A 72,089-nucleotide genomic window follows, 5' to 3' on the forward strand; every position below is an offset into this window, starting at 1 on the left:
TGCAATCTCTCACCATTTAGATAATATACCTCTTTTTTTATTCTTCCTGCCAAAGTGGACAATTTCACACTTTCCCACATTATATTTCATTTGCCAGGTCTTTGCCTACTCACATAACCTATCTATATCCCTTTGTAGCCCTCTTGTGCCCTTTTCACAAGTTACTTTCCTACCTATCTTTGTGTCATCAGCAAATTTAGCAACCATACCTTCGGCCCCTTCATCTAAGTCATTTATATAAATTGTAAAATGTTGAGCCCCCAGCACAGATCCCTGTGGCACACCACTTGTTACATCTTGCCAACCAGAAAATGATCCATTTATGCCTACTCTCTGTTTCCTGTTAGCTAGCCTATCTTCTACCCATGCCAAAATGTTACCCCCTACACCATGAGCTTTTATTTTCTGCAATAACCTTTGATGTGGCACCTTATCAAATGCCTTCTGGAAATCTAAGTACAATACATCCACCGGTTCCCCTTTATTCACAGCACATGTAATTCCTCCAAAGAACTCCAATAAATTGGTTAAATATGATTCCCCTTTCACAAAACCATGTTGACTCTGCCAGACTACCTTGCATTTTCTAAATGCCCTGCTATACCATCTTTAATAATAGCTTCTAACATTTTCCCTCAGACAGATGTTAAGCTAACTGGCCTATAGTTTCCTGCTTTCTGTCTCCCTCCCTTTTTGAATAAAGGAGTTACATTGGCTATTTTCCAATTTAGTGGAACCTTCCCCGAATCTAGGTAATTTTGGAAAATTAAAACTAACACATCAACTCTCTCACTAGCCATTTTTTTTAACACCCTAGGATGAAGTCCATCAGGTCCCGGGGACTTGTCAGCCCGCAGCTCCCACAGAATAGGGAAATGGAAGAAAAACAAAGAATTACTTTGTGTTTGTCTTCACGGAAGAAGAAAAAGAACATCTCCCAGAATACTAGGGAACCAAGGGACCTGTGAAAATGAAAAACTGAAATAAACTTGAAATATTCATTGGATTGAAGATTGATAAGTCCCTTGGACCAGAAGAGCTACATCCCAGAGTACTGAAGGAGGTGGCTATTGAAATAGTGGGCGCATTGGTGGTTATCTTTCAAATTTCTATAGATTCTGGAAAGGTTCCTGCAGACTGGAAAGTAGCAAATGTAACCCCACTCTATAAAATAGGAGGGAGAGAGAAAACGGGGAACTACAGAATTGTTAGTTTGACGTCAGTAGTAGGGAAAATATTAGAATATATTATAAAGGATGTGATAACTAGACACTTAGAAAATATTGATATGATGGGGCAGAGTTAACAGGGATTTATGAAAGGGAAATCATGTTTGACAAACTTGTTGGAGTTTTTTGAGGATGTTACTTGTAGCATTGATAAAGGAGAACCAGTGGATGTGGTGTATTTGAATTTTCAGGAGGCTTTTGATAAGGTTCCACACAGAAGGTTAGTAAATAAAATTAGAACACATGGGATTGGGGGTAATAAACTGGTATGGATTGAGAATTGGTTAACAGACAGAAAATAGAGAGAAGGAATAAACAGGCAATTCGCAGGATGGCAGGCTGTGACTAGTGGGGTACCGCAAAGATCAGTGCTGGGGCCACAGCAGTTCATAATCTATATTGTTACGACCAGGTGAGAAAGGTGTCTAGGGCTCCCTCTCAGCCTTCACCTGCTCTTACTGTAACAGGGTTTTATTTTAATCACACCATGTTTTAACTCCCCCTAGGTGAATCCTTGTTCAATGTTTTCCAATTATAAGGCAAAGAAACAGTACAAATAGGTTTTCTTCGGTTTAAAGAAGAAAGGTTGAAATTTATTAAACTTAAACTCTAATTTGGTTAATGCCTATGGATACACGACGCACCCACGCTAGCATGCATACATGATACACACATGCAGATCGAGACAGAACAGAGCAGAAGAAATAAAGTGGAAAAGTTTGAGGCAATCTCTGAAGAGGGTTTTTGTTACAGGTCTCCGAGCTCACTGTAGAGTCCTTGATTATAGGTAGATCTTGCTTTTTGTTGGGGCCCAGTATTCTTCTTAAACCTCGTTGGTTGTAGGAGACGTTTCTCTCTTGGGGTTCATGTGCCTTCAGTGGATTTGGAGTTCCATGAGAAAGAGATGGAAGCAGACAGGACAGGAGAGGTCTTCTTCAGTCCAGGAGCATTCTGTAGTCTTTCAATTCAAACTCTTTGTACAATTCAGAAAAATCAGGTTGCCAAGTAGGCTAGTCATGTGACTGGCTGGTCTGACCATCTCTGTTTGTGGATTCGGCCATCCCAGCGGTCATCCTGAAATTTAAGCTCCCTCATCTTCAATGTCTGGTGCTCAAGGTCCATTGTGTGTTAAATTGGATAAGGGAAGTAACCCCTTTGTCTCCACAAGCACTGTCTGCTAATATGCAAGTGTCTTTCCAGCCAAGGGCTTGGTGATTTTTTTTTGAACAAGTCCTTTTTTCACTTCAGCAACAGTTTTCTAATCAATGTTCATATGTCAAAATTAATATGCCTCATTCCTGGCAGGTTGGTGGGGCGGTGGTGGGGGGTGTTCTGCATGACAATATAAATGATTTGTGTGTGGGGACTGAATGTAATATTTCCAAATTTGCTGATGACCCAAAACTTGATGGGAATGTAAGTTGTGAGGAGGATGCAAGGAGGCTTCAAGGGGACTTGGACAGGCTAAGTGAATGGGCAAAAACATGGCAAATAGAAAATAATGTGAATAAGTGTGAAGTTATCCACTTTGTTAGAAAAAACAGAAAGACAGAGTATTTCTTAAATGGTGAGAGGTTGAGAAGTGTTGATGTCCAAAGGGACCTGGGTGTCCTTGTTCGTGGGTCACTAAAAGCTAGTATGCAAGTGAAGCAAGTAATTAGGAAGGCAAATGGTATATTGGCCTTCATTGCAAGGGGATTTGAGTACAGGAGTAAAACTATCTTGTTGCAATTGTATAAAGCCTTGGTGAGACTGCACCTGGAGTATTGTGTGCAGTTTTGGTCTCCTTATCTAAGGAAGGATATACTTTCCCTAGAGGGAGTGCAACAGAGATTCACCGAACTAATCTCTGGGATGGCGGGAATGCCTTAAAAGGAGGGATTGAGGAAACTGGGCCTGTATTCTATAGAGTTTCGAAGAATGAGAGGTGATCTCATTGAAACTTACAAAATTCTTACAGGGCATTACAGGGTGGATGTAGATAAGATGCTTCCCCTGGCTGGTGACTCGAGAACCAGAAAGCAAATTCTCAGAATTAGGGGTAGGCCATTTAGGACTGAGTGATTTCTTCACTCAGAGGGTGGTGAATCTTTGGAATTCTTTTTCCCAGAGGGCTGTGGAAGCTCAATCACTGAGCATGTTCGCGACAGAAATCTATAGATATCTGATACTAATGACATCAAGGGATATGGGGATAGCGTGGAAAAGTAGCATTGAGGTAGATGATCAGCCATGATTTAATTGAATGGCAGAGCAGACCCGATGGGCTGAATGGCCTACCCCTGCTCCTATGTTCCTATGAACTTGTCAGCAGATCTGCTGATTGAGTCCTGAATCCCGAATACAAAATCAAGTAAACCAAAGACCAATTGAGTTTTCAACACTCATGAAACATTTTATGTAAGAATTCCACTCATTAATGTCCAAAATCGACTTATAATAGACTGTCGAATACAAAATTTATGCAATAACAATTTCCAACTGTCTCCCTGAACAGATAGCTCTATGGATATCTTCATGTATTCAGTGTTTAGATAGAGAAATTACTTTTGCATCAGTCAGAAATACTTGATTTTCACAGGGTTTAAAGAGGCCAGCTATACAAAAAGGATTTAATCACTGGCAGTTGTTGATGAGGGATTTCCACACGGCACTATGGAAATATATTTTTGTTTAGTAGATATATTTTAAAATGTTTTAACAAATAATGCTCTTATAATTTGCTTGTTTTTATAGATTAAATCATTTGTGTATAGTCACTGTGTCCGTTTATGTGCACATCTTGGCAGCCTTCTCCCAATTTTCCAACCCCCCACTACTGCTGTCCATGCCTTCAGTTGCCTCTAGAATTCTCTCCCTAGACCCTTCCAGCTTCCTACATCCCTTTTGTCCTTTGAGTCTTTTAGATTGATCGTTTTTACTGTGGCTCTGCAAAGCTCTTTGAGATTTTTTTCTGTCTTAAAGGCACTATATAAATCCAAGTTGTTATTCCCACATCTTTCTTCCACCATAAAAAGAATATTAAAATAACACTATCTCCCCATGTTCTCCTTTCATGATTCATCTGCCAGTTCAGAGGATGACAGTCTGGGCTTTAGTTTTTTTCACAGTAGTTGATTGCATTTCTCTGCACTAAGCTGATTGGAGGTACAGTCCAGCATCTTTTCGAGGTGTGACATTCTTCCACAATCCATCGGGCAGCCCATTAAAATCTTGATGTTGTTTGTCCTGTGAGAATAGATGAACTTAATTGACAGTCTTTTTTGAGAATGGCTGGAACAGTTTGTCAGATATGTTCACTTGTACTTTTACATAACATTCCCATTATTTCAAGAGGTTGTTAAGGTTTATACCACCTCACTATCAGCTCAGTGTGATGCTTTCATCTCTCACACTAGCCATCCTTGTGGTTTTTCTGATTGAAATCACTAATTTGTGCTGATTTCGGGATAGTTTTGTGCTGGCTGACTGCATCCATTAAGGGTTGGGTTGAGATATTGGACAAACTTATTTCACATATAATCCTCTTTCATACAGCAAAAAAAGATTGCTGCCCCATCTGTACAGACTGAATTCAAACCCAGGTCTTAGACATCAAAAGCCATGTTGTGTGTTAACCAATCTCCCATCAGTGCAGATTTAAACACAAGTAATACTAATTATTTTGATAGTTTCAGATCAACTAGGCAGCTGCCCATATTATTTTTACCATTGTCTCTGGTGATTTTTGAGAGTTGCTGGGAGAGTTTAATTTATTGACATTAAGAGCAACATATGTAAATAAATAAACATACAATGCACACTCGCTTAAAAGCTTGCCCTTTATGGCTCATTTAAAGTGAGACTTGAGTATTGCTGAAAATAGAGATATGTTGTCAAAGCTTTTTGTCTTGCACTCATCAGGACAATCCGCAAGAATACCAATGAAAGGGAAAACAACAACTTTATACTGTGTGAGAAGAGAGTGCTGATTGGTTGGCAAGTGATCTCTGATTGATAGAGGCATTGCCATGGAGAATGCACTAGTTTATAATGACTGACAGTTAACTGCCAAGCTTTGTTTAAAATTTAAACCAGGTAGCTTGACTCTGATTACTCAAAGCATTGCTCTGAGGAATGAACCAGCAAATGGCTGTCGCTTATTCTGTTTAGCTGAAACACGCTGGTTTTCAGCAATACTCAATTAATTACTCTTGAAGTTTATTCACTGTTGTTATTTTGACAAATGTCAATTTGCAAATAGTAAAATCCCAGAAACAGTAAATGAAATAATCAGTTGATCTGCTTTTGACAGTAATTCTGGGGCCTGCTTTTCCTTTTAGGGTCAGGAAACCGACGTCGGGACCGTTTCTGGGCCCCGATGCTGCCCACGGGATGGTGGGGGGAGGAGAAGCAGTCACAGCAGCCTGCTAATTGACTGGACGGTTGGTTGGGCAGCCAATTAGCAGCCTTGGGGGCGGAAATGGAGGAGGACTGAGCAAGTGTGGTACTGATGTAAACAAAACACAAAGCTTTTTGTCTTGCACTCATCAGGACAATCCGCAAGAATACCAATGAAAGGGAAAACAACAACTTTATACTGTGTGAGAAGAGAGTGCTGATTGGTTGGCAAGTGATCTCTGATTGATAGAGGCATTGCCATGGAGAATGCACCAGTTTACAGTGACTGACAGTTAACTGCCAAGCTTTGTTTAAAATTTAAACCAGGCAGCTTGACTCTGATTGGTCAAGGCATTGCCCTGAGGAATGAACCAATGAATGGTTATCACTTAATTTGTTTAGCAGAAATAGGCACAATGTTTGTACATATTCTTTCAGTCTGAAAAGAACAGAGCCCTGTGTATTAATATATGTAGCTTCCAGTACGCGCCACACGGCGAGCCCTACTGACAGTCTTAAATTTTTTGTCAGCTTAACTCTTAGCGCACTTTGAATTATTTAGCAAATGTTGTCCAATTGCGGAATCACATCTAATGTTGGACACTGTGTTTTGAGTTTTGCATGCACGGGCTGGTTGGGTATGGCCTGTACCTTGCCTGTTGCGAACAGCAGAAGGGACATGTTGTTTGATATGATCCGCCAGTCTTTGGGACGTATGGCCTATACACCTAGCATCACACTGGCATTGAAATTCAGATATCATATTATTCATTTGTGTGATAGGCAGGATGTCTTTTTGGCTTGATGACAGTATCCTGTTAGTGGCGAACACCACACGTGTTGCTACTGCATAGTAGCAGCATGAAACAGCTAGCTTCACCTGTTGCCCAACTTTTTGGGATACATTACCCTTCCAGGGTAATTTGGCAACTGGCACACATTCAGAAGGATCAAGCACAGGAAATTGCACCCGGAAATTGCACCCAGCAATTGCAATCCCCAGCTCCTAATTTTTTACCTCAAAATTGGACATAACAGGGACAAACTTTCACCACCCACTTCCTCCCAGAATGTTACTGTCCAGAAACAAGCCACTTCGTTCAAGTCTGTTTGAAATTCGAGTTATAACTGGGTAAACTTTAACCCTGCCATTGCTGTGCAGCTGACATTTGAGGACAGACCAATTTGTATTGGTCACAGAGAACTATGTGTATACAGTATCAGATAGAAACAGTCGCTTATAAGTTGTGTAATATCCCTTATTGCATAGTGTACAAATACGGTTCCTGTACAATCCATTTATGATATTTATGTGACCATTGCCAGTTTTAGTACATAATTTACAGTATCTTGACTATGATATGTAACTTAAAGATAGAAATATGTTCTGTTGAAACAAGAAACTTGATTTCCTTCCCCCTCCAAACTGCTTCTCTTTTCTCCCTTCCTCTCATGAAGGCGGAGTATTGTTCACAGAGTGCCAACCTTCCCATTGTCATACTAGACCCCCACCTGTCAAGAATGAGGCACATTAATTTTGTCTTGAACATTGATTTTAGACTGTTACTGGAGTGAGGAAATGACTTGTTAAACAGATCAGCCATGGCTGGAAAAGACATTTGCATATTAACAGACGGCGCTTGTGTAGACAAAAGACCATTCCCTGACACATTCAACCTACAATGGATGTTGATCACCGCACAGTGAGGGGGTAGGGAAGCGCATTCCAGGGCCTGCTGGGGTGGTGCAATCACAGGGGCCAGGACTGGTTGGACCGGCTGGTCGCATGACTAACTGGCTCTTCCAGGGGTCTTTTGATCTAGACACAGAGAGTTTTAAAAAAAAGACTGTTTGCTCCTGGACTGAGAAGATCTCTCCTGTCTGCTGCCATCTCTTTCTCACAAGCCTCTGAATCCACTATAGACACATGAACCCTAAGAGAAAAAAGTCTCCTACAGCAAACCAGGCTTAAGAAGAATACTGGGCCACAATGAAAAGCAAGATCTACCTACAATCAAGGACTCTACAATGAGCTCGAAGAACCATAACAAAAACTCTTCAAATATTGCCTCAAACATTTCCACTTTATTTTCTTCTGCTCTTTTCTGTCTCTATTTGCATGTGTGTATCGTGTATGCATATTATCGGGGGGTGCATTGTGTATCCATAGGTGTCATCCAAATTAGAGTTTAAGTTTAATACATTGCAACTATTCTTCTTTAAATCTAGGAAAACCTGTTTGTGCTGGTTTCTTGGCCTTATAAATAGAAAGTGGTGAACAAGGATTCACCAAGGGGGAGCTAAAAACACGGTGTATTTAAAATTAAATCCTGCTACGGGAACACCAGGTGAAGGTTGAGAGGGACTCCTAGACACCTTTCCCACTGGGTCGTATCACCATACATTGTCCAAATGCCCATCCATTCTTCATCCATAAGCATACTGTTAGACTGACCGCTCAAGACGGAGCCCCCAATCAAAATATATGATTCCGATTGTGGTGGGAGAAATGCACTGTTGATTCAGTCCCGCCCCTCCACAGGTCGCCTAACATATCATTTTAAACTTTCCAAATTAAAGAAAGACCCAGACAAATTGTACCATCTATTTGCCCCTGAATGAGGCTAACCAAAGCATGTGTCTTTAGATCAACAAATTAACTGTTTAATTAGAAAAACTAAATTCTTAAACACTACTACAATATGAACAACATTTGACATAGAAAAAAAGTGTCCTGGCAGATTTACTCTACTGCCAAAGTGGATTCTTCCAATGTGGAACAGTCCAAGGTTGCTTGAAGTCCTCACAGCCGTCTGATAGGGGGAAAAAAGTTTTTTTAACAGTAGAACAGTCCGTAGTCTAGTTCAGCAGTTGAATTGATGCTCTTCTTTTCCAGTGATGAATTTCAGCAATTACAGTTCAATAGTTCAAGGAATCTGGTTATTTTCTTTTAAGAAATTAATCTGGTTTGACATCATAGTTCTGAGAGTACATTAAATAGGGTTTAAATAAACCGAGAGCTTTCCGAACCTTCAGTATATGCTGGCAGACAGTCTGTGTATGTGTCAACTGTGTTTCAAACGCCAGTTCTTCAGCTTATTTCAAACGTCAATCGGCAACGTTGTATCTCGTGTCCTTGGTCCTGAGTGGCTGCATCCTACAGCAACGAGAATGCATATTTGAAGCTGGCTGTATCCTATGGCAGTGAGAATGCATCCTTTGACACGGTCCCTGGAGTTTGCTGCCTTAAAGCAGTACTGATCCTGTTACAGCCTTAAAGGCAACCCAGAAAAAAAACTACAGGATTATAACAATACACAATCAGTCCTGGGCAGGCTTTTTCACTCTGGATGGGGCAGATTACAGTTGAGACCAATTCAGCTTCAGCTGTTATCCACAAACATGCAGGAAACACTGGTTACTGACCAGGAGTTGGAACACTGACTGATTTTTCTGCTCCCATTGCTATCCTAATTAAAATCAGTTTGCCTCAACACAGACCATGGATCGAATCTTCCTGATTTTGTGTGGTTCAGTTTTATACCATGCAATGCCTTCTGAGGAACCTTCATCCACTCAATTATCAAAGAACATTTCATTTTGAGTAGTAAACTATAGGAGGTGCTCATAATGTGTGGAACTAACCCAGCATATGTTGACATTACATATAGTCTGCTTTTATAATCATGTCGACTTTTAGCATTTTTACTTTTGTAATGACATTTTGAAGATGAGAAAACTGACAACACCTTCTGTTTAATCCTTCCATTCAGATTAGACTGGTTTTGCTTCTGCTGGTTGCAACATGTTGCACTCAATTGCTAACTTCCTGTTCTTCCACATTAGGCCAGTTGCTACATCACTTCTAGCTTGCTTACTGGTTGGGCAGCCCTGGGGCCCTGCGTTAGAGGAAGAGTAGACTGTCACAGGGAGTGCTGTATCATGCTACGCTGTGTACAATTCGGGTCAAATTACTGGAACTTCTGGGAAGCGGTGCTTATTCCAGGAAAGGTCATTAAAGTTCAGTAAACAGTACACCCGTTGCTGTACAGCACCTGAGTCTTCACTGCAAACAAAAAGAGAATCATTGATAGCTCTTTGGAGAGTTGGTGTGTAAGCAATAAATCTCACTACATCCAGTTTGAAACTACGAGGGAGGGAAAAAACTCCTTTCAAATCTCAAAGGAAAACTTAACAAAAGTTTTCACTGTTCTTAAAATTAATGGTGGTTTTAATATCCTAATGCTTATTTTGGGCTAATCCTAGTAGTTGTTCTACATTCACAGTCTCACATCTGCTATCATTTTAAATGTGCTGTGTTCAATTTTCTCACAAGTGTAACACTCTGGGAGACAGGGGGGGTTGATTTTGACTTTTGGATGACTGGCCAGCATAGCACGCTGGCCGATTGCCGGTTCCTGCGATGAAGAGGCACCCATGATTTTAAACCATTGGTCTCGTTTACATCAGACTGGCCAGTTGCGGGACACCAAACGCATGTCTTGATATGGGTCACTGAATTGAGGCCTCCCAAATTTGGGCTAACGTGGCCGCCAGCAAGGAAAGTGCAGGAAGAGAACAGAATGCGATAATGGAGGCTGGAGATCCTGATTATTTTTGGTCATTTGAGCCCTATAAAAATTACTCCAAACTTACCATGGCTGGCCCTCTAAGGCTGCATTACCTGTGAAATCTGCACATGACATGTTTTGACCAGTTCTGACATAAAATGGCAAAAAGGAATCCTATGATCCCTATTTTCATATTTAAAGAGGCAAGCTGTCTAATGACAGGCAGGCGCTTTGGGCACCCAGGGATAGCCCCCTTTCAAAACGTCATCTTCCTTTTCGCCAGTACTAATGGGACAGTAATATTATTGACCCTCATTCTGAGGCCGTTACTGCTTCATAAATACCAGGCAATGTAATGAATGATATTTAACTTTGTTCTGTTATTAATAATAACTTTTAGAGGGCTAATTTCCTAGCGTGTTACTCTCTGCAAGAATATCATCTGCCTAGAGTACATATTAGACATTCAGGTACTGCTACACGGGATTTCTGATTGTTTAATGGTTAGAAAACATTTTTAAAAATTTTTAATGTCCATTCTGGTGGCTGATGCTCCCCATCAAGAAGATGATATTGGAAAATTTGAGTTAAGTACAAAACCAAGCCAAAAGTTTAAACCTGCCTGAAATATACTGATTCATTCATGTCATGATAAGGGCTATAATCAATTCAAAATATATTACTTGTAAAATATCAGAGATCATTGTGAAGATGTTAAAACTAACAGATGTGAAAGCTCAGGTTGTGAGACTTAGCATCACTTAATTTTGGCTAATTTCAAAGTTAAAAGATAGTCTTGATGATGAAGGGCCATTTTCTTTTCTGGAATCGGAGACATCAGTCGCATATTCATCACTAGACTGCCACTGATTATACATATATAGTCAATCGACTGATGAGCAATTCTAAAGTAGTTTCAAAACACTTCCCTGATAGCCAAGTGGGTAAAGGCATCCCACGAGTTGATAGTGAGTCATAACAACCAGGAAAATCCTACTTTCCGGTCCTGCTGTGAGTTAACTGGGATTGCAGCTATACAACAGGCCTCAGAGCTTCCGGGCTAGGAAAAAGAAAAAAATAATTAGCCAGATTTAACACTCCTTATCATTGGTCAGTAAGCCCTGCTGCAATGGGGGCATTTTAACTGCCAGCGGGGTTCCTGGGGGAAACCACTGTTTTCCATTAGCTTTGTGTCCACCTGCAGCAGTATGAATCCATGGTGATTTTAACTGTTGGCTGACTTTAACATGCTATTGATTCTCTTCCTACCCATTCTGGGCAAGACATTGGTGGGAACTGGCTGCTGCTCTTCAGAAAATCAAATGGGCCTTCAACACTCCCCTCGCACCACCACTCCTACTAACGTAAGTAGACTCCAGGGATCTCACTTTAGGGAGATGGGGGTGGGCATAGTCTAGGGTAGGGGAACCTTAACCTTTCCTTGTGGGTCCTGAAGGAACACTTACATAGATGGATTCTTCAGTTTTCCAATCCTCTTCATGCTGGCTTAGACCTGGCTTTTCTGTTCAGACTGAAGTCATCAGATCCCAATTAGCATATATGGGTGGGTGCATAACCCAGAGCATTTTAAGTGTCCACCAGACAGGTAGGGATAAAACCACACCCCACCTCCTGCCAATGTGTGTGGATGACAAACAAGGCAGAATCATGGTTGGCCAATAGTGAAACAACATAGGATGTAAATATGCTGTCTGTCCTACCATAGACAATTAATGTCCTCCCACCATTTAGTAGCCTGCTGAAACTCACAACACTAATATCTTCATTTGATAAGCAGAAGATTAAGCAAAATAAAAACAAGTGAGCCATTACATAGCACATTAGTTCAACACAACAGGCAGCCCTATAATGCAGCTTTTTCCCATTCACAGTCTATCATCAATGTAACCCTTTCTGTGTTAAAGATGCTTGAAGACTGATCATCCAAATGCTGAGAGATTATTTTACTTCTTCCTCTTTTCTTTAGTGACTGAGACTTCGGGCTGAATTTTTGCCAGAGGTGGGAAACAGGAGTTGGGTCTGGTTTCAGGTCAGAAACCCGCCTTTGGTGGGAAACTGATTAAATTTAAGATTTCCATTGGGGTGAGCTTTAAGACCGGTTTCTTGTCCGATTAGACCCAGTGAGGGGTGGGAATGGAAGTGGGCCAGGTGAAGTGTGAGACTCATTTAGACACCCCACGGCAGCCATTACGGAGGCTGCTGGCTGTCCTGAGGGAGAGATCTGCGGTTTGTGACAAAGTCTTCCACTGCACGAGAGGGAAATGAGCTGTCATAGGGGACCTGGACTCCTTGCACCTGGGGCAGGGCTGCCCCTCGCTTCATTGATACTGACCTGGAGCTAATATTGGAGGCAGTGAGAGAGAGGAGGAGGTCCTCTTCCCAGAACATAAGAAATAGGAGCAAGAGTAGGCCCTTCAGCCCCTCGAGCCGGCTCCACCATTCAATGAGATCTTGGCTGATCTTCTACTTAGACACCATTTTCCCGCACTATCCCCATAACCCTCCTTGTTTTTAATATGTAGAAATATATTGGTCTCAGTCTTGAACATACCAAACGACTGAACCTCCACAGCCCTCTGGGGAAGAGAATTCCAAATATTAACCACGCTCTGAGTGAAGCAATTCCTTCTCATCTCAGTCCTAAATGGCCTACCCCTTATTCTGAGACTGTGTCCCCTCGTTCTGAACTCTCCAGCCAGGGGAAACATCCTTCTTGCATCAAGGCTGTTGAGCCCTGTAAGAATTTTGTATGTTTGAATAAGATCACCTCTCATTCTTCTAGACACTGGAGAACAAAGCCCAGTCTTTTTAATCTTTCCTCATAGGACAATCCCTCCATCCAGGGAATTAGTTTGGTGAACCTTCGTTGCACTCCCTCTATGGCAGGTATTGCACTGAGCAACAAGGGCCTGCAATGGATCAATACATCAGGATTGTCAGCTGAGGATCAGAAGGACCCTAACAAGCTGTGGACATTCCTGGAGCAGCAACTCAAGGTGAAGGTATATTTCCAAGCATATAGACTTAAGCTTATGACCTACTGACAAATGCAAGATGAGTCCATTGACCAGTTTGTTGCAAGGTGCTGAGACAAAGTTCAAGCATACGACTTCACAGATATTGAATTGTCAGAACAGATTATAGAGCTAGTAATCGCGTCAACCCCAATAGAGGCCTTTCAAAAAGACCTGCTGGAAAAGAAGAAAGGGCACACCATAGATGCAATACTCAATGATGGAAGGGAATTTGAAGCCATCATGACTGGGTGCCAAAAGCTACAAGCATTGGGAGTGGCTACAACAATTGGTATGGTAACCAAGGCTCAGAAGTCTGCTAAGCCTTGTGACAAATGTGGCCTGACTCACCCAATTCGCAGTTGTCCAGTGTACCAGGACCAGTGAAAAGCTTGTGGTATGTGAGGACATTGGGCACGGCAGTGCAGAGGCCGAGCTCAGATACAGCACAGGCATGGTGGCAGATCACACGCAAAGAGAACGTCTGCAAGACAGGATGGCAAATGCAACAAAAGGTATGCTAATACACAACAAAAGCCCAAGCAGATACATCAAGTCGGCAGAGAGAGTGATTACCAAGAGGGCATGGATGAAGAATGCCCTCGTGCGAAGAGCACTGCTTAGGGAAATGATGCGTAAAGATACCCCTTACTTGTGGCAGGAAGACTACCAGCAGGTGTTAGAGTCCTCAAAGTTAGCTCTGTCAAGTCAAGACAGTGTGCTAATGTATTACGACTTGATCGAAAAGACCACGCTCAAGGTCGACCTGAAGGGATTCGGCGCATGCATGATGCAGGAAGGGAAGCCAGCCACTTTCACGTCGAAGAGTTTGTTGCAAACCCAATCCAATTGTGAAACATTAGCTCTGGTTTTTGGTATTGCTAGGTTTCACACCTACTTTTCGGAAAACATTTCACCACGGAGACTGACCACAAGCACTCGAAACTATATGGCGCAAACTGCTCATGAGTGCTCCTCCGTGGTTGCAGAGACTTTTGGTGAATGTACAGGGCTATGATTGTGACGTCCAATATAAACCAGGCTGCAAAATGGTCACATTGGACACCCTGAGCAGGTTGCTTAACCTGAATAAACATGCAGATGTCTCACTAGATTTGCATGTCCACGGTGTGGATACTGAGATTTAAGGATGTCCTGAAGATCAATCTCGTGATTTTTGGACCTCACAAATGTGAGCAACTAATAGATGAGATGGCAGGTAACCCTACCCTATCATTTTTATGGAAGGTGTTTGTGGAAGGATGGCCTGGCACCATACAAGAAGTAACCGAACTTCCACGCTGTTTCTGGCCATATCAAGACGAGCTCGGTATGTCATAAAGGTTTTTTTTCAAAGGGAAACAAGTCCTGATACCTTAAGCTCTGCATTCTGATATCCTAGCCCAACCTCAGCAAGGGCATTTAGGAATACATGTACCAGACGCCTTGCCAGAGAGATGGTCTACTGACCAGGAATCAACAGTGATGTTGAGATGGTGGTGGATTCCTGTGGGGCATGTCAAAGTTGTCAGCCAAAACAACAGAAAGAACCCTTGATCCCACATGAAACACCTTCAAATCCCATGGGTCAAGATTGGCACAGATTTATTTCATATTGAAGGTGATGATTTCCTCTTTGTTACGGATTACTTCACCGAGTTTCCGATTATCAGGCAGTTACGAGATACTTCAAGTGCAGTAGTTGCGGTCAGTGCTTTCTTCAGGCTATTTGATGTGCTGGAAGAAATTATATCTGCTAATGAGCTGCAATACACAGGAAGACCATTCCAAGATATGTGTGCCAAGTGGGGAGTCTGTCACATGACATCATCGCCGCATGATCCAAAGTCCAACGGCATGGCTGAATACATGATATGCACCATCAAATTGCTAATTTTGAAGCGTAGGCAAGTGGGACAAGATCTCAAGGTTGCAATGCTGCACCCCTGAGCTACTCCATCGGACATGGGTTATCATCACCTGCAGAGTTGATGTTTAGAGACAGGTAAGAACTATTCAGCCCAGTCATCATCTGTCCATGTTTTCCACAGTAAAGGATATACTTCTGTCTAAACAAGGGAAGTTGAAGGCATCATATGACAGGCAAGCAGGACCAGAATTAGCTCGATTACAAGTAGGACAGAAGGTCCAAGTCCTCATTCATGCATCGGGAACTTGGTATGTTGCAGAGGTTGCTAGGATATGCAACCAGCCCAGATCATACGAGGTCCAAACACCCAGTCATCAATTTGCAGACAGAACCGAAGTCAACTCAGAGAGCTGTGCAACAACACTACATGTGACAACCCAGCGGCGTTGTGGACACAATCAAAGACAAAGTCTGTAGATGATCATACAGAGGCTACGAGCACAGAGGAAGAACATGCTAACCAGAGTTCTGAGTCACCAGAGTCTCAGAGGAGTCATCAAGACAAGTTCAGCTCTAGGGAGAGGGTTATAATAATGAGATCAGGATGAATAAGCAAATCTCCTTTACATTTTAGAGAATATTAAACTTGCTTACTTGTAAATAATGTTTTGTTTTAATCTTGTGTAGTTAGTCCAAACCACAACATCATTGTATATCTGTTTTTATTTTTGGAGAAGAATGGGATGTTGTGGGAGCAACTTAAGAGGACCACCTTTCGAGCTGTAAGTGAAGGTCACTGGAGGAAGTGATGTTGCGTCACACCTGACCAGGAAGTTGTGAATGTAGCCCAACAGAGTGAGATGTGTTTAGATGTGGCTCATGCAGTAACTGTTAGTTAAGATATAATAAAACCCCTCGTTTTCTTTGGATATTACTTGCAGTCTGTGAGTCTTACAACAATGTACACACCAAAGGAACAAGTAATATTACATCAACTGCTTGCCGAGTGAAGACCAAAGCAGGAAAGGAAACTCATTCCAGTGGTAATGGAAAACTGACATCACAAGGGTGGAGTTCACAATTTTGAAGTGAATCCAGATTACCTAAGCGGGGAGGAGCTAGGGCTGTACAGCATTTATGCCACTAGCAATCACTCAAATGTCAGAGGCTTTTGTTCAAAGGTGTTGATAAATCAACAGTACACCAACATGGGCATTTCTAAAGCTGCAGATTGATCCATTATGAGTAGAGGCATGGTTGAGAGCAAATTCAGTGATGAACCTCTGACTGAGAGCATAGTTCATTTGAAAATCTACTCTGGTGATGTGTTAGAAACGTGTGGACAAATGGAGTGCAATGTCTAATATAAGGACAAGTCCCTTAAGTTACCCACTGTTGTAGTGAGATATGTCAACAAACTAATGTTAATGGGCAAAGATTGGCTTCATAAGTTAAAGTTAAACTGGAAGCATGCTTTCCAAGTTGAGATGACCAAGAAGCTTAATCAGATATTGTATAGTTACAGTGACATTTCTGAGGATAGCTATGAAAGTGCACATTCGAATTAGGCCTGATAGAAAACCAGTACATTGCAACGCTAGGCCGTTTCCTTATGGTTTCTCAAAGCCCAGACTGAAGAGGAACTAAAGAAGCTGGAGAGGAATGATGTGCTACTAAAAACTGATGACAGTGATTAGGCAACCCCAATTGCAGTGCCCAAGTCAGACAAAACCATGAGACTATGCCAGGGCTACAAAGTCACAATCAACCAGGCAGTGGATGATGAGCAGTATCCACTACCATAAGATCATAAGAAAGTACTGGGTAGGCCATTCGGCCCCTCATGCCTTCTCTGCCATTCAAAAGATCATAGCTGATCTGATTGTGGCCTTAACCCCCACTTTCCTGCACCCCATAACCCTATACTCCCTTGTTGTTGAAAACTCTGTTTAACTTGAATATATTCAATGACCCAGCCTCCATTGCTCTCTGGGGAAGAGAATTCAAAAGATTAATGACCTTCTGTGAGAAGAAAATCCTCCTCATCTTCGTCTTATTTTGAAACTGTGCCCCCTAGATCTAGATTCCCCAACGAGAGGAAACATCCTCTTAGAATATACCCTGTCAGGCCAACCTAGATTTTTTTTTTATTTGTTTGTGGGCATCACTGGTTAGGCCAGCATTTATTGCCCATCCCTAATTGCCCTTGAGCTGAGTGGCTTGCAAGGTCATTTCATGGGGCATTTAAGAGTCAACCATATTGCTGTGGGTCTGGAGTCCCATGTAGGCCAGACCAGGTAAGGATGGCAGATTTCCTTCCCTAAAGGACATTAGTGAACCAGATGGTTTTTTACAATAATCGACAATGGTTTCATGGCCATCATTAGACTAGTTTTTTAATTCCAGATTTTTATTAATTGAATTCAACTTCCACCTTTTGCTGTGGTGGGATTCAAATGCACGTCCCCAGAGCAATACCCTGGGTCTCTGGGTTACTAGTCCAGTGACAATACCACCACACCACCACCTCCCCTTATATGCTTCAACACCTTCCATTCCTCTAAACTCCAATGAGTATAGGTTCAATCTGCTCAAACTTTCCTCATAAGACAACCCCTTCATTCCAGGAATCAGCCTAGTGAACCTCCTCTGAACTGCTTCCAATGCAAGTATATCCCTCCTTAAGTAAGGAGACCAAAACTGTACGCATGACTCTAGGTGTGGTCTCACCAATGCCCTGTACAGCTGTAGCAAGACTTCTCTACTTTTGTACTCCATCCCTTTTGTAATAAATGCCAACATTCCATTTGCCTTCCTAATTACTTGCTGTACCTTGTTACAACCAGGTGAGAGATGTGTTTAGGGGTCTTTTGCGGTCTTTACCTGGACTTATTGTAACAGGGTTTTATTTTTTAACACACTGTGTTTTGAGCTCCCCCCTTTTGTGAATCCTTGTTCACAACTTTCCAATTATAAGGCAAAGAAACCAACACACCAGGTTTTCTTAGGTTTAGAGGAGAAAGGTGAAATTTATTAAACCTCAAGCTTAAACTTAAACTCTAATATGGTTCAGGCCTATGTATATACGACGTGCCCGCGCTAGCATGCACACGTGATATACACATGCAGATAGGGACAGAAATGAGAAGAGGAAAATATAGTAGAGAGGGGTTTGAGGCAATCAGAAGAGTCTCTTGTTTACTGTGTTTCGATCTCACTTGATTGTAGGTAGTCTTGCTGTTTGTCAGGGCCCAGTGTTCCTTTTAAACCTTGTTCATGTAGGAGACTTTTCTCTCTCTGAGGTTCATGTGTTTTCACAAGATTCAGTTCTGTGGGAAAGAGATGGAGGCAGGCAGACAGGAGAGGAGGTAATTCTTGCTTCAGTTCCAGGAGCACACGGCTTTCTGAGTACAAATTCTGTCTTTCCAATTTAAAACTCCCCTAGTCGGCCAGCAGGTGTTCACGTGACTGACTGGTTTGACCAGCTCTCTTCTGTGTATTAGGGCGGGAACTGGTTTCTTTGTTTCAACACTGTCTGGTACTATGCAAAAGTCCTTCCAGTCAGGGGCTTGCAATTTTTAGTTTTAATGTTCATGTGGCAAAATAATGTGTGCCTCAGTCTTGGTGGTTGGGGGCTTGCCTGACAACCTGCATACTGATTTTTTGTGATTCATGTATGAAGACACCCAGATCCCTCTGTACTGCAGCATTTTGCACTCTATGTCCATTTAAACAATATTCTGCTTTTCTATTCTTCCCGCCAAAGTGGACAACCTCACATTTTCCCACATTATACTCCATCTGCCAAATTTTTGCCCACTCACTTAGTCTGTCTATCTCCCTTTGCTGACACTTTTTGTCCTCCTCACAACTGGTTTTCCTACCTACCTTGGTATCGTCCGCAAATTTGGTTACAATACACTCGGTCCCTTCATTGAAGTCATTAATATAGATTGTAAATAGTTTGTGGCACTTTATCAAATGCCTTTTGGAAATGCAAACACACTACATCTACTGGTTCCCCTTTATCCACTCTGCACCAACCTCTCAAGGTTTGTATGTGGAGTTAGCAAAATCCAAGCTATTCATGAAGGTGGATTTGTCCCATGCTTATGCACAGCTCAATAAGGATCAAGAGAGCAGTATCTCACAATAAACACACCCTCGGGGTTATACCCCTACATGAAGCTGTAAGGTTTTCTCCAAAAATCTTCCAAGCTACAATAGATAAGATTTTGCAAGGAGTGCTACATTGTTTGTGCAATTAGGATGATGTGTTGATCACAACTACAACAGAGGAAGAGAATCTTCAAGTGTTGGATGAAGTGGTTAAAAGGCGCAATGATCACAATGTGAAGTTGAAAATGAGCAAGTGTGCTTCATGCAATCTGAGGTAGTGCATCTTGGCTTGAAAATTAATGAAAAAGGACTACAGCCAGTGAAAGAGAAAATAGAGGATATAGTCAATGCCCCAAAGCCAAAAGATGTGTCTGAGCTTAGATCTTTTCTAAGCACGGTTCAACACTACTAACAATTTCTGCCTGAGCTTGAAATGGTGTTACCTCGATTACACGAGTTGTTGAAGAAAGATATGAAATGGGAATGGTCTAAAACACAAGGTGCTTATGAAGCATGTAAGAGAAACTTGACCAGTGATGCATTACTCATTCATTATGACACAAATTGTGATATGAAGCTTGAATGTGACACTTCAAACTGTGGAGTTGGAACAGTGATCAGTCATGTCATGGATGATGGTCAAGAGATGCCGATAGCATTTGCGTTGCATACCCTGACCAAGAGTGAACGCAACTGTGTGCAGATTGAAAAGGAAGTGCTTGGAATCATCTTTGGAATCAATAGGTTTCGCCAGGTTTTTTTTGGAAAGAAGCTTTACTCTAGTGACAGATCATAAACCCCTAGTAGCTATTCTGGGACCAAAGTCTGCAATACCGACAATGGCAGTGTCATGGAAGCAGCAATGGGCTGTACTTCTCTCACAGTTTGACTACAGCACTGAATATCGCAATTTGAAGGAGAATGCCATTGCTGACACACTGTCACATTTGCAGCATGAGGGCTCAGAAGTAGATTGTAAAGGTGCAATCTTCATAATAAGGGTAGTAGATGATGAATTTCCAATCACTGCAACTGAAATTGCAGCTGAAATCAAACAGTTAATGTTGAAAAGAGTCTACGAACAGACCTTGAAAGGATAGACAGAATTTAACCAGTGGACAGATGAGGACCTGAAACCATTCCACAACTTCACAATAAGTTGTCATGTGAACAGGGCTGCATTAGGTGGGGTCATAGAGTGATAGTACCTTGTTCTTTGAGAGATAGGATTATGGCAGAACTCCAAGCAGAACACACAGGAATAGTATGATAACAATAGCCAGATGTTTTGTTTATTATCGTGATTTAGACATTGACCTAAAATCATTGATTAGTTAATGTACTGACTGGTAAATCTGTAGAAACAAGCCACCTAAAACTCCTTTGCAATCATGATCATGGTTGACCCAACCATTTCAAAGAGTTCATATAGACTTTTGTGAGAAGCAAAATGACAGTTTCTTGGTACTCATTGATGGCCACTCATAGTGGATCGAAGTAAAGCACAAGAGTCAAAACACTAATGCGAAATGGACAATAGATGAGTTAAGGTCTATTCTTCCTTGTCATGGACTACCAGAGGAGCTTGTCTCAGATAATGGTCTTCAATTACGCTCTGCTCTATTCCATAATTTCATGAAGCAAAAATGGTATCAAACTTACCCTCACTCTTCCTTACCATCTGGCATCAAATGGAGTAGCTGAAAGATCTGTGAAGATACTTAAAGAAACACTCAAAAACAAGTGCAGCATGGGTGTTCAAATTTCAGTATAAAACAGCGGTTGGTTAATTTTCTGCTGAAGTATAGAACAACTCCACACTTCACTACAGGGTATACACCTGCTGAGTTTTTGATGAAGATAAGATTAAGGACACGTTTGAGTCTGGTCCTACCAAGCTTGACTGCTAAAGTTGAACGCAAACAGTTCAGTCAGAAACAAAAGAGAACACAATTTCAAGCAGAGTGAGCGTGTTCATGTTTTGAGTCCTCTTCACAAGTCCCACAAGTGGCATGTTGGAAATGTAGTAGACATGTCTGGAACCAAAAGATCCTCAGTTGAGATTGTTGGTATAGTGAGAAATGTCCGTGTCAATCACATGATCCTGGCTAGGGATGAACCAAAACATGAGCACGATCTGCTTAATCATGAGCACATACCAGGGTTTGAACCAGTTCAGACTTCAGTGTCTGAAGTACCAATTTTTGAGAAAGGAACAAGATCTTCTCTCAGGCCAGAATTTAACGGTCAGGCGGTGGCCCCACCACCGATGGAAAAGTCTGAGGACAGCATGCCTCCGTCGGGCCTGAAACCACTTTGCATTTTTGCATGGCCCAGGCCTTTAATTGGCTTCTGCCCCTCTGAGGCAGGATGTCCCGCCTCCAGGAGCTGGCAGCCAATCAGAGGGCCAGCAGCTCTTCGGTACCAGCAGTGCCACTGTTCAGAGTGCACCAGCAAGAAGAGGATGATGGATGCTGGCCTCCAAAAAGGTAAGCGGGGTCGAGGCTCACCAGCTAGGCCCTAGCTGGTGGGTGGGGGTGGTCAGAGGGTAGGGGGTAGAAGCAAAATACTGGGGATGCTGGAAATCTGAAATAAAAACAAGAAGTGCTGGAAATACTCAGCAGGTCTGGCAGCATCTGTGGAGAGAGAAGCAGAGTTAACATTTCAGGTCAGTGACCCTTCTTCAGAACTAGCAGATATAAGAAATGTAAAAGATTTTAAGCAAGTAAAAACATGAAAAAAAAAACACAGTGGGTAGGCACAGTAGAAACAAACTGAACAAACGAAAATAAAGTAAACACAAAGAAGAAAAAAGAAAAAAGAACTAAAAATAAAAGTAAAATGGGGGGCCTGTCATGCTCAGAAATGATTGAACTCAATGTTCAGTCCGGCAGGCTGTAGCGTGCCGAATTGGCAAATGAAATGCTGTTCCTCGAGCTTGCATTGATGTTCACTGGAGTTTGTTTCTAATGTGCCTACCCACTTTATTTTCATGTTTGTGCTTGTGGCTGTTCAGTTTTTCAGTCTATTAACAGCCTATCTGTACTATTGCTTTGTCTTTCAGCACACCATTAACATATTGTTTGCCTTTGCTCCATGACCTTCTGGTCAGCTATTCAAAGAACAAAGAACAGTACAGCACAGGAACAGGCCATTCGGCCCTCCAAGCCTGTGCCGATCTTGATGCCTGCCTAAACTAAAACCTTCTGCACTTCCGGGGTCCGTATCCCTCTATTCCTATCATATTCATGTATTTGTCAAGATGCCTCTTAAACATCGCTATCGTACCTGCTTCCACCACCTCTCCCTGCAGCAAGTTCCAGGCACTCAACACCCTCTGTGTAAAATACTTGCCTCGCACATCCCCTCTAAACTTTGCCCCTCTCACCTTAAACCTATGTCCCCTAGTAACTGACTCTTCCACCCTGGGAAAAAGCTTCTGACTATCCACTCTGTCCATGCCGCTTATAACTTTGTAAACCTCTATCATGTCACCCCTCCACCTCCGTCGTTCCAGTGAAAACAATCCGAGTTTATCCAACCTCTCCTCATAGCTAATGCCCTCCAGACCAGGTAACATCCTGGTAAACCTCCTCTGTACCCTCTCCAAAGCCTCCACGTCCTTCTGGTAGTGTGGTGACCAGAATTGCACACAATATTCTAAGTGTGGCCTAACTAAAGTTCTGTACAGCTGCAGCATGACGTGCCAATTTTTATACTCTATGCCCCGACCGATGAAGGCAAGCATGCCGTATGCCTTCTTGACTACCTTATCCACCTGCGTTGCCACTTTCAGTGACCTGTGGACCTGTACGCCCAGATCTCTCTGCCTGTCAATACTCCTAAGGGTTCTGCCATTTACTGTATACTTTCCACCTGCATTAGACCTTCCAAAATGCATTACCTCACATTTGTCCGGATTAAACTCCATCTGCCATTTCTCTGCCCAAGTCTCCAACCAATCTATATCCTGCTGTATCCTCTGACAATCCTCATCACTGTCCGCAACTCCACCAACCTTTGTGTCGTCCGCAAACTTACTAATCAGACCAGCTACATTTTCCTCCAAATCATTTATATATACCACAAACAGCAAAGGTCCCAGCACTGATCCCTGCGGTACACCACTAGTCACATCCCTCCATTCAGAAAAGCACCCTTCCACTGCTACCCTCTGTCTTCTATGACTGAGCCAGTTCTGTATCCATCTTGCCAGCTCCCCTCTGATCCCATGTGACTTCACCTTTTGTACCAGTCTGCCATGAGGGACCTTGTTAAAGGCTTTACTGAAGTCCATATAGATAACATCCACTGCCCTTCCTTCATCAATCATCTTCGTTACTTCCTCAAAAAACTCAATCAAATTAGTGAGACACGACCTCCCCTTCACAAAACCATGCTGCCTCTTGCTAATAAGTCCATTTGTTTCCAAATGGGAGTAAATCCTGTCCCGAAGAATCCTCTCGAATAATTTCCCTACCACTGATGTAAGGCTCACCGGCCTATACTTTCCTGGATTATCCTTGCTACCCTTTTTAAACAAAGGAACAACATTGGCTATTCTCCAGTCCTCCGGGACCTCACCTGTAGCCAATGAGGATGCAAAGATTTCTGTCAAGGCCCCAGCAATTTCTTCCCTTGCCTCCCTCAGTATTCTGGGGTAGATCCCATCAGGCCCTGGGGACTTATCTACCTTAATGCTTTGCAAGACACCCAACACCTCCTCCTTTTTGATAATGAGATGACTGAGACTACCTACACTCCCTTCCCTAGGCTCATCATCCACCAAGTCCTTCTCCTTGGTGAATACTGATGCAAAGTACTCATTTAGTACCTCGCCCATTTTCTCTGGCTCCACACATAGATTCCCTTCTCTGTCCTTGAGTGGGCCAACCCTTTCCCTGGTTACCCTGTACCCTGGTTATTCTGTGACCTTGTCCTATCAACACCTTCTCTTTTGTTATCTCTTGCCCCACCTCCGCTTTACTTGCTTAAAATCTTTTACATTTCTTATACCTGCCAGTTCTGATGAAGGGTCACCGACCTGAAACGTTAACTCTGCTTCTCTCTCCACAACTGCTGCCAGACCTGCTGAGTGTTTCCAGCATTTCTTGTTTTTATTATCTAGGGTAGGGGGTGTTGTTTTAGGGGTGGTGGGCAGCCCATGTTGCTTGTGGCCCTCCATGGGGCACAGGGTGCCCGATCAGGAGGGCCGTCCCCCACCAGCTCTCAAGGAGGATGCCAGGTACTGAAATGCTCGTCTACCACTGGTAAGATACCAGCGGCCTTGGGAAGAGGCCCTTAAGTGGCAGTTAATTGGCCACTTAAGAGCCTTGATTGGCCTGGGGTGGGTGGGCTGTTTGCTAGTTCCTCCAGCGCCGGTAAAATTTTATGGGCCCCCCCATGCCCCGGCCTCCTAACCCGTTCCCCGGGGTGGGGGAGGGGCGCTAAATTCTGGCCAAAGTTCTGAACATAAACCAAGCAGTTCAAAACCTGACTCTATACCAAATCCTGCAAGAAGTTTAGAAAAACTTAGTAATCCTGTTATTAAACTTGATCTGTAAAAACAGTTAATTGTAGCAAAAAATACTTTTCTTGTGAAATGGGAAGCAATGTAATGTATTTGTATAATATTCTAATGATGTTCAGTTTAGTTTAGTTCAGAGATACAGCACTGAAACAGGCCCTTCGGCCCACCGAGTCTGTGCCGACCATCAACCACCCATTTATACTAATCCTACACTAATTTCATATTCCTACCACATCCCCACCTGTCCCTATATTTCCCTACCACCTACCTATACTAGAGGCAATTTATAATGGCCAATTAACCTATCAACCAGCAAGTCTTTGGCATGTGGGAGGAAACCGGAGCACCCGGAGGAAACCCACGCAGACACAGGGAGAACTTGCAAACTCCACACAGGCAGTACCCAGAATTGAACCCAGGTTACTGGAGCTGTGAGGCTGCGGTACTAACCACTGCGCCACTGTGATGATGTAATGACATGATGACGTAAATAAACACTTCCATGAACTGGCCATGCTTGGTGTCCATCTTGTCTGTTAGTGCAATCCAAATATATTACATACAGCAAGCAGCTCAGGAGGAGAATCAGGAAGAAGAGGAGGAGGAGAAATAGGAAGAGGGGAGGCAACCTAGGCAGTTCTTTCTGGTCTGGCAGTCTGTGAAGAACTCATTGAGTGCAATACCAGTAACAGCAACCATAATTCCCCAATCACCAACAGTCCCACACCTTACCTTCCCGCTGTTAATGACCATCACCGCGACCATTTGGCCACAATGCAAAAATAAAAGCCTCCACAAAATAAATATTCCAAACCATATTTATAGATCAAATCATTGTATATTGCAAACAAAAGTCAACTAATCACCTTTGTGCATTCCTTTAGTGCCTGCCTTCCATGTGCCTTTGTCTGTCCTACTGTTCCCGTGCAGTACTACCCCTGTGGCTGCAGCATGGCTGGTGAAAGGCGACTAACTTTCAATGGAAGAGACTGTAGATGGCCTTGGAGGATAACCTGGTGCAAATCTGGTCTTGAAGACCCAGCTTCAGACTGCACAATCTCAGCATGAGAGGCAGCAGTCTGGGCTGGCTGACTGATGGGCAACAGCAAGGGTGCTGGCAGAGTGACAGGCGTGGGAGATTGGAGTGCTGTCATCCTGAGAGAGGACATCAGGTTTATGATCCATGAAGCCACTGCCACTCCCCCAGGACTGTGCCTCAGCAATCCAAGCTGTGGACAGATTGCTGGACTGCTGTGACATCCCGCAAGTTCCTTTGCACACTGTAATCCACAGCCATGCTGACAGCAGTCTGAGCTTGCATGACTTCAGTCTCAGCTTCTGCTCCAGCACTCAGACTTCTAATAGAAGCTGCTTGTGCTGCAATAGTAGCTAGAATATTGGCCATCAAACTGTGCATCATGGTTGGATCTAAGTGTGTGGTGATGGAGTTGGCCACCACTTCCATTATGGAAAAGATGGTCCCTCCGCACAAAACCTTGTGCCAAGTTGGTGCCAGACGCCTCCATGCTTCTTGACATTGAATGCAGGCTTTCTAACAAGCTTTCCTATGCACAAAGTATTTTGTTGTGTACACCCATCACCCTTCTTCTGTACGTGGTTCCATCGAGAGCTCATCTGAGTCCTCTGCAGCAGAACTTGTGTGTGAATTTCCTATCTGGTAGGCTGCAACCTGCGCTATCCTTACCCCCTGCCCTGGTTACAGGTCACTCATGTCCAATGTCTCACCACACACAGATCTAGCCTCTAGGCTAGCTTCTAAGTTACATGCAATGTCAGTATCTGAGCTGGTGGCTGTGAAATCAAGTGATGGTGTTTCTTTATCTTCACTGTCTTCTTGCCGTCCACTCGCTGGGTGGCCAGGTTGCACTTTTTGGGTATCTGAAAGTAGAAAAATACAAAGGTAAGATTGTGGTGCTGGGAGCAGGGGAGGTACAGAAGTAAGAGATGCTCACACCGTCAGAGATACCATCATCTTCAATAGTTTCAGCATTGCCGTTGTCCATGGCCTCAGTAATGAGCATCCCAATAATGGCCAGCACTGTCTCCTCCTTGTTGTGCATCACCTTGCCTGCAAGAGAGAAGAGGGAACTGTGTCAATGTCATGCAATCTGTTTGGGTGAGCTGGCTATCATGTTTAAATATCTGCAAGCTGTGAGATGTGGGTGTGAGGCTTGCAGTAGTGCAAAGTGTGTGACGGTGAGGTGGAACAAATGAATGTCAGGTATGAGTCCTGACTGATAGAGAATGTTAGTAGGTGAGTGATGAGTGTGTGGTGCATTGAGTAATGTCCGAGGCTCGTGGTGCAGTTGGTAGGATATGACATTTGAAGATTCATTCACTGATCTGACCACTCGTATCAGGTCTTTGAAAATTTTACAGCACTGTAATCAGGTCCTCAGGGCTGATGCCTGGCAGTGACCTCTAAGACTATCTGTTCCCAATTCTTTTTGTTTATTCATTCATGGGATGCAGGCATCACTGGCCAGGCCAGCATTTATTGCCCATCCATAATTGCCCTTGAGAAGGTGGTGGTGAGCTGCCTTCTTGAACCGCTGCAGTCCATTTGGGGTAAGTACACCCACAGTGCTGTTAGGAAGGGAGTTCCAGGATTTTGACCCAGCGACAGTGAAGGAACGGCGATATAGTTCCAAGTCAGGATGGTGTGTGACTTGGAGGGGAACTTGCAGGTGGTGGTGTTCCCATGCATTTGCTGCCTTTGTCCTTCTAGTTGGTAGAGGTCGCGGGTTTGGAAGGTGCTGTCTGAGGAGCCTTGGTACATTGCTGCAGTGCATCTTGTAGATGGTACACACTGCTGCCACTGTGCGTCGGTGGTGGAGGGAGTGGACATTTGTCGATGGTGTGCCAATCAAGCAGGCTGCTTTGTCCTGGATGGTGTCGAGCTTCTTGAGTGTTGTTGGAGCTCCACCCATCCAGGCAAGTGGAGAGTATTCCATCACACTCCTGACTTGTGCCTTGTAGATGGTGGACAGGCTTTGGGGAGTCAGGAGGCGAGTTACTCGCCTCGGGATTCCTAGCCTCTGACCTGCTCTTGTAGCCACGGGATCTATATGGCTACTCCAGTTCAGTTTCTGGTCAATGGTAGCCCCCAGGATGTTGATAGTGGGGGATTCAGCGATGGTAATGCCGTTGACTGTCAAGGGGAGATGGTTAGATTCTCTCTTGTTGGAGATGGTTATTGCCTGGCACTTGTGTGGCGCGAATGTTACTTGCCCCTTATCAGCCCAAGCCTGGATATTGTCCAGGTCTTGCTGCATTTCTACACGGACTGCTTCAGTATCTGAGGAGTCACGAATGGTGCGGAACATTGTGCAATCATCAGCGAACATCCCCACTTCCGACCTTATGATTGAAGGATGGTCATTGATGAAGCAGCTGAAGATGTTGGGCCTAGGACACTACCCTGAGGAACTCCTGCATTGATGTCCTGGAGCTCAGATGATTGACCTCCAACAACCACAACCATCTTCCTTTGCGCTAGGTATGACTCCAGCCAGCGGAGGGTTTTCCCCCTGATTCCCATTGACCTCAGTTTTGCTAGGGCTCCTTGATGCCATACTCGGTCAAATGCTACCTTGATGTCAAGGGCAGTCACTCTCACCTCACCTCTTGAGTTCAGCTCTTTTATCCATGTTTGAACCAAGGTTGTAATGAGGTCAAGAGCTGAGTGGCCCTCGTGGAACCCAAACTGAGCCTCACTGAGCAGGTTATTGCTAAACAAGTGCCGCTTGATGGCACTGTTGATGACACCTTCCATCACTTTACTGATGATTGAGAGTAGACTGATGGGGCGGTAATTGGCCGGGTTGGACTTGTCCTGCTTTTTGTGTACAGGACATACCTGGGCAATTTTCCACATTGCAGGGTAGATGCCAGTGTTGTAGCTAGACTCGAACAGCTTGGCCAGGGGCGCGGCAAGTTCTGGAGCACAGGTCTTCAGTACTATTGTCGGTATATTGTCAGGGCTCATAGCCTTTGCAGTATCCAGTGCCTTCAGGCGTTTCTTGATATCACGTGGAGTGAATCGAATTGGCTGAAGTCTGTCATCTGTGATGCTGGGGACTTCAGGAGGAGGCCGAGATGGATCATCAACTCGGCACTTCTGGCTGAAAATTGTTGCAAATGCTTCAGCCTTATCTTTCGCACTGTTGTGCTGGGCTCCCCCATCATTGAGGATGGGGATATTTGTGGAGCCACCTCCTTCAGTTAGTTGTTTAATTGTCCACCACCATTCACGGCTGGACATGGCAGGACTGCAGAGCTTAGATCTGATCCGTTGGTTTTGGGATCGCTTAGCTCTGTCTATCGCATGCTGCTTACGCAGTTTGGCATGCAAGTAGTCCTGGGTTGTAGGTTCACCAGGTTGACACCTCATTTTGAGGTATGCCTGTTGCTGCTCCTGGCATGTCCTCCTGCACTCTTCCACTCTTCATTGAACCAGGGTTGGTCTCCTGGCTTGATGGTAATGGTAGAGTGGGGGATATGCCGGGCCATGAGGTTACAGATTGTGGTTGAGTACAATTCTGCTGCTGCTGATGGCCCACAGCGCCTCATGGATGCCCAGTTTTGCATTGCTAGATCTGTTCGCAATCTATCCCATTTAGCACGGTGATAGAGCCACACAACACGATGGACGGTTTCCTCAATGTGAAGGCGGGACTTCATCTCCACAAGTACTGTGCGGTGGTCACTCCTACCAATACTGTCATGGACAGAAGCATCTGCGGCAGGCAGACTGGTGAGGACGAGGTCAAGTATGTTTTTCCCTCGATTTGGTTCCCCCACCACCTGCCGCAGACCCAGTCTAGCAGCTATGTCCTTTAGGACTCGGCCAGCTTGGTCAGTAGTGGTGCTACCGAGCCACTCTTGGTGATAGACATTGAAGTCCCCCACCCAGAGTACATTTTGTGCCCTTGCCACCCTCAGTGCTTCCTCCAAGTGGTGTTCAACATGGAGGAATACTGAGTCATCAGCTGAGGGAGGGCGGTAGGTGGTAATCAGTAGGAGGTTACCTTGCCCATGTTTGACCTGATGCCATGAGACTTCATGGGGTCCGGAGTCGATGTTGAGGACTCCCAGGACAACACACTCCCTACTGTATACCACTGTGCCGCCACCTCTGGTGGGTCTGTCCTGTCGGTGGGACAGGACATACCCGGGGATGGTGATGGCAGTGTCTGGGACATTGGCTGTAAGGTATGATTCCGTGAGTATGACTATGTCAGGCTGTTGCATGACTAGTCTGTGGGACAGCTCTCCCAACTTTGGCACAAGCCCCCAGATGTTAGTCAGGAGGACTTTGCAGCGTCGACAGGGCTGGGTTTGCCGTTGTCGTTTCCGGTGCCTAGGTCGATGCCGGGTGGTCTGTCCAGTTTCATTCCTTTTTATTGACTTCGTCGCGGTTATGTACCTTCTGATAATGTGTCTGTCGGGCCTCCTGCCCCCCTTCAGATACAGGATATCTCTCCTCCTTTGCACCTCGTCCATCGAGGTCTGCAGTGCAGCAAACCAGTCTCTCCCATGTTGTCCCATTTTTCTGTCTCTCCTGGGGTCCGATTCAGCTCCCACAAGACTGCCAGTACCTGCTCCAGCCACAATGCACTTCCCCTTTAAGAGGTGCAGTTTAGCTTTAAGCAGTTTTGGCTCACTTTAACTGGTGCTAGCCACTCGCGATATTGACCCCCAGTTCAGGTGTCCAGCTAATCAACAGCATTGTTAGCGCTGGCTGGAACGCTGCAGTCATGTAAAACAGCAGGCAGCATGAAGTTGGTATGCTGCCTGTGTTCCGGTCAATGGGTATGGGTTAATCACGCATCGCAATCTCTGTGCCTGGTTTTGAGGGTTATCAAATATAGCCCCCATTGTTTGTGTAATGAGTTATTAAGTTTTGCCATTGTGCTTTCTATTTCCATTTGCAGAATACTGTGAGTAGCACAAGCTACATATCAGATGCCCTAATACCAGTATTCTAGTAACTAGTTAAATTTAACTTATAGTTTGATGGCTATTAAAAAATTAAGACCTGAATTTAAATTTGAGGAACAATATAATTAAACTGTGAACAAATACATAATAAAGGGAACAAAAGAGTTAAGTAATGATGTATTGTGCAGTATCCGATGTTGATGGTAAAACTGAACAGGAAGTATGCACTTTCTGTCCAGCCATGTGACAGTGAAAATGAGTTGGCCAGACCACTGACATTTGGCTGACAAAGGCATGAGTGGGATGCACAATTTTAAAACTCTTTACTCGTCGTAATGCAAGTTCACATTAAAAAATGCTGCAGTGGCTGTTTTATTTTTGGTCGAGACATAAGATAATTTTTATTTTCAACCTTTTGCTTTAATCTTACTACAATACTTCCTGGAACACAGCATATGTCTGAATTCAAACAGAGAGCTTTAAGAGAAGATTTAGGAAAAAGCACCAGGTTCTGACCTAATTAAAAATCCTCCCACTTGTGTTTTAGAAAGGAAATTAAGATTATTCCTTATAATCTTGTTGACTGCGTCAAGTCATAGGCCAGACAATCTAGTGTAAAGTTGTTGGAAATGCTTTCTCTCTTGGTTTACTAAAAACACAAATGCAATCTCATTTATACTGACCAAGTGCCATGTTGTCATAAGAATCCCTATCTCTGTCATGTAGCAAAACATGATACTGAGCACTGTTCCCCTTTACCCCTCATTAAACTGCAATCATTCCTTCTACTTCAAACATAATTCATTAACATATTATACAGTGTAGTTTGTGTTTAATTCAAAAGTAATTTTAATGGCTTTAAGGCATTCCTTTAAATAAAACTTTTCAGATCCAAGCAGGCTATAGATGACTCTACCTGGACTATTTTTAGTCTGGAATATTGAATTTCGTCATCCCAGACCTCTGTGTCAAACAAGCAGGAGCATCATTCCCCTTCCAGACAGTTATGTCCGCTACTGTACAACGAAGCAAGTCATGAGGCTGCTTGTTGTCCCTGGACACCCAAACATCTGATCAACATAGCTAACATTACAGTTATATCATGGGTATATTCATGTGCTTGATTTGATGTTGAATGATTAAGTTGCTATGGTCAAAGGTTACAGATATTTACACAGATGAGTATCTGGTTATAGGTTGCATACCAAAAAATATTAGAAGTAACTGGAAAGATCAGTAATGAGTGAATTCACATGCTGAACCCAAAAGTAAAACCGGAGAATATAACTGCACATGCAGACATGTGCAAATACATAAACACAGGAGTATGTATCTTTCTGATATATTTTCTCTGACCTGTAAGTAAAAGTCTAGCTACTTGTGGGCCATTAGTTTAGGTAGGACTTTCTACCATTTTCATATGAGCTAATTATAAAATCATCAATTTCTGTGAAATGGTTTCTTTCTAACATGTCAAGGGCAATAAATGGGTGGCCCAAATGGTTTTTTCAGGGTGCAGAAATGAAGATTTGTAAGTCAGTAAGTCTTGGATATCTTCAATGGACAAGAGTATTTCCTATCAAAATTAAGTGATTTTGAGATGTTCCTAAATATCTTGCCTAGGATTCTTCTAAAGCTATTGTATTTCTCGTTGATGAAGCAACGATGGCCAGGCTAGAAGAGATGCTACATATTTGTCACCTCATTCCTATATAGTCAGAATTCCATTGAGTAGAATCTGGTCTTTTGAGGGCTAATTACAATATCCATGTGTCCTTTAATCATAAACTGAATCTGAATCACAGAAAACTATGTGTGGTGAAATAGGAGAGGACTACAGAACATTTGAAATTCTAAATATTCCTTATCTATTAATTTAAATCAAGGCAGAAAGGTGGATAGACAGATATATTTAAATGAATATTAATCATTGAAACAAAATGTTTCTGAATGAATCAATAATTAGTCAAATTATTGCTACAGTTATGATTGTGTCTACATGACAAAACTGATTTCTCCATGTGCTCTACCTTTTTCTCCTCCTTTAAGACACTCTGTAAAACCTACCTCGCTTATGTGAAACACCTTGGGACATTTTACTATGTTAAAAGGCGCTATTATAAATGCAAGTTGTTATGGTTATATTAACACAGCCAATGCATTAAGTTAACATATATATAAAAAGTATGACATTTGCTTGAATTGAGATTGTGATGCAGTCTCAAATACTATTGCTGTGATGTATAGCTTTAAGTCAACTCTTGAGACTTTATGCCACACTGATACCTCATTAGTCTCAAACACTTTCAGGGAATGCAATTAAACCTGATTCCAGTGTAATCTGTACAGTAACTAGTTGTAACTGAAAGTAAGTTTCACTTCAACTTTCTACTTTTTTGGGGATGGGAGGGTGTGTGGTAAATGTATGTTCCAACAGGGTCTTGATGGTACTAATTTAAAATACATCAATTTTTGTAAATTCTCATTAACTCACAACGAAAACATTTTTCTATCGAACCCTGAAATCGTTCTTTTTTCACAGATCCATTGTTTTGAAATCAATGTTCCTTCAATAGCTGGGTGGAAAGTCACTTCATTCTATGGAACTAGCACATTCAGAGATGCATTGAATATACGGATAAATTCACTAACTGCCACCCTCCCAGCAGACTCAGTGCACAGCTAGGAATTAAGGCTACAATGTAGCAGCATGGCTGCTCTGAACCATGTTCCTTTGAGCGAGGCTCCATCTTGGCAGCATGGCATCAGTTAATTTACTCAAAAGTAGCTGGAACCTTATTAGTCAGCAAAATGATTTGACTTAAATGTTCAACAGTCTGTGATTAGCAAATGCACATTCGTGTGACTCAATTTGAATTCAACTCCAAGAGAACACAGTTTAATTTACATCATGAAATCTTCTGTAATAACATACTGTGCAGAAATACATAATTTCCCATAAACCATTTGGAGATAATGAAACCACAAAATTTCTTTCCTGCCAGAACCCAGAGTTTGCTGCTAGATAGTAATGAATACAGTGTACATCCTAGTTGAGTTTGGTGTTACATACCATGGCTAGCAGTTTATTGTCTCAAATTGAATAAAGCTGCCCTGACATTGTGTTTCACGCCTGGGATATTGTGAAAAGCCTTTCAGTGAAGGAGGAAATAGCCAGAATTTCACAAGTTACAGAGAGAGAGACCTTCATCTCAAATCAATTTCAATTTGGTCAAGGACAAAGTACAAACCTTTCTTGCTTGTACCAGTGTTCCACTGCAGTTTGTCTTCCTCACTGCTAACAAGTAATTTTCCGTTATGAGTCATCCACTTATCCTTTGTTTCTTTTGTGGTTGAATGACACTGGGCAGCTAAAAAGAACTAACTTCTCAGCTCCATAATAAACTGGTATCATCTGGAAAACAATGGGTGGACTTTTTAAAACTGCGATCAGTCATCAGCATTACACCCTGCAATTAGTTTGTCTGGGACTCTTAACTGCTTCCTCATTCCCATCAGCTCTCTTGTCATGAGATTGTTTTGATTTCATCCAGTGGTACCTAACAATGACTTTCAAGCTGCATTTACCTTTATCAAAAATGAAGCACTTTGGTGCTACAGGGCAATGACAGATGATACAAAACTCATATAATGCTTTACTAATGTTTCAAATATTACCTCATAAAACAAGGCACAACTCTGCTTTTCTATTGCAAACTACAATTTGTATTCGTTGCTAAAGACTTAGCTCCTAAATTCAGCTCATCCTTGAGCAGTTGCATTACAGGAAATTAAAAAAAAAGAACTATAATGAAACCACTTCACTGTTGTAGACTGTCTAATCTCACCAATAACATACAGTGGGGCAATCATGTCATGCAGCTGCTGTAGCAGAAGAAGACAGCTAAATAGAAAAGAAAGAACTTGCATTTATATAGCGCTGCTCAGAACCTCAGGACATCCCAAATAAATTTACAGTACAATAAGAACAATAATATAGATTTTTTTGCTGTTACATATTCCAGTTATGCTCAGAGAATTTCCATTTTTTTTTATTATTCTGGTGTTAAACTTCAGTGGGTAGATTTTTTGCTTTGGTGCAATCAAGAAATTGTGCCCGAAAGATGCCTGAAATTGCACTGATTAGGCTGCAGTTCAGGTTTCTAATAAAATTTATTTGCATAATCACAAATGTAAGATCTTCATACCATCAGGCAACATAATAAAAGTAATCATTTTTTTCTTTTCTTCGATTATGAAGTACTCCTTGATGTATTAAGAGTGGTGACAGGGTGCACTTTTATTAATACAGCTGAAAATGGGTTTATCGTCAAAAATAAGCATTTTTAATAAGAGTATCCAGTTCACCTGTGAGTAACCTGATTTGAAATCACTGAAAATGACTTTAAAAAACTATACTGGACCATTTACTGGTTCCATTGGTGTACATGAGTCAGTTTCTTAGTAAATTAAATATGTTTTGACGTGAAAAATTATGCCTACTAGTACCTGTGTGCCTAAGAAACTGAGCACAATTTCAGGAGCCTTCCCTAACTCACGCAATTGGCAGAATCTTACAATAGCGACCTGGGGGCATGGCAAGCTTTATGGGTGGGGCCTATGCAGGCGAATTGAATCTTAAACCAGTGTAAAAGGTTACAGAAAGCACGAACATTAGTAGTTTTGGGCATAACTTGTTTGCATTTACCCTGATCTTTTGCACCAGATTTGTCTGGATCATGCTGTTATTGCTAACGGAAATGAGCAGAAACGCTACCCCATGATGTAATACTTGTGGATTGCTGCAAGATAGAAAGATGTAAAGAATATAATACAGTTTTTAACTTTATTGCGAGCTTAACTTGTTTGTTATCCTATCCATATAGGATGTTGCATATTTCTGACAACACCATTTTGAACATTAGGATTTTTTTCTGTTGTAAGCAGCTGCTTGATAGATCTAGCAATGAACTTTCACCAGCCTTACCAGGAAGGTCACCTGTGGCTCTATCATATAGCTTTCTTTGTGCAGCTACTTTCCTGGTGCAGATACAGGTATACTTGCAAACCTAGGCCAAGTGCAGGATCAGTGTGGAGTGTACATGGAGGATGAGCTGCTGCTGCATTGTGGCAGATCTTACAGTTGAACCTAACACAGTGCATTCTAAGTGATTTTGCGAATCACGTAGCAATGATTTGAAGTAGTATTATTGGCCACTTTAAGCAATAATTTATTTACTCTTGACTCTGCTCACTTGCTTTGGTGTATGAAGCCAACTGCAAAATTAACAAATGAAAATTGTTCACCACTTTTTTCACTTTTTATTACTGAAGACTTTTTGAACTTTTATTTTTACCTCCTTGCTTTACTCTTCCTGACTATGTCACTGTTTCTTGCTCCCACATAATTTCTCCTTCAACCTGACTTCTGAATTGGTCAAAAATTAAGACAAATTGAAGTGGAGCGATAGGGTTTTGAGACATATGCAGTTTCCTTCCTTTTTATAAAGATTTGTGTATGATTCCTTTAAGTGCCAAGTCACAAACTGTATCAAAAGATTAATGACATAAATTCTGATGACTAAAATCAAACTGGAGTGGTCATTTTCTAAATTTACCCTACTGGCAATGAGAAGCTTCACCCACTGCCAGCACAGATCATAAATTTGTGTATTACTTTCCAATAATTTAAATCAATGGTCAAAAAAAGTGCACTGTGTCCTGAATTTCCAACCTCCATGGACACGATGTTCAAACATTTCTCTTTAAACTCTGTACTAAGTAAATGACATATGTGTAATCTGCTTTTATATTTCAGTTATTTAATGAGAATTGATTACAAACTTTTTCCAATGAGGTCATGTGAAGCAATTATTGGGAAACTGATTACAGTTCAGATTTTCACAGGGGTGAGCTCTTATTTGGTATGGAAACAGGTTTCCTCTCCATTTAGAGCCAATAGGGGTGGGAACAGAGGTGGGCTAGATGAAGTGTGGGACTCATTTGGGCACCTCATGGCAGCCATCACATTAGGCTGCTGGTTGTCCTGAAGGAGAGCTCTGTGGTATGTGCCAAAGCCTTCCACTGTATGAGAGGGAAGTGAGATGTCACAGGGGGGCCGGAGTCCTGGCATCCAGGGCAGGGCTGCCCCTCACTTCATCGAAGCCGACCTGGATCTAATATTGGATACTGTGAGAAAGAGAAGGGAGGTCCTCTTCCCGGAGGGTGGTAGGAGGAAGCCACCAGCTGAAACCAAAGAGACCTGCAGGAGGAGGCCACCTCGTCATGCAGCAAGGGCAACTCTCTGTTCAGCATCATCTCCTTCTGCCTCCAATTCCTCCTTCTTTCTTACCTCCTGCTTCTGCTCCTCCCTGGATGATCTGTCTCCTTCCTCATCATCCTCAAGGTGCACAACTCTTTGGAGGGCCATGTTATGAAGAGCACAGTAGATTACCATAATGACCAAGAACCTTGCAGGAGGGTATTGGAGGGCACCACCCAACCGGTGCAAGCATTGGTTGTATCACCTCTGTGCTTCTGTTTGGGGTTCCTGTACAGGAATCAGTAGTCATCTCTTCAAGTGATATCCCTTGTCCCCTAGGATCCATCCACACACTTTGGGGGTTGGAGAGAAGATCTGAGGCAGCCTGGACTGGCGGAAGACGAAGGAGTCATGGTAGCTGCAAAGAAAGCAAGCACACACATGGAGGAAGTTCTTACAAACGCAAAATACTGCGATGCTAGAAACCTGAAATAAAAACAAAAAGTGGTGGAAATACTCAGCAGGTCTGGTAGCATCTGTGGAGGGAGAAACAGAGCTACTAGACCTGCTGAGTATATCCAGTGATTTCTGTTTTTATTTATTATTGGAGGAAGCTCTTGTTGTGGTCACAGACCAATTGGAGGTTGAGGAAGTGGAAGCTCTTCCTGTAGATGGATCTTACTGGCCGTTCGCTGGGTGCCTTGATGGCCACATGGGTAAAATCGATGAAGCCCTGCACGTTAGGGAAATCTTGCGATGGAGGAGAAAACCAATACCCTCTGTGTCTGTGAGCCTGTGTCTGATATTCAGTGAATGTGCTGTTCAGCTTTAACAAAGTGTGCAACAGTGACCAGTGAGACATTCAGCCCCTCAAGCCTGTTCGATAATTTGGTTGGAATAATATTTCTATTTGATAATTTACTTTTTTTTTGAGAAACCTAGATGTGGGTCCATAATTGAAAAGAAGATGAATAAAGAAATGAGAGAGTGGGGAAGAATGAGGAAAGCATAAAACAAATAGGTTGGCAACCTCCTCAGAATGCTGCAACATTCACATAGCATTTAACAGTGGCAATGAAAGGTAGGCATATAAGATCCTGAAGGGTCTTGACAGGGTGGATGTGGAAAGGATGTTTCCCCTTGTGGGAGATTCTTGAACTAGGGGGCACTGCTTAAAAATAAGGGGTCACCCATTTAAGACAGAGTCGAGGAGAAATTTTTTCTCTCAGAGGATCGTGAGTCTTTGGAATTCTCTTCCTCAAAAGGTAGTGGAAGCAGAGTCTTCGAATAGATTTAAGGCAGAAGTAGATAGATTCTTGATAAACAAGGGGGTTGAAGGCTATCGGGGGTAGGTGGAAATGTGGAGTAATCAGTTCAGCCATGAACTTATTGAATGGCAGAGCAGGTTCGAGGGGTTGGGTGGCCTACTCCTGCTCCTAATTTGTATGTTTGTATGCAGGTAGTATGGCTGTCAATTGAATAAAATCTAACACCTGTTATCACAGCCACTCATTGCCACATTTTAGCTGGAAAATATTAGAACTGTAAGTCTCAGAGTAAACAGGAGCAGTAAAATAAAATGATTGCTTTACACAAGTTTGAGTCTGACAACTTTTAATATCTAGTGATAATGCCAGATTTGGTATGTTTTTGCTCCAAGTCAATATACTTGCATAAAGTTCCAGTGTCTATTGAGCCACAAGATTGCATGTTTAATTTCACTTTGTTGCAAAGTGCAAAATAGTCCCCGTCACAACTCTTATTTTTATCTTTCTCTAAATTACTTTTACTTTATTTAAACTCTACTTTGTCTAAATCCTTCTCTCACTCTCTGTCTCAACATCTCACTTTCTCTGTCTGAACATCCCTTGTTCTTTCTAAATTTCCTTCTTGCACAGTCTCAAATTCCCTCTCACTCTAATGGAACTTTTCTTATTCTGTCTAAACTTCTCTCCTTCTCATTTGATGTTCTCTGTCTTGCTGAACTTGTCCATCTGTCTGCCTGGGCTTAGCCTTTCCTATGTGATGAAATACTGTTGGATTTGGGTTTGTTCTATGTGGAACTGGATTCAAGTGAACTGAGCAGCAAAGGAGAGATGTTGATGGCAGCAGCAAACATCAGGAGGGCGGGCAAAAAATCTGATTATAACTCAGGCTGGGTCCTAAGGATGCCGTGCAGTATATTTCATTTGCAACACATGACAAGTAATCCACATTTTATCACAGAATCCAGACTGATAAACAGCATAAAGTGGCAAAAAAGGCATTCAGCTCCTCAGCACACTCAATGCAACAAATTGCACATAAACTGACCTTTGTTGAACTTTACCTGATATATGGGTTTAAATCCCGCTCACTAAAATTTGTTAATAATGGGTTAGTTCCTCTAAAGCTGTGTGTTATTTTCACTTAAAACTCTCTTGAAGTGGGTTAACATGCATTAAATAGCTCTTAGAACATTCACCATAAATCCTGCAGCCAGTAGGTTCAACGCGTTAGCTTTAAAAGAAGTTAATCTGAGTCTCCCCGCCTCTCCCCAACGATGGATAAATTCCAAAATATCTAATCCATAAAATGTATATAACTATACCTTAAAAATAACGTTTTGAAAGGTTAGGCACCCCAGACTTCCAACATCTAGTTGGAGGAGGGGTGTAAAAATGTTCAGGGTGTCAAGAATATCTCTTGCAGAGAATGTCTTTGAAGGACAGAGTTTGTTTATCAAGATTACCAAATCCATAGCAGGTGAAAAGCTTGAGCCAGAGCCAAGTAGCTACCTGTACTACTGACTGAGGTCAACAGTGTAAATTTTTGGGTTCAGCTAAATGGCTGTGGATCAGCCTAGGGTGAACGTGACTCAAAATGAGAATTAATGCTTGGTTACTCATTCCTCGTGATTGTGGAGTAGCGGTTTAATCAGAAACTAATACAGAACTTAGTACCAATAACAGTAAGCATCTGCCCCATGTCAATGACACATATAGTTAAATTCAATTCTTCACAAGTTTCAGTATGTTCTCTCGGGCATAAGTTGATTTTAAAGGATGGTCCCAGAATATAGGTTCTACTGAATGCTTTGCTACTGATGGTGACCCCGGGACCAGAGTTTAAATCAATATGAATAAGACTGAGAGGAATGCGGTCAAACTTGCAACTAAATGGTAGAAATGTTCTGTTTACCTTTGTTAGCCCTTCCCTCTCACATATCAATTTTTTTGAAGTCTTGCTGGTTCTCTTTCAAAATGATTCCTTCATTTTCTACCACCACCTCATACCACAACAACCCCCCGCCCACATCCTCACCAGCCATTTTTGTCCCCTGCCCTGAAGGCATGTTTTATCCTGGGTTATGATTCTATGGGGATTGGTTGGCTTCCAGTACCTTGCCCATGTAGCCATTCTTCAAAAGTGCTTCAAGATAATGAATGTCACAGGCGATTCAACTGTGAAGTATATCAGAGCCAAACTCCTTGGGCTGGATCTTAAGTGTCCCCCGCCGATCTTGGTGGCAAGCTCAAAAAATGACGGCCCGCAGACCAAAGAGACTCCGCAATCTCAAGCGTGGCGGCTCATTTAAATAGCCGGGGCAGCCTGCCCCCCACCCCACCCCGGCAATCACGTGGAAGGGGCTGGCTGTTTGTCCCCGGCAATGGCGTAAGCTGCCTGTGTGTAGGGGCTGGCGCCATTTTTAAAAGGCAACCAGCCCTGCCCCCTAATTTAATTTTTTGAACACATACCCCCCCAAAATTAAATGAATAAATTTCTTATGCCCCTTTCCCAACCCCCAATAAAGATTACATTAAATATTTGTCTTCCCCCCCCCCAAAACTCTTACCTTTTACACCTGACCTTCCCCCACAAACTGTGCAAAGTTTTAAGTTCAACCCTTCCCACCATCCCCCACACCCATTACATGCATTTGACCCCGTCCCACCCCCTCCCACACTGAAAATCTTACCTCCTCCCCACTCCCCACCAGTGTCGCACCGTCTTTCCTCAGATGGGGATTTGAAGGGACAGGAATGTCGGCCACCACATTGAAGTTTGCAGCGGGCCCTCAAGATTGCAGGTAAGTCTAAGTTAATTTATTCATTTGAATATTTTAATTGACATCCCGTCGCCCAATGGCAGGGGGGCCACCACGGAGCCTCACCACCGCCGCGAGGATCCATGGCGGGCCTCATCCAGACCCATCTTCAGGCACCCCCCTCTGCCACGGAGGCCAACACCAGGGGACAACAAGATTCAGCCCCATGAGATTCATTTTACCTTTCAATAATGATGTGAAGCAGGACACCCATTTTCCATCCCGCCTGATTTTCCTTTCCACTGAAGGCAAAGGAAAGCTAAATCAGATAGGTTTGTATAATGGGTGGTTGATCCAAAATTGCCAATTTTACATGATCAGCAAAAAGTTAAGATGACCTCCAAAATGTTTTCACCTGGCAGCTGTACATGCACCTTTTTCAACATAAGGTAGTGGGTAGCAATTAAGCACAGGAATATCTGTTGATATTTTTCACACCTTAGCATGACAGTAAAGACTAAAATTCTACTAGGGTGAAAACTCAACCACACAAATGATAGATTTGAGTTGTATTTGCTGCCAGGATGTGGGCTGACCCTGGTGTAGTTTCTGAGATCTGCTAAATTTGTTTAATAATTTTAGCCCTTGATGATGGTCCTCATTTGAAAAGCCTTGGGAACAAGTTTTGTTTTTAAAAGAAGGAAGCTTGCAGAGTTTAGAACTTATTTGCAGGCAGTGAGGACAGTGCCTAATCCTGTGCAGCAAATGGTGGGTCAGTTGGAGGAGTCCAGTTCGCCCATCTACAGTGCATCTCGTTATATGCACCATATTGCAGTCCACTTGTGATACCAGGCAGATTTGTATTGGAAGTCCCCAGTCTGCGCTTTTCCTATGGATGCTGAAAGTACTACTATGAAGTTTGAAGATCCATCTCAAGATTTAACTGCCATGAGTCTCATATTAACACACAACAGTCAACACCTTACACATTTTCCCCACTCAGATAGCACCTCAGATCTAGAAGCAGCACTAGATTAGAATTAAGAATTCACACACTGCCACCAAAGTGAAAGTACAGTGGTAAGAGGTCCAAGGACATATAAGCTGTGGGTTTTGATGAAACTTATGGCTAAAGTTGTGAGTGCAGGCATTGTTCTTGGCAAGGTTTGGATGTGGCTTCAATGAGTTAACATGCATGCATGAGTTGATTCTCATATGACATGTTAGTGAAATGGCCGGAGCAGGGGGAGGGAAATATACCCACAACTGTTGGTATAGTGGCCAGATGTGGTAACCAGGAGGTCTTCTGCCTCAGTTTGGTATGTGTATTGCCAGGAAAAGGTTCTCCTCTCATCCCCTTCAGGCTACTGCTGCTCCTTGGGCAAATGCATGTAGGAGGATCTCTGTCTATATCCCTAGGTTTCTTAGCACCGATGGGCAGGTGCCATTCATTTCCAGTGCTGTCTTATCAGCTCGAACTTTGCTGGTTCCTCCTTCGCCTTTCCTTCCAAAAAGTAAAGATAGAGGGGAATCTTGAAAGTGGATTTACTTTCCGTCCTATTTGAAAGTAGGAGATAAGGCAACATACAACTAATAGCATAGACAGATGGTAAAGTAGTTGACAAAGCAAAAAAAAAATTGAAAATCGGTGGAGAAACATTGGGCAGAATCTTCCCAGCCCTGTGGTGGGCTTGGAGGTGGGGGAGCCAGGAAAATAGAGGCGAGCCACAACGGGACAGCTCCCTAACACATTCCTTCTGCCAGAGAACTTTCCCAGGGACAGGATAGGAATCGGATTGGCTACCCGTGGCAGGCAATTACACTCGTCAAGGCCCCAATTAGGGGTAAATTTGCAGCCTCACCAGCATTTTGCCACTGGGGGAGTGGTCTCCTGCCACGCACAGAGGCCATCAGCTCAATGGAGGTAGCCATGCTGCAGCAGGCTGGGGGTCATTGGAACCAGAGACTCCATGCCCCATTGATGGGACCCCGATTATGAAAGACCGCAATCTCATCCACACCCAAACCAGCGGAAGGTTTTCTCCTCCATCCCTATGGATCTGCAGCACTAGATTTTGTTTATTTCTGCACTGCTCAATGCATGCACTCCATGTTGAGGTGCCCTCATGGTCCCCAACCTGCCTCAGCTCTCCTGGTGGGGCTGCCAAGGCTCCAGAGCTGCCGGCCTTCTGATTGGGCCAGCAGCACGAGAGCCCACCTGCCCTCCTTAATTGGACGGTGAGGGCGGAGGCAGTTAATTAGGAGATTGCCTCCTGGTAGTTTATGCCACTGGTCTCGCTGCTGGTAAGTCTGAGCTAGGGACCCCTATTTGGTCCCGACAACAGGGTCCCAAGGTCCGCAGCAAAATCCAGTTCAAGGATTCTGCAAAGCTTTAAAATTTGTGCTTGGATCTTTATATGTGCTTCCACCTTTTCCCCAGTGGCAGGTTTTAATAAGATAGTAAATGACAGAAAATGAGATGTATGACTTCAACACATCATTACTGCCTCATTTAGCTACGACCACCCATTTTCATTGTCCTGCCAGAGTGGAACATTGGGTGGAGAGCAAGTGAAGTGGGTCACAGCCCCCTTTCTTTCTCCTGAATACAGCTGGAAAATTAGGCAACAAGAGAAGGAAATTTAGGCTTCATTATCAGAGCAAGTTCTTTAACTGTTGCAAATATAATAAATGCAGCATATGATTGAGTGATCGCCAGAGATACAAAAAAGCAATTTTGTTTACTCTCCCCTTTTCCACCTCCCCAAAATCAAATCGTTAAAATTATGAAAAATTATAACTTTTATATTAACATCGTTCAAGAATTGACCTCCCCACTCTTTTCAACCATCACCAACTAACTTATGATTTTAATACATTTTTAGTTTGCTTCCTACTGTGCCAATAATTATTACCAGGCAGTATTCTTTCTTCAGTCTGCCCCACCCATTCTTATAGTTTTTTTATTATTCACTTATGCAATGTATTGCCCATTCCTAATTCCCTTTGAGAAAGTAGGGCTGAGTTGCATTCTTGAATGCTGCGGTTCTTGTGTTGAAGATACAGCCACAGTGCTGTTAGAAAGGAAGTTCCAGGATTTTGGCCAAGTGACAATAAGGCAGTATATTTCCAAGTCACACACCATCCTGATTTGGAACTATATCACCGTTCCTTCACTGTCACTGGGTCAAAATCCTGGAACTCCCTTCCTAACAGCACTGTTGGTGTACTTCACCCCAAGGACTGCAATAGTTCAAGAAAGCAGCTCACCACCACTTTCTCAATGGCAATTAGAGATGGACAATAAATGCTAGCCTAGCTAGCGACACCCACATCCCCTGACCGAATAAAAAAAAGTATGACTTGGACGGTAATCCTGTTGAATGTCAAGGGGAGGTGGTTAAACTCTCTTGTTGGAGATGGTCACTGCCTGGCAATTATGTGACATGAACGTTACTTGCCACTTATCAACCCAAGCCTGAATGTTGTCCAAGTCTTGCTATGTGTGGGCATGGTCAGCTTCATTATCTGAAGAGTTCTTTATATGCCTGAATATTTCCTACTAAAGAATTCTCAAGGTCTGCAGAGAGGACCCTCTTTCTAGAATCAAACACTACCAGTTCACTACTAGTTCAGTAGATGTATTTAGGCTTCCAAACATTGAAAGTCTTTCAAGATGTCACTGTAGTTTGTGTTCTATGTCTCTTGTTGACCTTTCTGTGCATCTTATGTCAAATCTAATAGGGTGCCCATAGGCAGAATGGCATATCAGGATATTGTTTTCCTTTTGACTTGAGTTAGACTGATCTTTAATGTTAATTAAGTCATTAGTTGAAGCTGACCCTATATGGACTTTCCAATGGAAGAAATCACAAAATATGGGGGTGACAGGGGAAGGGAAAAAATTGTCTTCATAATATTGCATTTGTTTCCCAGCCCAATGCAAGAACAACACACCATTCAAAGAAAGAGGCAATTTAAACTCTTTTGATCATTCAAAGCTTCCCAGATTCCCTTTGACACAGTAATTTTTTTCAGCGGAGAACTGAGCTGTACAAACCAGGAGAGGCTAAGGTTCAACTCCCAGTCTCTGTTGAATTAGCTGATCTCAGTTAGGGCAATAGCAGGATGCTGTCATTGGCTTAAACATCCAAGGATAGGGAGACAGGAGAAACAATGTCAGCAAGCTTTCTATCCGGTGATCCCTGTTGACGAGTGCAAGTGTATGGACTTTGGGCCAGGACAGAATCAAGTTTGGTTGTGAGCCCTGCCATAGTCAATTAGGCTACCAATACTCACTGTCTGGTCTTACACAACAGAAATGTCTGCTTAGATGAGATACCAGAGCGTGACTGGTCTAGATTTTCTGTTCATTCATAGTTAATGGTTGAAACATCTGACCCCATATGCCAGCAAGGAATTAATGCTTTCAGGAGGAAAGAGAGAAAATTAATGAGAAAAAGATAAGCAAAATGTTTTTAAAGTTTATGACTGGATCTATTATATGAGAATAATCCCAAGTGCATTGGGTTATAGACTTGATACTGACAAGTCCATTGGGAGGTATGGTAAAGGAGCTGCTTATTTACTTCTGAGACTGCAACTCAAATTCAGTTCATTAGTGACACAATTGTATGTCTCTGGGTGGAAATGACACAGAATAATCAGCTGAGAAGCATGTTATTCATCAGTTCCTTTGCTGTATTATTTTTAAATTCGTGTTTGCGTAATCATGCTGTGATAATTCAAGGCAATGGTGAGGCACAACATTGAACTCAACTAGGTACCAATCGTGTTATCCAGTCCTCATTTTAAGATCAGACTGCCAATAATGTACTGAAACAAACTGACAAACCTATTGTATAAATCTCTTCATAGAATCTGCCTGACTTGCTGAGTATTTCCAGCATTTTCTGTTCATATTTCAGACTTCCAGCATCCGCAGTATTTTGCCTTTTGTAGAAGGCATATTGTGTTTCTTTATTCTTGGTATTGTAAAAAGACAGAGGCGCAAGGGGAGAGCCAACTGTGCAACAGCCCCGACAAACAAATTTCTCTGCAGCACCTGTGGAAAAGCCTGTCACTCTAGAATTGGCCTTTATAGCCACTCCAGGCGCTGCTTCACAAACCACTGACCACCTCCAGGCACATATCCATTGTCTCTCGAGATAAGGAGGCCCAAAAGAAAAAAAAGAAAGAACTGCCTAATGTGTTTACATAAATTCTTTTGTATGCTATTTAAATGCTGCTGTTTGCTTATTTCTTTTAAATGAGTTAACGAGTGTTTTAAAATAGCACACAAAGGACTTTTACCCGAGTGCATTCAGCAGAGGATATTAAAATCCAATACAATTCCTTACACAGTTCAGCAAGTTACGGTGGTGGAGCTGCAGCAGCTCTGGTGAAATTCTTGTCTGTACGTTCTGAAACAGTGAAAACAGTGTTAAGAAAATATCTTCGATAAAGCCTTCTGTGTTGGGTAACTCTGTACAATATGTAAGTCTTGACAGCTAGCTGAAAAACTATTCAGCTCTTGGGAGGGGATGATGCAATTTTACACTCACTGACAGCATTGACAGTAAGCGTATTTAAGACTCAGGGTCATGTTCTGATCTTATAAGAACATGAATAGATCACTTCAGATGAGGGGAAATCCCCTGAAAAGTCCAATTCAACGTTTTTACTAATAGCAGACAGGGTTGGGTTTAAGATTGCAGTACTTCCTTCCTGACAATTCATCAACCAGAATTACAATGAGAAAGTTGTCTTCATGTTGAATTTCTGTTTCTCTTTCTGTAAATACTGCAGTGACCTGAGCTGATTCCTTTTCATGAGTTTATGAAATGGTTAAACATAGAACTTTCACAGTAATATTTACCTTTTATTCACTGTATACGACAGATGCTTCTTTTCAGAATATGGGGAAGGATTTTCCTTCCAGGGCAGGAAACGGAAGTCGGGACTGTTTCAGGGTCCCAAACCCACAGCTGGCCAGGAAACAGTCATTGGGCCCGATTTTCACAGGGGCGCCCCCTTAATTAGCCTAGAGATGGGTTTGGCGACTAGCTAGCAGCCGCAGGGGCAGCAACAGAGGCAAGACTGATCAAGTGCAGGCCCAATTTAAACAGACCATGCAGCCATTACTGTGGCTTCCCTTTTAGTGCTTTACCTTCAGTATTGAACATCTTAGAATCATAGACAGTCTCAGGAGAGCCAGAAGCCTGGAACCCAGGGCAGGGCAATCCCTCAGTTTGCTAATGCGGACCTAGAGGTCTTCCTTGAAGCCATAAGGGAGAGGAGGGAGGTCTGCTCACTCAAATTAAGCAGGCCTGGATGGAGATAGCTGACACAGTCAGCAGAAGGAGTGTGGTATGCAGAAATTGGATGTAGTGTAGGAAGAGGTTAAATGACTTGATATGCTCTCGCAAGGTAAATGTAACCCCTAATCCTCAGGACAGGCCTCCGGGTATTCACCCTCCAGCAGACAAACCAGCTGAGGTGCCTGAGGCTACATGCTGCTTCTGAAAATGGGACAAGCGTGTGCTCAGGGCACTTACTGATCCCTCAGAATGGCTCAGAGCCATAGTGCTGCTGAGGATCTGCCAGCACTGAAACATGCAGTTTATAATGAATAGGGGCAGCTGGCATTGGCCATAGAGGCCAGCAGTGCCTTATTATGCTCTCTTTTGTCCTTACAGGAGAAATGGGCTCATATTGCCCGCGAGAGGGCATAGAAGGTAGGAGGGGTTCCATACCTGCACGTTATCACAACCATGGAGGAGGGAGCCATGGGCATTGCAGACCACGAGGAAGTGGAGCAAGGCGAGATAGGCATCCGTGGTGGAGACGATGATTAGAGAGTGCAATGAGGTCATTAAGGGAGTGCATTTCACTCCACTCGGTCCGACGGCATACCGAAGACCAAGTTCAATTGGAAATCCTCAGCACTTCAGAGGCTTCCGCTCTATGGCTAATTCTCATGATCTCTTGTATCTCGCACAGATGCAGATGGGGAGGCATTGAAATCAACTCCCTCACCATCCAAGGGCCAAGAGCTTCAACAGCAGAGCTCAGACCAAATACCATCAGACCTTACAAGCACCCCCTCCAGCAGCACAGATACAGTCACCTTGGTGGGTCCTCATGCGTGGTTAGATAGGGGGCACTGGCTAGTGTGCACAGCACTAGTGTGCAGGAGGAGGTGACAGAGGTAAAGGCAGGGAAATACCCCTTGGAGGAGGGAGGACATACACAACCCTGCTCAGCTGGGCACAGATGCAGGGCCTCAGGAGTCACAGGAAAGCAGCAACATATGTACTCTGACATGTCAGAGTTCCATGAAGCAGTGTGGTGTCATGGTCCAAGAATGGAGGAGCCCATCCAGCTCATGTGCGCTACTATAGCTCAGGGCTCTGAATATATGGGCTCCTCCTTTGAGAGAGTGGCCAACCTCAGAGAGAGCCATATGTGGCAGTGCACATAGGAGCTGTGCACTGGCGTACACAGGATGCATTCCACACTATCTCGTCTCGACCGTTCAGTGGCGCTGATGGAGCAGAGATTTCTGGAGGGGATGCCAGTTGCACTCCAGCTGCTGCCCCCCTCCAGTCATCAGCTCACCAAGGGCTGAGGCAGCACCGAGGGGTTAAGGGTGCCTCCCCTCATGGGGTGTCATCATCATCATCAGTCTATTGGGAGCATCTGAGCAGCAGAACCCAGTGACGGAGGCTGCCCCTGCGATGATTCAGGTGCAGCAGCCTCTGGAGATGACCCCATAGGCACCTCTTTGAGGAGGATGACCAAGTGAGACAAGCGAGCCGGCTGCCTCCACCTCATCCGAAGCCATAAGGGGAGCACTGTGTAGAAGTGGCCAAGCACGGAGGCCATCGCATCGTGCTGAGTGGGTCACTGGGGTGTCTTCTACCTGTAACTGTGCAATGTTTTCCTTTATGAGCACCATGTAAATATTGACACAGATGTGTGAGCCTCCTTTTATTATTGGCGGGAGAAGAGGTAAGAAATGGTGAAGGTGAGCAAGGGTCCATCTAGGTGAAGATGAAACCTCTGAGCAGATGTGCATCCTCCATTGGCAATAAGAGTTTACATGTTCCAGGCTGCACCTTCAGTGGAAGTGCTAACACAGTCAGCTCAGAGTGAGTTCCATACCATGTCGTTCCTCATGGGTTAGAGGGGCTGATTTGATCTGTGCCTGGATCAGATGTTTCCTGACATTAGCGGCACCCTGACAATACCCTTGAGCCCCACGCCGGGCCCTGCCACCTCTCTCAGCACGATGCAATGGCCTCCTGTGACTCCTGAGGCCCTGCAGATGTATTCTGCATCTTCCGCCTCCTCTTCATCCTCCTGTTTCCCCTCCATCTTCTCCTCTTCCTCCATTGAGCTGTGTCCCTCCAGGGCCACACCCTCTTCCCTCATCCCCTAGAATCCATCCACAGAGTTTGAGGGTGGGGTGAAGAGCTGCAGCAGCCTGGACTGGTGGAGGATGAAGGAGTCATGGCAGCTGCCGAAAAAGCGAGTACACATATGCAGGAAGTTCTTTGTTGTGGATGCAGACCAATGGAACGTTGAGGAAGTGAAAGCTCTTCCAGTTGCTGAATCTGATTGGCTGGTCACTGGCTACCTTGATGGCCACAAGGGTACAATTAGTGATGCCCTGCACCTGGGGGAATCAAGCAATGGAGGCCAAACTCACTGCCTTATGTGCCTACGAGGTTGCGTCTGTCTAGAATTGAATGTATTTTCCAGCTCTCAGAAACAGGACGTCAGTGACCTGTGAGATGCAGTGGTGTGAGCCTTTTGTGAGATGCCACCAAGATCCACAGCTGATCCTTGGATGGTGCAAGAAGCAAAGAAGTTCAAGGCCACAGTAACTTTGATGGCTACTGGCAGGGCATGGTATCAGTGCTGCGAAATGTGAGGTCTTCGGCGTTGAGGGCACAGATCTCTGTGACCATCTGCCTGGAGGGTCGCAGTCTTCATCGGCACTGGTTCTTGGTCTTCTCAAAGTAGCTCTGTGTTCGGCGGTAGATCCTATGCTGAGGGTATGGCCTCTGTGTCCTTCCTGCCCCTTTTCTTTTTCCTCTGTCCTCCTAGTGCCCACATCACTGCCCTTCCTGCGGAGGGTGTTGCTCCTCATCGCCACTGGACGCAAAATCAGAGATTTGTGCCCCAGTTGCCAGCTGCTTCCTTCGTTGTGCTCAAGCAGCCCCCCCCAGTTATGTTTGGCAGCCTTTCCCCCTCCTCTTATGGTACTGCGATGCCAGGAGAGTGACGATCCCCTGCACTGCCCAAGCACTCACTGTCCACTCACCTCGCAATCTGCGCTGACCTGATGGAACCTGTGTGACAATGGCCAAGGCCCACTCTTCACTGTTCACCCTTTCATATGCAGCTCACTTAATTCCCTGGGCAGCCTTGACTGGCACCCGACTGTGTGTCCGCCTCCAGTCACCTGGTCTGCCCCAGACAGCGCGTGCAGCCTATGCGCCCCCGTCAAAATTGTAAAATGCCCCTTAACGAGCTCTCAATGAACTCTTTATCAGTCTTAATTAGCGCTGCCAATGGATTGGGCGAGATCTTGGGGCTGCCCTGCCCCACCCTGGTAAAACTTGCTGGCACTGGAAACGGTGGCGGGAAGCCAGCACTCCAGCCATGCCGGCATTTTCATCCCTCACCTGCCTCCGGTGGTACCTGAAAATTCAGCTCATGGTCTTAAAGGCATTTTGCCAATGTGAAATTCTGACATTTTTGTTCACAAAATATTCAGGTAGCACATAATTTGGAATAAACTTATGGCAGATGAAGGTTTTTCACAATAAATGTATTTGAATGAAATTTTGATATAGTGGCCCCAGATATTCTGATAGAGAGTTTGAAGGGGACAGATCTGAGGCTGACTTAGAACCTCTGCCTTTACAATGGATGTGATCTGACCACATCCCAAATACCCAAGCCATTTTGAATACTGCTGGAAGGCACCAATTGGGCACATACATCAGGTGAGGATGGTGGAAATTCATTGCTGCAGTGTAAACAGGCCTCAAGAGCAGAAGGAGCTGAATTCAAACATTTTAAAATGAAGCCATTTTAATCAGAAGGCACCTTCTTGAAATAAATTGAATTATATATGTTTAATTGCTTTTGGGAAACTGGTCTTTAAATTTTAATTTACTCCCTCCCCAATGCTGGATGTTGGAGATGTATAGGTTATGTGTTCAGCATCAAGAGGGCGCAAATGGCAGGAAATACTTTGTTACAGCCAATTCACAGTTGCCACTCTTGGCTCGTCCTCCTATTTGACTGCAACAGGGTTTATTCCTTTTAAACAATGATTGTGTTTACTACCTCTGTGAGCATTTTACCTTTTACCTTTTCTGTGATCATGAAAGAACCAATCAGATAGGGTTTCTTGAGTTTAAACAAGAAAGAGGTACATTTATTACACGTAACAATCTAACCCTGATTTAAAATAATAAAAAAAGCTACACATTCACGCACACATTCACACGAGAATCACTCACACACAAATAGATTACAGAGGGAAAAATAGATTTGGTGGTTGGATTAAAGTGCAGAATAAATTGAACTTAAATGCACAGTCTGTGAAGTGGATGATCTGGTAGTCCTCCGGCTGAAGCTGTATTCTTGACGTCCTCGCTAGTCAAAGTGTACTTTGTGGTGGCCTGCTTTGCTCAGGGTTTTCTTGAAGGCAGACTGGTAGGTGGTTCTCTTCCCCTGGTCTCTGGCTGTAGCAGTCTGTAGGCTTGGAGGGTCCACAGTTGCAGACGGTTTTCAAACTTGATGTTTTCTGGGGAGAGAGAGACAGAGAGACAGAGAAAGGGAAGCACACAGCCTTCTCTTCTGCTGCACACTCAGTTACTGCTTGTCTCTTGTGTGTATAACAAAACTCCGAGTTTTTTCAGAGATGGACAGATGGTCACATGGTTCTTTCAATCCCCTTTGTTTTTAATGAGGTCCAAAGTCTAAAACCCAAAACCTCTCTTCAGTGGGGTTGTCAGTGTTTACCCCCTGGAGAGACTTCTCCACTTATGAATGCCTCAAGATAGCTTTGACTGTCCCGCTAACAAGCATGATCTGCATAATCTACTCAGTTAGCTAAAGCATTGTTCTGGCTGGGCTTCTTGTTAGACTTTTGTTTCCAGTTCAATCTCCTGGTATTTCAGATGCAAATTGCCATAGCCATCTTGGCTGCTAGTTTTTAAAAAGTTTTTTCCATTCAAAGTATAATGTAAGTTTCCAACCAATGAAATTAATATTTCTCATTTGGCATATGGGGTTTTCTTGACAATGTTGTATGATGTACTATCCTCATTTGCATGGTTTCTTGTCCACCTATTTATGGACAGGTGTATGTGGCCATTCTCACCACTGCCAAACCTTCGGATGTAGGGAATCAGCATAACGACATCGCACCCACATTCAGCCCATGCCCCTTCCACATAGTTACTTTTTCATCTCTATAGATGTGGAATTTAGCCCCATAATCTTTGGAAAGTTTTATCTCAAAAATGTCTCAATGACTGTTGATTGATAGGCAACCCCAAAAGCCATTTTGCAAACAGCGATGAAATGAATGACAAGTTAATCTGTCCTTTTGGTGGCACTCAGGGAGCGATATTTGAAAAAATGCCCTGGTCTTCTTTAGATAATGCTATGGGATCTTTAGCACCCAACTGAACCAATAGAACAGTCAGCCGGAACTTCAGTTTAAGATCATATCTAATAAAATACATCTCTAACAATGCAGCACTCCATCAGTACTGAAACATCAGTCCAGGTTACAGGATAACTTTTACCACACTTGACACCAGGATCAGCTCAGCAGTTGTACCAGAATTCATTGTGAAATTGGGCCTGTAGCTTCAAGCACTGGGACCAAAGCATGTTGCATTTTGTGGCAAAGACATTGAGGAGATTGTGCTGCTGGTCCAAGAAAGCTTCAGTGGAAGCTAAAAAATTGTGTTGGTTATTGCATAGAATTACATTAAATTTTACAGCACAGAGACAGGCCATTTAGCCCAACAGGTCTATGTTGGTGTTAATGCTCCACATGAGCCTCCCTGCAACTTACTTCATCTCACACTATCAACATATCCTTTCTATTTCTTTCTCTCACATGTAATTATCTAATTTCCCTTAAATGCATCTAAGCTATTTGGCTCAGCCATTCCATGTGTTAGTGAATTTCACATTCTATGTGACAACACTGTAACTTCAATTAATTTGATGCCAATGGCATAATTGATTAAAATGAGATTAGAAAATATGATTTTAAAATATTTATTTTTGATCTATGCTGAGTTCATTTATTTCAGTTCAGGCTATGATGGGTGAAATCTGAGATTAGCATCCTTGGAACAGCCCGGAAAGAATCAATCAGGGTTCTCTGGTTGATTTGGATTTGGAGGAGGAAGGGGCGTTCAAGTGGAGTGAAGAAAGGCAGGTCTGCTTGCACCTTGAGCTTCTAGTATCTAATTCAAAGTGGTCCAGGAAACAAGTAATTAGACCCAGGTTTACCTACTAAACCATGCCATCATCTACACTTCATGGAGGGCATTTGAGTTGTATCGTCTACTGTAGCCCAACCTGCAGACAAGATCCCAGTACAGAAACAGCATGCCTGTTGCTACAAAGGTCATCATAGCATTGAAGTTTTATGTGATCAGATCCTTTAAAGATTGTGAATATGGAAGTTTATGGGAAGAGCTGATTAGAGACAGTGTTGTAGTTGGTGTATTAGACAATGCCATTTCAAATCATCTACAGTCGAGGGATGAAATCACGTTAATGAAAGTGATTCAGTTGAACAGGCAAGCAGAGGTTAGAAAGTTTAACCGATTCGTTGTTCGAGGGGACAGGGAGAGTCCAATCTCAGGAGTCACAGACTCCACTGAATTCGTTAAGAAAATGAAAGAGAAAAAGGTTTAAAGACAAGAAAGGTGGGAAGAGCATCTAGTGAAAGCAGCAACCAATTACAGTAATTGTGGCCGAGAGAGACACAAGCAGGAAACCTGCCCAGCCAGAGAAGCAGAGTGTTTTTCATCCTAAAAGAGGGGACACTTTCAGTCAATGTGTCAAAGTAAAAAACCAGCGCTGCATATAATTAAAGGAAAATCCTGAGAGAACAAAAAAGTTAATGAAGTTCATGGTGCACAAAGTGTGGAAATAGCTTTTTTAGGCGAAATCAAAGGAACAAGTGAGAGTTTCTGGATGGCAGAAATTCTTATCGAAAGCAACTAGACTATTTTTAAATTGAACACAGGCGTTTCAGTACTATCAGACACAGAACAGTGGCTGAAAAAGAAGTCTCAAAGCAACAGGCAAAAAAATTAAATGGGCTTGGAGGCATCGAGTTGAAGGTAATAGAAGAGTTAAAAACAATATTGAGTTACTAGGAAAAGTAAATTCCTGAGATCATATATGTAATTAAAAATCAAAGTTGTTCACTCCGAAGCAGAAAGGCTTGCATAGACCTACAACAAATATGTGGAATAGAAGAGCTCAAATGTAGGGTGGCCTAGAAATTTTAGAGCTGAATTTCCTAAATTATTCAGAGGATTGGGGAAGTTAAAAATGGCATACCACATCACTCTGAGAAAGGAAGCAGAGCCAGTGTGTTTGTTCACTCCTAGGAAAGTTCCATATACACTCCTAGAGAAAGTTAAAAATGAAATCGAATTAATGACAAAACAAGGAGTCATTTCACCTGTAACTAAACCTACAAGATCGTGCTCAGTTATGTTTCCAATGAAGAAACCTAATGGGTCCATTCGAGTTTGTGTTGACCGCACAAAACTGAATAAGGCAGTGGAAAGTAAAGCCTGGCTACCCGACCTGAACCTGACCAGACCCCACTACATGTGTCGGGTTCAGGTCGGGTTGGGTCGAAATTCTGAGTCCAGCATTCGGGCTCGAGTCGGGTCGGGCTGGACACTGCTTCTGGGAAGTCACAGGATCAGGCTTACTCATGATTCCCCACAACTCCAGCTACAGGAATAGCCTGCTGCTGGAACAGATGAAGAAGATTCGTGTCGCATCTGGTCGGGTCGGGCACGGAAAAAATTAAAGGGCTCAGGCTCAGGTCGGGTTCGGGTTCGCTGTGGTCAGGTCGGGCCCGGTTCAGGCTTTAATTTTATACCTGAGCCAGGCTTTAGTGGAAGGAGAAATGCATCCAATGTCATCAGTAGTTGAGAGTTTGGAAAAGCTAGGGAAGACCACAATTTTTACCAAATTGGACGCCAACAGCAGATTTTGGCAACTGCCATTGGATGAGGAATCTAAGATCTTAACAAAATTTATAACACCATTTGGAAAATTGTGTTTTAACATGTTGCCATTCGGAATTACATCAGCACCGGAGATCTTTTAAAGGACGATGTTGAGAATCCTAGAAGGATTAGATGGGATCATCTACCATATGAACGACATCTTAATTCATGGAGCCAATCAGAAGAGTGAGAGCAGTGCTACAGAGATTGGAAGAAGCAGGTCTCACATTGAACAAAAAGTGTGTTTTTTTCACAGCTAATGGTAAGATTTCTTGGACATATAATAGATGGTCCAGTATTACAGTGGATCCACAAAAGACAGAAGTGATAAAGGATTTCCCAGAGTGTAAAAATGTTATAGAGCTTCCAAGGTTTATGGAAATGTGAATCGGTAGGAATCTTTCTACCGAATTTAGCCATGATCAATGAGCCATTACAACCATTGTTGAAAAATGACAATGTTTGGTGTTAGAAAGAAGCCCAACAAGAATCCTTTGAGAAAATCAAGAACATGTCAGTATCATCAGAAGTGTTAGCACATTATGACCCAGAGCTATCCACCATCGTAGCTGCCGATGCATCATCTACAGGATTGGGTGCAGTTCTATTTCAAGTGCAGAGAGATGGGAGATGCAGACCTGTATATTTTGCTTCTCGTTTGTTAACTGAAACCAAACAGAGATACGCAGTCATAGAAAAGGAAGCTTTGGCAGCAACCTGGGCATGTGAAAAAATTTCAGATTACGCCCTAGGACTTCAATTCAAACTGGAAATAGATCATAAACCATTGGTTACTCTATTAAACTCAAAAGAGCTTGCAAAGTCACCTCCAAGAGTACAGAGGTTTAGATTAAGATTGATGAGATTTGACGTGAAAACTGAATATTTCCACAGAAACAGCGGATCACACAGATGCTTTATCGTGTATTTGAGCAGCGGGACCATAAGAAAGAGATATTTTGCTTCTCGAAGAAGTAGAAGGTTTTGCTTTGACATGACAACAACTTTACCATCGTGGACAAAAGAGCTGAACTCAAGAGGTCAGGTGAGAGTGACTGCCCTTGATATCAAGGCAGCATTTGACCAAGTATGGCATTAAGGAGCCCTCGTAAAACTGAAGTCAATGGGGATCAGGTGGAAAACTCTCCACTGGTTGGCATCAAATCTAGCACAAAGGAAGATGGTTGCGGTTGCTGGAGGTCAATCATCCAAGGACATCATAGCAGGAGTTCCTCAGGATAGTGTCCCAGGCCCAACCATTTTCAGCTGCTTCATCAATGACCTTCCCTCCATCATAAGGTCAGAAGTGGGGACGTTTGCTGATGATTGCACGATGTTCAGCACCATCCACGACTCCTCAGATAATGAAGTAGCCCATGCCCTGATGCAGTAAGACATGGACAACATCCAGGCTTGGGCTGATCAGTGGCAAATAATGTTCATGCCACACAAGTGCCAGGCAATGACCATCTTAAACAAGAGAGAATCTAACCATCTCCCTTTGATGTTAAATGGCATTACCATCGCTGAATCCCCCACTATAAACATCCTGGGGGTTATCATTGACCAGAAACTGAACTGGAGCAGCACATAAATACTGTGGCTACAACAGCAGATTAGAGGCTGGGAATTCAGAGGCGAGTAACTTACCTCCTGACTCCCCAATGCCTGTCCATCATCTACAAGGCACAGGTCAGGAGTGTCGTGGAATACTCTCCACTTGCCTTGATGGCTGCAGCTCCAATGACATTCAAGATGCTCGACACCATCCAGGACAAAGCAGCCTGCTTGATTGATACCCTATCCACCACCTTCAGTGTTCACTCCCTTCACCACCAAAGCACAGTGGCAGCAGTGTGTGCCATCGACAAGATGCACTGCAGCAACTCACCAAGGCTCCTTTGACAGCACCTTCCAAACCCGCAACCTCTACCACCTAGAGGGACAAGGGCAGCAGTTGCATGGGAACACCAGCACCTGAAAGTTCTCCTTCAAGCTGCACACTATCCTGACTTGGAACTATGTCGTCGTTCCTTCATTGTCGCTGGGTCAAAACCCTAGAACTCCCTTCCTAACAGCACTGTGGGTGTAACTACACCCCAGTGACTGCAGTGGTTCAAGAAGGCAGCTCACCACTACCTTCTCAAGGACAATTAGGGATGAGCAATAAGTGCTGGCCTAGCGGGCGACACCTACATCCCATGAATGGGAAAATAAACCTGCTACAGCTCGGAAACCGAGTGAGATCAAGAATACGCAGAAACCATTGCTGGCGTGGGGGTCCCTCTGTGAGCCAGAGACTGCCCAATTAGGAGGGTCCCTGAGCCTGCAAGGAAGCCACCAGGGTTTACCTGGTGGTCTCCCCATGAATTAAGGGCCCACACACTGCTGATAAAATGAAAGTGGCGATGGGAAGAGGCCCTTAATTGGCTACTTAAGTAATTCAATTGGTCTCTGGGTGGGAGGGCTATCCTTCGCCTTCCCTGCTGCTGGTAAATTGTCATGGTTGTGGGAAGGCAACTGGTACTCCACCCCCTTCCTTCCCTCACCATTTTACAACCACCCCCACCCCTCCGACTCCTAGCCCATCCCTAGAGGAGTGGGATTAAGTGGGATTGCGACTGTCATGAAGAGATATTGGGCTGCATTTTACAAGCTTGCAGCCACGGGTTTTAATTTGCTGAGCTGCCACGATATTAAACGCGATGGCTCATTTACATGGCCGAGGCGGACTGCACCACCCCCCCCCACCCCCCCACCTCCCCACCTGATGACGTGGAGGGAGCGTGCGGTTTGTCCCCGGCAATGGCATCAGTTGACATTTTGCAGGCGCCGATGCCATTTTAAAAGTGCTTTGAGCCCTTCAATTTTGTTTACATTTTTAAAGTTATAGGCCTTTAAATGTTATTGAAAAAATGAATGTAATGTTTTTTGCCCCTCTCCCCGCCAGCACCCCCCACCCCCCCCCATGGCCAATACAGTTTATTCCTTGCCTTCTCCCCCCCACAATACACTTACCTTCCATACTTGACCTATCCCCCTCCAAAGTTTATGAACTTTTACCTTCAACCCCTTACCACTCTGTCAATATCATCCTAGACAAATCGGACTGCTTTGACCCTATTCCCCCCCAACCCCTGCACTGAAATACTTACTTGCTCCCCACTCCCCACCAGTGTCCTGCATTGGATCCCTCGACGGAGATCCGAAGGCGCAGGAGTGCCGGCCACCAGCACGAATATCGCACCGGTACCAACATGGGGTGGGGGGGGGGAAGCAGTTACTATTTAATTCAATTCTTTAAATAAATTAACATATTTAAATTTTGAGCCCACCTCCAAGTGGGGGGTGGCCGCCATGAGGCCTCACCACCGCCAGCAATATAAGACTGGGCCTTCCCGATGTTGGGACCTCTGGTGGGCCTCTCCCGGAGGCATTTTCTGCACCACCGCCCCCCCGCCACGACCCCTGACGTCCGGGGGTCTGTTAAATTCACCCCATTGACTACCACTCTTTTAGTATCATCACCACTCTGTCAGTATCATCTTAAGGGAGTTTCAGAGTAAGTCTGACCTAACAAACCTTTGTGAAGCTGCTGCTGTTTTCCTCACAAAGATCTCTGCTACTTTCCCTGGGGACACTGGTACCCTATTAAGGCCTAAAGCTTTTTCCAAATCTACAATTGTTACCCTCCCTATGACACCATCACCCTTATCCACGACCCTTTTGAAGATATTACAGTTATCTCTGAGGTGCTGCCATTTCACTCACCAAGACAGCTATTAATCTCCCACAAAAATAAAATCAGTATGATATGTATATCTTGGCAGGATGAAATAACAAATGTGGCAGTCCTCTTAAAGGCAGAGTTCCCAAGTGTGTTGGCACTAATCAAACAGAGGCGATCAGACATGTCCGCAGGTTGGAAGACAGTCGCATATCCGAGGACCTTCTGTATTTTGAGGTGGCCGGGGCCAGACAGCCAGTAGGGTGCCCAAAGCTCTGCTTCAAGGACGTTTGCAAGCTAGACATAAAGGCCCTAAATGTCGACTATCGCACTTAGGAGTCACTAACTGGCGAAAGAGGGAAATGGCAACACATCCTGTGGACTGGTGTGCACTACCACGATGATCAGTTGCTACAGCAGCTTGGCAACAGGCACCAAAGTCAAAAACAACAACTCACCGTATCATGTGGCAGCTTCATGTGCGACACTTGTGGCAGAACCTGCCTGTCAAGGATTGGCCTTCACAGCCATCAACAAAGGTGCACCCAAGAGAAGACACCCCACCTAAATGGATGTTTGCTGTTTGTCTATCATCTTTCGTAGATGTAAGGATGCTAACCATGATAAAAGATTCTTGTTAATGATTTTTAAGACAACTGTGAATCCAATAGCATAGTTTTATTTCTGTTGTGCATTCAGAAAAATATTTTCAATGTAGCAAATTTATCGCTGAAAATTCATTCCCCTGTTTTCAACTTTCATCTACTTCCCTTATTTGTCTTCCAGATGGTATGGCACTGTGCATTAGAACATAAGTAAACTGTGGAAGAAATCAAAAATGCTGTGTAATCATCAATGAACTTTTGCTTGACCTCACTTGTATTCTGTGAGGGAGTGATGATTAATAGCTGGAATTTTCCATGTGAAGTTGAGTGCATTGGCACAGAACATTGCCAATAAATTTGCCAATTAAACTTTGTTTACCTTGTAGTGTTTTTTTGGCCAATTCAATTCAGCTTTCCTCTCAGCTGCCTCACAGCTTCCTGCAGTCATGATTTCAAGAAAACAATATCCTACTCTTAAGAAATATGTACAAAAATATATAATATTTGTCGATCTCCTATCATGTTGCACATAGAAAATTGAAGTCCTGCTCTTTGATAGGATTGGGGAAACGACCCTGGGCCTTGGTAAAATTGGACACTGGCTTGGAAGCTAGGGTAGGGGTCCTGGAATTTAAAAATATTGCAGGGGCTTCTGCAGTCTGACAGCATGAGGAAGTCTTTTGATCTGGCATCATTGTGAAGGGGGAAACTGAATTACGGTACAACTGCAGTTGACGGCGAGGGGCAGGATTTTCCCTGAGGTATTCTGAACCCCGCTTTCAGGCTGAAATGTGGGTCAGAAGCCCACATTGTGTGGGAAGCAATCACTCATTGTCATTTACCCCAGGACGGCCAATTAATGGCCAGCGGGTGGGCTTGTCAACCAATTGAGAACGGCAGGCAGGCTCTCAAAGCTGGAGGGCCAATCAGAGGCCTTCCAGCTTGAAATGAGAAACAGGCTGCAATGGAAGGTAAGTGAGTGAGAAGGCACCTCAAAACGGAGACACCCTCTCTCCAACTTGTTTTGAATTTAAACTAAAAAATGCTTTTTGCAGCTAGGCAACTAATGTGGTGGTGGGGGGGGGGGGGGGGCAGGGCAAGCCCCTCTACAGGATGGCCTGCATCTGTTACAGCACCAGGTAGGTCGGGTGGGACTTTAAGCCTGCCTGGAGTGCTACGCCCCTGGTTTGCCGCCAGGAGGCCACATCCAGGCAGCTAAACTGGCACCTGCTGCCTGCAGGAAGTGAAAAATATCACTCGGCCTCCTTTAATTGGCCTTAAGTGGACATTAACTACCTGGATCGACTACCCACTGCATGCGGACAGATAGCCCTGCCACTTCCCCCCATCCCATCTCTACAAAGATGACCCAGGGCATAATGGAACTGGGGAACCGGCAAGCTGGCCAGTGGGACTATTTTTAGCACCCACCTACCTCCGATCTTGGAAAATCAAGCCCGAGATTTGAGTCACCAGTGGATTTCTGAGCTCAGTCAGCAGGTAAGGGATGGATAGAGTATCAGCCTGGCAGCACTGGGTTGAGGGATTCAACATGGGAGCACCTCTTTGTGACTTTCTAAGGGTTTTATGCAAAGGTTGAATTTTATGTTTTGTAATTGATTCTTAGACTAGTCTCTCTGTCCATTCCACAGGTTTAAAAAATGTAAACACTCTTACTGGCTAACAACAAAACACAGGTGGTAATTACAGCTTTGAAGACAGAGGCAGGATCTTCCCTTCAGGCTTCTGAACCCAGCCGTCAGGCTCAGCTGGGGGGGGGGGGGGGGGTCAGAATCCCGCACTGTTTGGGGAACAGTCATTCATTGTGATTTTCCCCGGAGAGGCCAATTAAGGGACAGCGGGAAGGCTCTCAAAGATGGAAGCCTAATCAGAGGGCTTCCTGCTTGAAAGCAACAGAAGGATGCCATGGCAGATAAGTGAGAGAGAGAGGGCGCTTCAAAATGGAGGCTCCTTCTCTCCAACATTTTCAAAGTATGAATTAAAAATGGCCTTTCCAGCCTGACCACCACTGTGGGGGAGGGAACCCCTCTACAGGGCAGCCTGCGGCTGGTGCTGCATCCAGGCTGGTGGGGAGGGGGGCTTCTAAGCCTGCCTGGAGCTCTGGTCGTCTGGTCTACCACTGGGAGGCTGCCTCCAGGCAGTGAAATTGGCCCCCGCCACATCTGGGATGGAGCTGAAAAACAGCACTCCAACTGGGGGCAGTGCCTGTCTGCCTCTATTCCCGAACCCAGTGAAGGTCAAAATCCAGCCCCAACAGTGGGAAAGATATAGTGGAACAAACTTGCAGGGAAATTACAGAGAAGTACAAGAACTATAGAGTAGTGATAATGGGGTACTTTAATTATTCTAATGTAAACTGGGATAGTAATAGTATAAAGGGCAGAGAACGAAAACAGTTTCTGAAATGTGTTCAGGAGAATTTCCTTGATCAATACATTTCCAGCACAACAAGGAAGGAGGCACTGCTGGATCTGGTTCTGGGGAATGAGGTAGGTCAACTGGATCAAGTGTCATTAGGGGAACAGTGATCATAGTACCATAAGATTTAGACTAACTATGGAAAAATATAAGAAGCAATCTAGAGTGAAAATACTGAATTGGAAAAAGGGTGAGAATGGACCTGTCCCAGGTAAATTGGAATGAAAGATTAGCGGGCAAAACTGTAACGGAACAAGGGACTGCATTTAAAGAGATTGTTCGGGTACAGTTGAGGTACATTCCCACAAGGGGAAAGGTAGGGCAACCAAAACCAGAGTTCCCTGCATGACGAAAAAGATAGAGAGTAAGATAAAGTAAAAAAAAAGGGTGCATATGACAGATGCCAGGTTGATAATACAAGCGAGGATCAGGCTGAATATAGAAAGTTCAAAGGGAAAGTGAAAAAGAAAACGAGAGGCAGCGAAACTATGAGAAGAGATTGGCAACTAACACAAAAGGGAATCCAAAAGTCTTCTATAGGCATATAAATAGTAAGAGGATAATAAGGATTGGGTGGAGGGGATGGTGAGTGAGGCCAATTCAGGACCAAAAAGGGGATATATGGATGAAGGCAGAGGACATGTCTGAGACATAGAGTCATTTATGGCATAAAAATGAGTAGTTTGCATCAATCTTTACCAAGGAAGTAGATGCTGCCAAAGTCATAGTGAAGGTAGAGGTAACCGAAATACTGTTTGAGCTAAAAATTGTTAAAGAAGAGGTAGTAGCAAGGCTGCCTGTACTTAATGTTGATAAGTCACCAGGACCAAATGGTTGCAACGGAGAATGCTGAGGGAAGTAAGTGCGGAAATGACAGATCTTCCAATCCTCCTTAGATATGGGAGGTGGTGCCAGAGGACTGGAGAATTTCTTCAAAGAAGGGTGTAAGTATAAACCCAGCAACTACAGGCCAGTCAGTTTAACCTTGGTGGTGGGAAAGCTTTTAGAAACGATAATAAACGATAAAATTAACAATCACTTGGACAATGTGGAATAACTAAGGAAAGCCAGCATGGATTTGTTAAAGGTAAATTGTGTTTAACTACATTGATTGAGCTTTTTGATGAGGTTACAGAAAGAGTTGATGGGAGTAATGCAATTAATGTGGTGTATATGGACTTTCAAAAGGCATTTGATAAAGTGCCACATAACAGGCTTGTCAGCAAAGTGGAAGCCCGTAGAATAAAAGTGACAGTGGCAGCATGGATATGAAGAGTGACAGGAAACAGAACAGTTGTTTTTTGGACTGAAGGAAGGTGTACAGTGGTGTTCCCCAGGGTGCAGTGCTAGGACCGCTGCTTTTCTCGATATATATTAATGACTTGGACTGTACAGGGTACAATTTTAAAATTTGCAGATGCCATCAAGCTTGGAAATATTGTGAACTGTGGGGAGGATAATGATAGATTTCAAGAGGCTGATGGAATGGGTGGACACGTGGCCAATGAAATTTAATACAGAGAAGTGTGAAATGATACATTTTAGTGGGAAGAATGAGGAGAGGCAATATAAACTAAAGGGTATAATTCTAAATGGGGTGCAGGAGGAGAGAGACCTGGCGGTGTATGTGCACAAGTCATTGAAGGTGGCAGGGCAGGTTGAGAAAGTAGTTCAAAAGGCATACAGGATTCTAGGCTTTATAAATAGGGCATAGAATACAAAAACAAGGAAGTTATGAGGAATCTTTATAAAACACTGATGCAGCCTTAACTGTAGTATTGTGTCCAATTCTGAGCACTGGACATTAGGAAGGATGTGAAGACTTTAGAGAGGGTGCAGAAAAGATTTACGAGAATGGTTCCAGAGATGAGGGACTTTAGTTATTAAGAATAATTGGAGAAGCTGAGGTTATTCTCCTTAGAGAAGAGAAGGTTGAGAGGAGATTTGATAGAAATGTTCAAAATTATAAGGAGTCTAGACAGAGTAGTTAGAGAGAAACTGTTCCCTATTGCAGAAAGGGTAGTTGAGGCAGAGACCCTCAACTCATTCAAAAGGAGTCTGGATATGCACCTCAGGTGCCGTAAGCTGCAAGGCTACGGACCAAATGCTGGAAGGTGGGATTAGATAGATGAAACGTTTTTCAGCCGGCACAGACACGAGGGGTCAAGTGCCCTCTTTCTGTACCTTAAACTTACTATGATTTTCTATGATTCTATCAATCTTGAGTAATAATCTACTATAATCAAGAACATTTTTTCCCTGTGTTCAAGAAGATCCATCCCAAGACGTTTTTGATGGAAAGGAAGATGACATCAGTGGTTCTCTTGTCTCCTGGCGATGACATCATCTCTTCCAGTGATTTTGAAAGAGCTGGCCACCAAACAGAATTTCTTGCTCTGGCGTGACATTTTGTGATGCCCAAATGTACTTGGTGTAATCTTTGTAGTATGTCTAGTTTCAGAATTCTCGGAATAACCAATCTCTTGTCATAAATGAGTAAATCATCAACCACAATGAGAGGTTCTCTCTGTTCATAGCACTGTCTAAGAATAGGATTGTGTGGCATGTGTGCTGGCCATCCTTTGCTGCAGAGTCTCTGACTTCAGCGCATACTTCATCAGATTTCTGTGCATCATAATTTCCATCAATCTTTGTGTTCTCGCTGGTAGAGTTGTGGTTGTTGTTGATGCAAAGGTTTCTACCTCTTCAATGAGGGATACATCATATTGTTCTGGTCTTGCCACTGGGGTATGGACCACACATCTGCTGTATCTGCTGCATATCTCTGTTCAGTCTCTGTCAGTGAATGGGATGCGTAGTAAACTGGTCTGTGCTTTCCATCTGTCTGTATCTGAAACAGGACTGCTTCCAGTCCTGTAGAAGATGCATCTGCAGTGATGATAGTGGGTAGCTCGGGTCATAGTGAGCTAACACATCTGGTGATATCAGCATTTCTTTGATTCTCTCAAAAGATCTCTCTTGTGCTTCCTCCCAACACCATACTGAGCTGCACACTGCTCGGCTTCGTAGCTAGACCTGACACAGTGCGATACCTGGTAAATCATCAATACCACTTTGGTCAGCCTCAGCTTCATTCAGGCCTGCAACTTTTTGAAGTTTTCCAGAAAGGTGGGGACTTTTCAATCATTCTTGTTTACCATTGCCACCACCGCTGCCACCATATAATATTCTGCTTACTGTTAGACAAGTACAGAATATCTAAAGAGTCGGATCAGTTAAAAGAAATGGGAGCCTTATTAAACACATCTTACTACTATGGTTTATATCTTCCAAGCCTGTGCACAAGGGTTCCATACACATGGTGTTACATCACTTCCTGTGATGAGGTATACAGCCTGATTAGCATATTTAACCCAGTAGCAACTCAATGTCCAGTATTCCACATTATACTACAGTGGTGAGTCACCTGCTTGAACCATTGCAGTCCATGTGGTCCATGTACACCCAGTGGGATTAGCGGAATTGCTTTTTCAGAGAGCTGGCGCAAACTCAATGGGCCAAATGGTCTCCTTATATGATTCTATGATGCATAACTGACAGAGGAAGTGCTGAATAAGGAAAGCAGGCTCTGTGCCAGTATCTTTATGCTTTTCAATTCAGCAATGTTCTAATTGTAGTGAGCTAAAGTGCCTGCCTTTCCTGTGCCATCCTCATTTAGGCCTGAAATTTAATGCTAAATTATTTAAATATATATCAAGCAATATAACTATCAAGCAATATTTTTTCTTAGTGTGCCTTTTAGAATCAGAGCAAGGGAATGGTTATTATGCCCAACCTGACACCTAAGGAGTTGTGAGTTCAGTATGACTTTAATTGTTTGTTGCATTTTAACTGTGTGCCCTGTTGCCCTATGGGTTGTGCCTGGGAGAAAGTGAAAGAACTGTGAGGTTGTGTAAAGGATTGCCATGGACAAGCAGTAAGCGTGAACAGGTTGACAGGTCCCAGCTTGTGGCACATACCACCCACCTGGTAAATGATATTGTTGTCAATTCTTGACAGATTTCATAAAATCTACTGTATTTTCCTGCATCTGTTCCCATGTCCTGCTGGTACTGCAGTTAAATTTCAATCTGGCCTCCATTATTGGCAAGGCATGGAGCACTGCCATCCTACAATGAAATAAGCTTAAAATTATGGACTTTATAGCAAAACATTCAGCTCATTATGTCTGCCCTAGCTCTCTAAAAGAGCTTGCCATTTAGTTCCATCTCCCTGCCTTTTTCAATGTTCCATTCTCAAATATGTATCCTGCTTCCACGACTGCTGTGGTAGGGCATTCCATATCCTAACAATTCTTTGCATAAAATGATTTCTCCTAAATTTTTTTTGTTGATGATATGAAATTTCTGTCCTCTGCTTACCAACTCACTGACTAATAGTAATTATCACCCTGATATTCTTCTTTGGCTTTTAAAGTGGAGCCTGCTGGAAGTGTCCCTCAGCTGGAAGTGGTCGTATGGACTGATGCTCCTTTAACTTTGGGTATGCACCAAAGCATGTAACATCTGGGATTGGATCCATGCCAATTTGTTGAAAAGAATTTTGAGTGTTCAGCTTAACAGCTTGGGGCCTGGTTGTAAATGCCGATGCTGAACCGTGAAGTTTGCACTGTAGCCTCGCCACATCTGTTTCACAGGGAACGCGAAGTACCATCAAACCTTGGAGAGAGACTAGCCCAGTGAAATATAAGGCGGCACAGTGGCGCAGTGGTTAGCACCGCAGCCTCAGAGCTCCAGGGACCTGGGTTCAATTCTGGGTACTGCCTGCGTGGAGTTTGCAAGTTCTCTCTGTGACCGTGTGGGTGTTCGCCGGGTGCTCTGGTTTCCTCCCACAGCCAAAGACTTGCAGGTGATAGGTAAATTGGCCATTGTAAATTGCCCCTAGTGTAGGTAGGTGGTAGGGAATATGGGGTTACTGTAGGGTTAGTATAAATGGGTGGTTGTTGGTCGGCACAGACTCGGTGGGCAGAAGGGCCTGTTTCAGTGCTGTATCTCTAAATAAAATAAAAAATAAAATAATTCATATGACGCTGGCTGCAATCAGTTGTGAGATTGCTGTCCTATCGCAGTGAGTTATAATGCACTGCATTTCAAGAATGTGATATCAGTAAACACTGTGCTTCTATAGGGACGATTTTAACTCTGCCTGCCTGGTGGAAACTGATTGGGCTCCAATGATGTAATTGAAGACGTGGCCTGAGTGGGGAAGTGATTGTAATTTCCCTGTCAGGTCAAGTTAGTGCGAAGAAGAGTCGTGGCCGGTAGAGAACCAAATACGGAATATTTTAAACTTCATTTACTTCCCCTGCTCAGCCATCCTTCACGATTAGGAGGCCCTCCCAAAGCCAACCCCCGCCCCCCCCCCCCCCCCCCCCCACCGCCACTTCCCCCACCACAACTTATCTCAGTGCCATGGACCATTCCCTTGGCTCCCCAGCTGAGGCCTCCTATTGCCACTCATTCCTTTCTCATCTCCTGGCCATCTGCTGCTATCCACCAAGTCTGGCTGAGAAACTGACAGGATTCATGTAGATGAGGCCAGGGAGGTAAAGTTGGCCAGGCCTCACACTGCTGGGGTCAGGGCACAGTGTCATTAACCTCAGTCCCTGCAAGACTGATTCCCACCTGACTTAAAATCTGGGTTTATGAAAAAATCTGGGCTAACAAAAACAGCATGAAAAAATCAACAATGAGCGTGAAATTAAATCTCGATCGGGATAACATGGGGCAGGATTAAATGTCAAATTTCTTAATAAGAATCCTATATGTGATGGAAGCTCCTTGTAAGTATGCAAAAACACAATCAAAACCTGTGCTGGGAGTTCAGATAAGTTTTGATTTACAAGAACCATAGTGTGACAAATGAGGCTGCTGAGCAAGCAGTGAGTTAGTCTTTACCAGAGATTTGCACTGCTTCCCCTCCCCCAACTCTCTTAACCATCAAGGAAAATAGATTAAAGAAACATTGAGCTACTATGTTTTTAAAAACAGATACAAAAAGCATGTGGTGTTTAGTGAAAATAAAATATTCTTTGAAGGCATTCCGAAAGCGGTAACAGGTATCAGTCATGGTACCTGTGACACAAAAGCTTGGGACAGAAAGAAATCAGTGCTTTTCTAACATCAGAATTTTGAGCCAGGTTTTGAGATAAGGGTTCATTGCCTACCCGCACAGAGATTAGTCAGCCTGAAGGACATTCCATTCCTTACAACAGGGAGATGGCAGCATATGAAATACTCGAGCTAAAACTCAAAGGGAATTTTGTACAAATTTAACAATTCAAACAAAAATGAAATGAAAACTGATTTATAAAAATATTCTAAAAACTTCTGTGCTTTATTTTGTTTGTCACTATTTAGTACTCATGAGAATTGAAAAAACTAGCAAAAGCTAGGCAACAACTTCAAAAAAGCTGTCAGAACTCCCACCCCACAAAACAAACTGATCATTGAGAAATGGCTCTGAATATAACCTGATTAGAGGTGAAAGCAAGTAAAGTCAATGCAAGTGCAGTGGGATATGAATGTCTAAGCTGTACCATTCCTTCACTCAGATTGGAATGAAAAAAGACAAAATCACACAAGTGCTTGAAGTAGGAGGCAAACAATGACAACACAATTTTTACTTTCTAGAGGAGACTTTAGGAATTCCCCCCCCTTCAGAATTCTATAAATGCTTTATTTGGCATATTTTTCACTATTCAATGTTACAATAAACATTGCCATCGCAATTCCTTTCATCTACAATGAAGGGTCTATTGCTCAATTTTATTTAAACCCCTGAGGGCAGGATTTTCATGCGGATATCAGAACTGGTTCCAAGTGCTGAACCCGGCCCCGGAGGGGAACAGTCACCTGCCCCATTTGATGTGGGCATTGTTAGAGAAACTTCCAAACCTGTTTGTAAAGAAGACACTGAGACTAGGATGCTTTGGTGGAGACTGTTTATTGCTTGTCACAGAGCTTACTTCTCCACTCCTAACAACACCCAGCCAGTGCTGGTTGGCTCTTTATATGTACAACTGAGTACAATTAACTAATCAATACCCAACACTTGTTCACCCTATTACCTTCAACTACTAGGTATTTAACATCTGTGAACCAAAATTATTAGATACTATCAGGCATCCATTAAAACGATGGGCTTGGACAGCAATTAGCAGAAGCGGGGGCGGGAACGGGAACGGAAGCAGAACTGTACAAGTGTGGGCTTGATTTAAGCAGACAACAGCAGCCATTTGATTACATTACCTGCTGTTGGAAAAATGTCTCAGGAGAGGCAGATGCCTGGAACCCAGGGCAGAGCAGCCTCTCAGTTCATGGCTGCAGACCTGCAGGCCCTCCTTGAGGCTGTAAGAGAGAGTAGGGAGGTCCTGTTCCGGGACGGTAGCAGGAGGAGGCCACCTTTCCAGCAAGGAGGTAGCTGACATAGTGAGCAGACAGAGTGTGCTGTACAGAAACTGGGCCTAGTGTAGGAAGAGGTTCAATGACCTTATTGGTTCTGGCAAGGTGAGTTCAATGCCAAACCCTCAGAACAGGCCTCTGGGTATTCAAATTCCAGCAGACACACCAGCTGAGGAGCCTGAGAGCATTTACTGCTCCTGAATATGGGGGGAGTGAGTACCCTGGGCACTTGCTGACCCCCTCAGAATGGCGCAGAGACATAGTGCTATTGAGGACAAGCCAGCACTGAAACATGCAGCTTCAAATGATTAGGGGCAGCTGGCATTGGCCATAGGGACCTCTTTTGGACCTCCTTATCTCGAGAGACAATGGATACGCGCCTGGAGGTGGTCAGTGGTTTGTGAAGCAGCGCCTGGAGTGGCTATAAAGGCCAATTCTAGGGTGACAGGCTCTTCCACAGGTGCTGCAGAGAAATTTGTTTGTCGGGGCTGTTGCACAGTTGGCTCTCCCCTTGCGCATCTGTCTTTTTTCCTGCCAACTACTAAGTCTCTTTGACTCGCCACATTTTAGCCCTGTCTTTATGGCTGCCCGCCAGCTCTGGCAAACACTGGCAACTGACTCCCACGACTTGTGATCAATGTCACAGGACTTCATGTCACGTTTGCAGACGTCTTTAAAGCGGAGACGTGGACAGCCGGTGGGTCTGATACCAGTGGCGAGCTCGCTGTACAATGTGTCTTTGGGGATCCTTCCATCTTCCATGCGGCTCACATGGCCAAGCCATCTCAAGCAGTGCTTTATTATGCTCTCTTTTGTCCAGGCAGGAGAAACGGGCCTATAATGCCTGCAAAAGGGTCCAAATGGGAGGAGGGGATCCGTACCTGCACGTTATCACAACCAAGGGGGAGGGAGCTATGGACATTGCCAGCATCACTTTTGAAGAGCAAGTCGGGAAAGGTGAAATGGGCATCTGTGATGGAGATGGTAATTACAGAGTGCAAAGTGTTCATTAAGAGGATGCATTGCACTCCAGTGCGCCCAGCAACATACTGAAGTCTGAGTTGCATTGTGAAGCCTCAGGACTGCAGAGGCTTCTGCTCTCCAAGGTTGGCTCTCATGATCTGTTCTTGTATCTCCCACAGGTGCAGATGTTGAGACAATTAGAGCAATTCCCTCACCATCACCGGGCCAAGCACAACAACAGCAGAGTTCAGCCAAAGCACCATCACACCCTACAAGCACACCCTCAACCTGCACAAATACAGTCACCCTGGTGACCCCTTGTGCACAGGGTGGCATTGGATGATGAACACAGCACTAGTGTGCAGGAGGAAGTGCCAGAGGCAGCTGTGAGCAGTCCTCATCGGAGGTTGGGGGACAGTCACAGCCATGCTCAGCTGGGCACAAATTTAAGATTCCAGGAGTCATAGGAAAGGAGGCTCTGCCTAGACCAGCAGCTGCAGGTGTGCTCCCACATGTGGAAGTTTCCTGAGGCAGTGCATGGTCATGGGCTGAGAATGGAGAAGCTCATTCAGCTCATGTGTGCTACCGTGGCTCAGGGCTTTGAATACATGCCTTCCTCCATTGAGAGCGTAGCCAACCTCATGGATAGCCATATGCGGCAGCACTTGGAGTGCATGCAGGATGTCACACTATGTAGCCTTGACCGTTCAGTGGTGATGATAGTGCAGGGATGTATGTAGGGGATGGCATTTGCGTCCCAACTGGTGGCACCCCTCTGGAGCGCCAGCCAAGGGCTGAGACTGCCACGAGGAGGATTAAGGTGCCACCCCTCACGAGGCACCAACATCATCAGCAACCTCCTTGGTTCCTTTGACTGAGGGAGTATCTAGGCAGCAGGAAGCTGTCCCTGCAATAATGCCAGTGCAACAGCCTCTGGAGGTGCCCACAATGCCACCTTCTTGATCGCCACGTGCATCTCAGCAGTAGGCAGAGACAAGTGAGCAGGCTGGCTCCACTTCTTCTCAGGGCACAAGAGGAACATTATGTAGAAGTGGCCAACAGCTGAGGCCATCGCATCAGGCAGAGCACTAAGTGGGTCACTGGGTTCTCTTTCAATTGTAACTGTGCACTTTGTTACTTTTGGAACACGCTGTAAATATTGATACATGAAGCCAGACGTGTGAGCTTCTTTTCTTAATGGTGTTACAGGAGAAGAGGGATAAAGTGGTGAAAGGGAGCAAGAATCCATAAACGATAACATCGAAACCTCTGGGCAAACTTGCATCCTTCATTGGCGGTAAGAACTGAGCTGTTCCAGGCTGCGCCTTCAATGGAAGCGTTTTCACAGGCAGCACAAAGTGTATTCCATACCATGCCATTCCTAGATTAGATGATTCTTGATGTTGATGGCATCCTGATGAGACTCTTGAGCCCTGCCGGCCTGAGCCATCTCCCGGTGCAGCAGGGCCATTGCTGTGCGCTGCATCTTCCTCTTCCTCTTCCATGTCCTTCTCTTCCTATTCTTCTGATGAGCTGTGTCCATCCAACGCTTCACCGCCTTCAAGGTCCTCACCTCTCTGGAGGGCCATGTTATGAAGAGCGCAGCCTTCCACCACAATGCACAAGATCTTTGCA

The 72,089-nt window shown here is 43.8% G+C and overlaps 1 long non-coding RNA gene across 1 annotated transcript; it reads right to left on the minus strand.

The window, feature by feature from the left end:
• Window positions 1-6,896: 6,896 nt before the first annotated feature.
• On the minus strand, window positions 6,897-37,219 carry LOC137378100 (uncharacterized). Its single transcript, XR_010976552.1, has 3 exons — window positions 37,051-37,219; window positions 33,950-34,113; window positions 6,897-11,240 (listed from the first exon to the last, which is right to left on the minus strand). It is a non-coding gene; the product is annotated as an uncharacterized lncRNA (long non-coding RNA).
• Window positions 37,220-72,089: the final 34,870 nt, after the last annotated feature.

This window comes from Heterodontus francisci, chromosome 16, assembly GCF_036365525.1.
Source record: "Heterodontus francisci isolate sHetFra1 chromosome 16, sHetFra1.hap1, whole genome shotgun sequence".
NCBI lineage: Eukaryota > Metazoa > Chordata > Chondrichthyes > Heterodontiformes > Heterodontidae > Heterodontus > Heterodontus francisci.